Raw genomic sequence first — 72,089 nt, 5'->3', positions numbered from 1 at the left:
AATCCTCAAAGAGACAGCTATTAACCTTGGGCTAGTCCTAATGTGGTTTAGCATCCCATGCTTTGCACTTTTAGAAGTTGCAGATCCCAGTCTCTCGCTTCCCCACTTTTGTGTGGTACTGTGATTTTTTTTACAGTATTATGACTGCAAATAGACAATGATTATTGCATGATATACAATTACTGATGTTTCTCCTAATGACGAACACAGAGGAACACAGTGACTATTAGGAGTATATCATGGTCACAATGCTTTACATAGTTTGTAATGTTCGTATACTTTATTGATAATAAATATTAGTAATAGTCTTATTTAAATATCACATACCTAAAAAGTCCCGTTTCCTTGTAATGGTTCCGTTATAAATGCGCTAGAATGTACAATAGAATGTGAAGAAGTGACCTGTTTTTCAGATTGCATACTGTCATCAATACACCTCATTTATAAAACAGGGAAGCTAACATTCCTTCAAACATTCCCTGATAGGATTCAATTACTACCATTTAAACACATGAACCTGGAAGCTTACCATGAGGGAATGTGGGAGGTAATGTCTGATTCAAAATAGAGAAGGTTGAACTGCCCGTGTGTTGGAGGATTGGGGAATTTTAGGCACTTTGTGCATATATTATTAACTCTAGAACAGACTTTCTTAAAGCAAAACTTTCAAATTTGTGACGGGGCAGGGCATTAGTACAAAAAGCAACAGGCAATACCCACCTGTCTGATTGCCCTATGCAACTGTCAAAATCGCTGAACTGCTCTGGGTTGGAAACCAGAGTACCCGATGCAGCCCGTCTTCCAGGACTGAAATAACTCCTATGTGCCTGCACAGAAGTTTTATTAACTCGGCCCAACCAATCAGGATAGCAGGAGATCGAAACCAGGAAGAGAAGGAAGAATATGGTGGTGGCCTCGACAGAATAGTGACAGGTAAGTGTACACAGGTTTTAGTTTTGCTTTAACCTTTTTATATATTTTTCGGTCATTAAAGTAATAATCAGAAAAAAAAGTCAAAATGCCCTTTTTCTATGCAGTTAAAAGATCACTGATATCATTCTTTTGGCACTGCCAAATGGGGTCGAACCTTGAACTATGTGGGCACCATCAGATAGGAGGTCAATCAGCCAAAGTTTAAGGAACCCATAATAACCACTGGCAGAACCTTGGTTGATAACACTGGGGAACAATTTTTAACACATTTTTTGTTGACTTCAATTTTTAGGTTTATATACACTAAAATAGGTATGCTGATTCTGAATTTTTTTCTCTACCACTTATATTAATGTGATTAGTGTAGCGTGGATTTGTATAGGCTATTCATTTACACGCAAGACAGTGTGGTCAGAAGTTGTGCCCTGCTCTACGTAGTGAATAAGCAAAATTTATTTTTCTTCTTTCACACGTATTTCCTTTCTTTCAGATCATGTCTGGCTGTGCTGTTTCTCGTCGTAAGCACCTAAACAACCCTGATTCGTTTTGTTATATCTGTGGCAGTTTCACCATTCCCAATCAAAGGGCGAACATCAGCACATTTGTGGAGCAAGCCTATTTGGCATATTTCAAAGTTAAACTTGGTGATCAAGATAAGTCTTGGGCCCCTCATAAGGTTTGCAAACAATGTGTCGAGGGTTTACGGTTGTGGACAAAGGGAACTTGTGAAAAGATGCCATTTGGTATACCTATGATCATTTTAGTGACTGTTACTTTTGTATAGTGAAAACTTCAGAATATAACAAGAAAAATAAATGTAACATAAAGTATCTTAGTATACCATTGGCTATACGCCCAGAGGCTCATTCAGATGAAATCCCAGTGACTGTTTTTGTTACACTACCCTCTCTTGAAGAACATGATTATGGTGATGAACTGGGTGACAACAATGAAGAGTTTGAAACTGAAGAGGACTCCTAGGGGATTTGATCAGCATGAGTTGAGTGTTTTGGCACGTGATGTGGCACTATCGAAGAAGGCTTCAGAACTCACTGTATTGTACTTTCGAACCAGAGAAATTGCATTTTTGCAGTACTTTAGAACTGTGGCTTTGTGTATTGCCATAGCATACCTAGTTGATTGATTGGAGGAATTGGGAATTCCAACCTATAACTCAAATGAATGGCGACTATTCATCAATAGCTCAAAGCGGAGCTTAAAGTGTGTTCTCCTTCACAGTGGCAATATATTTGGGTCAGTCCCAATTGGCCATTCAGTTTCTCTTGTGAAGAATATGCAGACATAAAGAGAGTCATTGAGTTGTTGCAATATCACCAACACAATTGGGTCATCTGTGATGACCTTAAAATGGTATGTTTCCTTCTTGGTCAACAACATGGATACACCCTGTTTTCTGTGATTCAAATATTCTACATGAGCCACTTGTTGATAGAAAGAATATTATATTCCCGCCTCTGCACATGAAACTGGGTCTGATGAAGCAGTTCATTAAAGCTTTGCCAACTGAAGGAAACTGTTTCGAGTACCTCATTTTGGCATTTCCTAGCCTGTCATTTGAAAAAATAAAGGCCGGTGTGTTTGATGGTCCACAGATTCGGCAGCTCATCAAAGATGACCGTTTCATCAGGACAATGTCAAAAGTCAAATAGAATGCTTGGTTATCATTCAAAGCCATTGTCAAGGACTTTCTTGGAAACACACAAGCAAATAATTACACAGATATTGTCCAGAAACTATTGGAGAGCTACAAAATGCTTGGTTGCAATATGAGCATATTGCAATAAGGTGCATTTTCTGCAAAGCCATCTTTCTAACTTCCCGGAAAACCTTGGTGCAGTCAGTGATGAGCAAGGTGAACGATTCCACCAAGATTTGAAGGTCATGGAAGGAAGGTATCGGGGTGGATGGGATGTACATTTGATGGCTGATTATTGTTGGAACACCCAGCGGGATTGTCCTAACACAGGAAAAGCTATAAGTGTAAATTTTTACCTTAACTGCTTACCCGATTAATTTTCAAATGTTTTACTTTTAAAAAAATGTCAATAAAAACAAAAAATTATTTCTATGAACAAAAGAAATGTAAATAAACAGTACATTCAAGTTATTGTTTCATTGTTTTTTCATTGTATGTAAAATTTGTATGTTTTTTGCCAAAAATGGAGGGTACCTTGTATCGTAATCATAAAAACTGTGTGTGATAGCAAAAAACTGGGGTCATTTCTGGATTCACCATCCAAAAATTTGTAAAAAAACAAGTCTAAGATCTAACTCAACAAAAAATCTGTTCCCCAGTGTAATGGCTGATCTAAAATATAAATGATATGAGACCATGATGACATTGGCACTAGCGCATCTTGTAATTCGATAAAATAAACCCCGATGCCAAATAAAATTGTATTTTAAAAGCCTTTGATCATAAAGATAAACAGAGCGGAGGCTGCTATCAGAATTTTTTTAGTTTTGTTCCAAATTCTGTCCTTGAAACATCCTGTCACTAAGTCACGAATTCAGGTTAAGACAAAAAACCCTAAATAAACTTTTCTTCCTTGGATCAAAAAATAAGGTTGTTGTCTTTAGATTTAAAAGGGATTTTTTTCAGGGACATTTGAAGAAGGACCGAACTCTGTTAGCTGTGCCTCAAAAGGGTAGGCAGAGGGCAAAGGGGGTAATGGACTAGTTACCTGTATTCCCTGTATCTCCCCGGAGCTGATCTTTACTGAATTTCAGTACTATGTTCTACAATGTGTGTGTATGTGGAAGACACCATCCTGGTAGTTAGGGCTTTGCTTTCTCTTGTAATTTACAATCTCATGAGACTAGCAGTCAGAGGCAGCAGTGCCTTGGATTTCACACTCTAGATGCACAGATTTAGAACTGTAGACTGTTATAAAGACATGGGGCTCCTCACATACAAGAAAATGCACCATTTTTCCAGAAACATTAAAGGCAAGACATACATTTTCACAGCAAACATTAATATTTTCTATAACAAAGCAAATCTTTACTTTTTGAGTTCATGTGCACTTTAAGTTGAACATAATGCAAGATCCTTGTAAAGTGTAAATTTTTTAACAATACTACACACATAAATGTACAGTGGTTACGAATAGATACAAAACACTTTTATTTAAATACATAAATGAAGCAGCAAAAGACAAACAAGAATAACAAACAAAAATGGAATATTTTTATATCTATTGAAAATTCAAAGAAATGCTCTGTAAAACTGCATATTGCCAGCAAGGCTGTAAGGCTATCCATTTCTTATGATAGCACAAGTAGACAAAAAGTATTTTTTACATAAACGGCTATGTGCTGCATTCAAAAGTGTACAGCGAGCATCCAGTGACATAGCAAAAGATATATGCTTATGATAGAATCTGCTTCTTCTGTTTAAATATAATTCATTCTATAAATGTGTTTTTAAGGAATATTATACACAATTCAGTTATTATTTTGAAAAAATAAAATAATTATGTATTGGAGTAATGAGAAGAACAGCATCACATTCATGGCTATCTGTACTGCACAATAGTTGACATCGCAGCTCGTAAAGGACACAGAAAATGTGCACATATATCATTTAAGCAATATGGCTGGTTCACTTCAAGGGGATGTGTCACTAAAAACCAAATATAAAACAGGACATTTTTTAATAAACACATTTAATTGTTACATTTAAAACATACCAAAAATGCTGAATTCTGTGTTAAAGGAATGTATATAAATTAGTGTCAGCAAGTTCATTTCATGGGAAACTATAGTTTATTTTTATTGAGCACATATTTTAGGTTATTGTAATGTATTGTGCTGTACTTAAAACTAAATTCCTTCCTTTAACACACAAACACTAATATCCCCAAACTCACTAAATACACAGTACAACCCTATTTACCCCTGTACCGGAGCAATGCCCTACATTTTTGTTTTCTATATGCCAGAAATAAATCCTTTTGAGGTCGACACTCAGAGGCCTTTTAGACTATAAGAGCTTTCCCAGGTGATGGAGCTGCTTCTAAATAATGTGGAAAGTGCCAACAAAAAGGATTTCTCTCTAAGAAGAAGAAAAACAGTAAGTAACAGGTGGCCCTGGTACAAATGCAAGTAAAAATCTGGGGTGAGGGGTGGGGTATAAGTGCAGGTAAAGTGAGGAGAGGCTGGATCAGGGAAGATTAGTTTTAAATGTTCAGTTTTGCTTTTACTGTAGTATAATACTCAAATTTAACTTTGTGTAGGCTGCCCCATATTTTCATTATTCTGCCACAGTGATTTGTAGAAAGTGATTTGTACAAAGTGATTTGTAGATTTATTCTCTGCTTTTCATTTTTCATGCAATGATCAATAATTAAGATTAAATCTCATCCACAGAGAGGGTTAATTGTTTAAATTAGTGATACCTGAATGGTTTATATGTACTGAGAAAGAGGAATAACATTGATACAAAAATTATGCAGCACTACTAAGCAGGAGGCAAAACCTGCATATGTAAGGAGATAATATGGCTGTTTTCATATACATAAATAAATACAAATGATACACAGTGACAATGGGGTTAATTTAGGCTGTTCCCTTTGCACAGTGAATTTTCTCCCTGTGTAGGATAATTCACTTATCTTAGTGAATGAGGGGGAACTCTGCTGTCGTCCAATCATGTGCATCATGTGTTTTTTACATTTCCTTGAGGGAATTATTCTTTGCTGAGTGATAATTTGCTTGGCCAACAGCCTAAACTAATTTAGGAAATAAAAATACCCCAATATTTTTACAGCAATAATTTACACATATATGATTTACATTAAGTTCATCACTATCACACACACACACAGATATATATATAATGAAGAATATAGATTATAGTTTTTCTGTAGAGTAAAAAGAAAGGCCATGTGTGGAGGATCCCCTGGAAACCAGCCAGCTTTCACCTTTTTATCCCGGTAAGCCTATTTAGTAGAAGATGGATGCAGATTGGTTGCTGGGAGAATTGCACTTTTTCTATTGTGTATTTGGCCTCAAAGTGAAAAAAGTGAATAAAAATGCAGGTTAAGTTAATGCCACCTGTAAATCACTATTGTTGGCTTTAAATTGATCATAGAGGCTGCATCATATTAGTACAATATACTTTAGCTTTACCATCAACCATGAAATTTAAAGTCATAGTTGGCAGGATATAAATTAGTTGTATTGTTTAGAAAAACTTTGCGTCCACAGTTTTTGCTAAATCTAAAGAAAATTGTACTGCGTTTGTATAGATTATATAATGTCTGTCATGTTTACACTTGCTAGAGGGGGAATTATCCACTAGTCCTCTTTAGCTCCATGATTCACTAAACTTGTGCCTTACCCAACCGAAAGAACCGGTATGCACAATCATGACCCCTTCCTTCACTTTTATCAATGAGAAAAATTAAGATCAACTGGACTGCACAGAAATTGGCAAAATCTCCATTTGCAATGTCAAGCACTTGGATGGCCTTGGGCTGTTATGACCAAACATAAACGGGTTATTCATTAGATTATATTTAAGTGTCTCTTTTGTTTCTGTTTATAACTTTTGGCAGGAAACAATTTAAAAAAGAAGACTAATGAACATGTGTGACATTTTACTAACAAACATATCTCGCTAGATACTTCTTAAAATGTTGGAACCAGTGGCCAACAACATTGTTTCTGCAAAACAAAGGCAACTGAATCAAACTCTTTGCTTTGCTGGTAAAGCCCATTGGAAGATACTGTCATTTTGCCCATCCAAAGTTACAGTCCCTCTGTAAAGGGGCTTTTCAACCCACCTTCAACGCCAGTGTTCCCTACTTCTACTTCATCTGTCAAACCTGGCACCAAGTTCTCCAGTGTCACCTGGTGTTGGATGCTAGGGGGATCAGTAACATTACTCACTCCAGCACGTGATAGTGATCATGCTTAAAGACTGGCTGGTAGAACGGAACACTGTCACATGGGAGGAGATCACATTATCACCCTACTCATAAATTCTGGGTATTGTTGCATGTGGAGGCAGCAGATGGTGCTGGGGCGGTGTGCTGGTGATATCATTGGGTCTGGGGCTACTGTTTACACAAGGACAGTTACGTTTCCCCGAAAAGGCATTCCCGGAAATGTCTTTTAGGGATAAACTGAAAGGCACCATAAGGAATTGACTGGTATATCTATAAGCTCATGACATCATTTGGAAAATGGGCAATCCTGTCTGTATCTTAAGACCTCCCTATGTATGGCTAACTTCATGTTTTGAGGTTAAAATACTATATTTAATACATATAACATAACAAAATTACAGTGATGGATACAGTACAATATCATAAAAATCTGTATAGAATAAACATTGAAAAGTTAGCCTGCAAAAATAGAAACCATAAATTTTAATAGACAAACATCACAGAAGCTTTTTATTTCTCCTAATACTTGTGACAAAATAAATACTTTATATCCCGGCTATACCCTAAATCACAGTTCCACCCATTTTTATGCCATTACATGGTGGCTGAATTTGATTCTGAATACCCTGTCTGTTTTTCAATGAAGAGAATTCAGCAAGAACAAGACTCTTACACTACACTGGACTGACATCTAGTAACGCATGATTTTTGTGTTAACACACATCAGTAACATACATTGCACATGCATTTTGCAGAGTATTGCAAGACTTCCTAAATGGTCCCCAGCACATGTCAATGTACCAAACAATGCATCCAACTTTTCCACCTACCACAATGCATAGATATTATTAGGGTGTGTGGGTCTGGGATAAAAATTGATACCTTGAATCTTCCTATTATTCTGTCTGAAATAAAAAGATTGGGGCAATGCAACATGTTCTACTATTCATTTAATTGATCATGCATAGGTGTTAAAGGGCCCTCAAGTAACTGCATAAAGGCTATAATATCAAGCATCTCTGTGTACTGGCAAATCTCATTTGTGGAATATTTAAAATTACATTGGAGCCACAAGATGAATCAGTCATTCCGTATTCAGGGTCTTTTTTTGCGTATGCTTAAAATAGTTCTAAAATTATATTGGATTAAGTATAAATTATAGTTCTTTGTGACATATCCCCTTTAAGTGGTACTTTGACAAATATCGGGGATAAAAGGACAAATAGTACAGTTAAAGCTTGTAATACAATTTGCAGTGCACCATCGTTATGAGTCAGTATAAAATCTTGAAGCGTTTTTCTGTACTAGCATTTGAGTGAATTCGTCACTAGGCTAAAAGCCATGTCAAAGCTTATAGAGAAACTTGCTTTTCCGATGACTCTTACATGAGCAGGCTGCAGTTTTACAGCTCCCTTGTACACCATGTAACAAGCATGATTCAGTGCAACACAGCAATATATTGACAAACCCAAACAATAACATATAAGCAAGACCATTGATGTATGTGAAATTCTAATTCAATACTCCAGCACAGTTTATAAGCTTAAGTGCTGTTTTGATTAAATGCAGCTGTTGGTCTTTTTTGATTTTTTGTGATATGCTCTTGATTGTTTATTGTAGTAATATAATCAGCTCTGCTTAAAAGTTATACTCATAAATTTAAATAGACAGACACAGAATAAAGCAACATTGAACACATAAGAATGGAAACAAATCCTTTGTCCAAAGATGAGTCCGGGACATTACTGGGAATCGTACACAAAGATGACCAAGCTCCCACTGCTTCATCATTACGCAGACACACAAGATTTTAGAGTCCCAGCCGAAAAAAACTATAAACAAAAAGAGGACAGAAAATGCAATGAATAAAAGACTACAGAGGTATAAATAACCAAAAGGCACAATACATTAACCACAGACAGGATAAACACAACAGTAATCTAAACAAATTAAAATGCACATATTTTATACAAAACATATGGTAAATGGTACAATAAACATGTGATATACTCAGAATTTTTATTTGTCATTTTAGAGCTATTGGTCGGTTACATGGAGGGGTTCGGGGGACTGGGAATGGAAGCAGAAGGACATTTGCCTCCTAGGCCAATGGAAATAGTGGAGCTAAGTGGTGATACTCCCTCTTACAGACATTAATCAAAGTGGGATCCATAATCAGTGGCACATGACGAGCAATATATAGCTACTTAACTGAGTGAAACATTCCCAAACCAATTCTATTGGTGGTTCTAAATTGTCATGTGATCGAATGCCAATAGTTTGCATTCTGGGAGAAGTAAAATACACTTTGATTGGTACACTTTCTTTAGCCCACATAAATCTGTTCCTAAGAAAGAAAGAAAGAAAGAAAGAGGCTTAGGTTCCCTCTCATGTATAGTAATGAAACAAGATATTTTATAAATAATGCTAAACTGGCAAGATATACGAGCCAGGTACATGGATTACTTTTCTTTGGTAATGCACCATGTATGATAAATAATTGCCTTGTTTAAATTATGTAGTGCTATCTAAGTGCTGATTTTTAAGCTCTTTCTATCTATGTATACGTGCTTCAGCAATGCTCTTCTGGATTGGCTTACTCATTAGGTCAGGAGTGGACCATGTCCATGCAGACTGTGTTGGAATGGCCATGTAAAGAAAACAGTTGATGTCCTCAGAAATGTGCAGCACTTTTTTAGTAGTATTTTTCCCAGTTCTTTCTATGGACAATAGAAACCTCTATGGACCTCTATGTTATGGAGAGGAAGCAATGGGGAATGTTTCCTGTAATCTTAATGTACTAGGATTAAATGTGGAAGTAATGACTATGTAAGAAAAAGCCCAGCCTATGTTCTGTCTATAAACACGTGCTAACTGTTCCAAAATGCAAATCTAGTCATGGAAGGAACCTCTATGTTTATAGAAAATAGAATGTTCCACTTGAAAGTGGACCTCTCACCATTTTTTTATGTTATATAAAAGAATGGCTAACACTTTTATATAATGAAAACTTTTTTATTTTTTTTTTATTTTGAAGGTGAGGTCCTCTTCCTATCTGTTCTTACCGCTACCATGGTAAAGGTTGAATGGGAAACCTGCAGCCCCTTGCGATACATAGGTCATCTATCCCAGGAGGCTTCAGGCTGCTCATTCTGTGCATGCTCGAAATCAGGCAGTTCAGAGGCTTTCCTGGACTGTAAAAAAAGTGCATGTTTCATGCATGCGCAGTGAGATTGACATTTTCTTTTTATATTTTCAGGAAAGCATGTCACCCAATCTCAGGCCTGCACAGTGCAAGATCGGATGAGGTAAGAAGAAGAAAGAAGACGGAAGATGATGCCAGCACCATCATGGCACCTGGTGTCCAGTCTGCACCGGGAATAAAGAAGATGGGATGGCACAGGACCCACTGGACTGAGATTGCAGAGGTATCAATGGCTTTCCACCTATAAAAGTAGGAGTCATTTTTTTGTACTGAATGTTCCGCTTGCACTTCAAGTCTATTGTAACACTGACTAAAAGCAAGCCTGCACTGACCAATAATGTACCAGGAAATAAGGATAATTTCTTTTTAAAGACAAGTATGGTGATGAATCAGTATTGCATGGATCAAATGACTGAACCACATTTTTTTCTCTCTTAAAGGATTTTAAGGCTGTACAATTACTCCAAGGGCTCATTCACATGAAAGCATTTTAGCACAGCACCCCATGAATAAAATGCTGGGGAACTGGACTACTTTTTCAATGGATCAGTTTAAATCTATGCAGTAATATGTAGTTATATTCACTGTGCTTTTACAGTGTGTTCTAGAATGCTCAATACACAGCACGGCATAATCTATTATAGAGAGTGAGACTCCCTTGTAATAGCAACAGTAGCTATGAGCTATCTCACCACAAGCATTCCTGACAGTTATAAAAAACTTGTTGGAGAATTCTATGAAGATTTAGGTCGGCTGACACTGCTGGCCCTTTTTAATAAGACGTGCAAAGACAGTATAGCAGTGGATAGCAACCTCTGAGATTTCCACTCACTGAAGTCAGACCCGCTATATGATATATGCCCGCATGTGGCAAGATTCAGCAAGACAATCAGATTGTTTGATGATTTGCCTTGTTTTATCTCCTTCTAAAATGTGATGCACATATAATATACTGTTTAAAAATGAAGGGTAATGGGTCTTCACCGAATGACACCAAAGCACTCCTTATTATACATGAATAGATAATTATTCATGCTGGAAAAGAAGAAAATAAACAATCCATTCAGCATACTATGGCAGCCTGCATCCAGTTATGTTGTAATGAATATTAGCTCTGGGTAAAATGTTCAAGAATCACAGTGCAGATCTTAAGAAATGATTAGTGAGTCAGCGTCAAATGCTTTTGCCCTGAGCAATTTCCTAACACAACACATTGCTCCTGTTGCTGTCAGCAGTTCATGAGCTTTCTCTGGGATGAAGAAAACACAAAGCTTTAGTATTGTAATTATTCCAAGAAGTAAATATTTAATTGAGGTATAGAAGCATAATAAAAACGTGATTATTTAGTAATGCGGGGGGGGGTTACGGTTCCTAGAGCAAGCCTGTCAAACTTTAAGGATGGATTGCAAAAGCAATGACAGCTTCAAATGTAGATCATACTTTTGAAAGTTTAAAAAATATTGGTGGATTTTAACAGAAAAGAGCACAACTGGATACTGAAAACTTTATGCCCATCCTTAATCTTCCACCTAACTTTGACAAAACCCATGTTAATTGAAAAAAAATCTGATGACCAAAGAGATAGGGTTAAGGAACTCTGGGAGAGTGCTGAGGTTTCTCAACACCTTCTTTAATCTATGCCATACTTATCCACTACCTTCAGACAGCCTTGCAGCTATTCCAGCGATTACTCTCTACATGAGTAAGAGACAGCTATGTGGATCCCACACATGAATGCCCACTACCCAGAGACATCATTTTGCCTATCACTCTATAGCAGTGATTCTCAACCAGGTTTCCTCCAGAAGTTGCTAGGGTAGGCAATGACCAGTTTGTGACTCTCAGGTCACCAGATTCTATTGGTCTTTTTAGCTATCGGTAATGATGGCAGCCTTCACAATGGCCAGCAGTGTAATAGGTATTTTCCCTACTGACTACCACACTAATGTACTGCGTTGTGGATGTAGTATTTATTTCAGGGGTTCCTGGAAGACCTGAAAGTTATTTTAAGGTTCCCCCATGTTAAAAAAGTTGAGAAACACTCCTCTAAAAGTTTGGTCATTAAGAAAGAGAGAGAATGGAAATCTATCAATTTATACTGGAAAAGGAGGTAAATCCTAATATTTAACCAAGACATCTGTCTTAGTGACAACAAAAAAAATCCAAACCGTGCATAGATTAGTTAGTGTCCCATTGACAATTTGGAGAGATTTCCACACACTGCCTGTAGTTTACCCTGGGGCAGAAAGACAAACAAAATCAAACAAATAATTTCATATTGTATTCAAAACCTTGTGGATGTGGGTAACTAAATATCATGCAGAAATATGTACAGTTGTTTTTACCTCTTAGCAAATTTAAGGGGAAATTGTCCCAAATTATTGTTTAGGCAGTTTAGAAACTGCTGGTTTTAATGGGACTCTTTGGAATGGATGATTTTTTTGGGAGAAGAGTGGGCACATCAATTCTCAAATTTCAGGACAGGTTTTGTTAGGGAATAATCAGCACACCTGGCTAAATCCAATAAAGTATAGCATTTCACAGAAAAGAGGAGGCTCCACAGCAGAGTGGCTGCTAATGATGATACAAATCCAAAGAGGGACAGAACATAATGGAAAATCTCTCCTAAGAGTACAACACAAACTATTATTTTAGTAGAGTGGGCAAGGGTTAAAACCTATTCTTAGTAGTTTATTTCTGTCTGTGCTTTCCTGTTCCGTTGTCCACTCTTTTTTCAGTTTCTTGTACTGATTTTGCTGGGATATTATGTATAGGGGAAAACTCACAACTAGAGCCAAGAGATGTATACAAATATGTGTTTATTAAATATAAATGGGTAACTTATTTTCAGATTGTTTTTATATGTCTGAGGATAAGATTTAATTCATATATCAAAACTAAATCAAAATAAAATTCACACTACGATCCACAATATGTTGCATACTCTGCTCTTTGTACTGCCTTACTAAATCTACATATTCACATTCTAGGCAATGTTAAAGATGAAACACATGTAAAAAGGTCATGATACCTTATGTCTTCTAGATGACCCTGTGCATATATTCCTTAATAACCACTTCTAATTTCAGAAAAATCATACTTATTAGCAAGGCTTTAAAATAGAATGAAAATATTAATTTATCCGACTCATTACTCATTCAGCTAAAATGCAAGTAGCTCAGATAAGGAGTGGGATAAACATATTAGAACAATCATCACAAGTAAAGAATTATTTGCATGTGTGTGATTCTGAAATCATTCTGAAACTGTTAAAATAGAGAGAATGTATAACAAGGATCACAAACTACAGTGCATTGTAAAATTTACTTTGCCAAGAGTTGGATCCAAACTTTAGATGCAAATGGATCAATTTCCTAGACATTGTAGCAGATGTTAAGTTTTATCAGAATAAAAGAGATGTTGACTAAACAGACAATCTTTCCTCAATACAGATCTTTTTGCTTACGGGTAAAAAAAGGCTTGCAGATGGAAATTGTCCCAAGTGGATTTTCCACATTAAAGCAAATGTGATTACAAGCAAAAACTGGTGTTTTATTGTTGTCCTACCTTTAAAAATATTAGTTGGCTGGATCTTATGATGATTCACTGGATTCAATAACTTTAGTCACAGACCTTGAAGAATCATGCAGATAAGAAAATTTAAAACTTATCTGCATGTCCATTTCAAGATAGTGCACCAACATACAACATACTAAGTAGGTGAGTGAGCAGGTCAGATAGACAGCTAGAATGACTATAGATGCCCGAATGGATTCCAACAAATGCAATAATTGGACATAAGACGCCAAATGAGTATTGTTATTTATTTATACGGGGAAAAAAGGTCCAACATAGCCAGCTACTTTAAAGCCATCATTTGCAGTGCCACTACTTTTTACTTTTTAGAATTTACTGATATGTTTTACATGGATTACACCTGTAATTATTTTGTACTTTATTCCTACGGTATATAATGTTATATTGTACATCTGAGTAAAAGGAGGGCTTAATATATATGAAATGCATTTCCAGCTATATGGTTTGTAATTTTGTCCAGCCAGTGCAAAGATTTATACTGAACAGCTGACCTTAGTTGATGCATGACTTTTCTGAAAGTAGACCTAAACTAAAAAACAAGCAATTAGAAGGTAGAGCTAAATGACAAGAAAGACATGAGTCTTTTTAGACAAAAAAATAAAGCCCTGTCTCTTGGTGGCTTCCTGTTTTAGTCCTACAGTATACAGCACATGTATATAACTGTATTATGTAGAGTTGGCTCTGTGTACAGTGGTGCCGCATTTAGAGCCAGCCCCTGAGGACATTGAAACTCCCACATGTGTACAGCAGCTACATCATTACCGGTCTTCCAATGGCCAAAAAGGATATGCTGGGAAGATGGTGGCTTCCGAGGAAGCAAAGATTACAGGATCCTGGACCTATCATCTCTGCTGGGCCACAATACTCTGCACACAGGTGAGCGTATGCAATATTTGGTAGGTATGCTACCAATGATTACTGTTATGCTTTAACTGCTGATAAGCAATAGAGCTGGGTAACTGCCCCCAGTGGTTGGAGAAACAAAGAAGAAGAAAAAGTAGATTGATAATATATTATATTTGTTGATTTATTGATAATAAATTATTTTTCTTTCCTTCTTATAACATGTTACTTTTCAGCACATGTGCATAGAACAGGACCTAATTGGCACAGAGCACTACCCCTTCATCTTCCATCCAGGATGCTGCTGCGATAACAAGAGACAGAATGAAGACAGATTCAGATAACTATATACTTTGAAAATATAAATAATTCATATGGTTTATATAACTTTAATATTATCTCTCATTTTTTGCTGATATTCTAGTATATTGGTCTATTTCGTGAGAAAGGACTTGATTTATGATACATACTGGACAAGGTCATGGCCATGCAAAAGCCCAACTTTACAAGCTTTAGCACAAGGATAAGGATCTATATTTTAGCAACATGGCTCTAATTTTCAAATCTCATTGGACACACATTACCCCTTTTATTTAAAAATAAGTATCTATATCCTGATATGCTCGCATTTGAATGGAGCCCATATTACAAAATAATGTATACAATAAAAAGGAAAGATAATAGTATTATTGCAAGGTTATTCCCTGTTTTTTTTTTCTTTATTGTTTGAAAGCAGCCTAAACACGATTCAATTTTCTTAACCCTTCTAAATTTGTTGTGTTTCTGTAAAATGACCAGGTGTAACACATCCAGACAAATGAACGGAATAATTTCACAACTGAATCAAAACTGACTATGACTAAGCTCTGTGAAATGGATTAAAAACTGATCAAAAACATGTTGAATAAATATTTTTCACACAGAAAATTAATCTGCATTGTATGATTTTTTTATGACAGATTTAAAACATAATATGCACAAGAGCACTTGGCTGCATTAAATATGAAAATGAATAACAAAAATGACAGTGGGTTTCTTCGATATTGGCTGTGTGCCAAGTAATCGACTATGGAGAGAACATGGCTATAGCTACAAATCCAGCCTCCTGGTTCCCAGCCAGCTATTCATTTATTCCCAGGAGGTTCTTTTAGCTTCTTCCCGTCGGTTAATGGTTAGGATAGTTTTATTTTTTAGCTACCGATATACCAATCATAAAAAATATTGACTAGTAAATAAAAATGTAATAGGTAGTTTGGAAAAAAAAATTACAATGTGGGTTATCAGTATTACAAGCACTCATGTCAAGTTATGTATTGGCTTTTGTAAAGGGTTACATATTGTACAGGACTAATTTACTTCAAAGTAATGATTTAGTTATAGGTACTGTTTGAGGGAATGTCAGATTCCCTGTTTTATAAATAGAGCCCAAAGAGAGATAAAGTGAGAACACAGAGAGCAACAAACACCTTAGTGTCTAACATTTAACCATCCCATCCATAGGTAAAATAAAAAGTTTTGCCTAATACTTTAAGGCCTTATTTGACTGATAGTTATACTATAGTATTTCAAACAAACATTTTTAGGTTTCTTTGAGCCATATAATCAGAATTTTGAATTATGTAGCCCTGAACTAAAGCAGCCCATGGCTGGACTTACTTAAGGATGTACAGTACTTGATTTGCCATTATTTCAGTAACGTCTTTGGAATTATGTATAATATAAGACAAGAAACCAAACAAGGTAAATAGGACCTCCTCATATTAAATGCAGTAGGTGTTCAGCCCCAGGGCCATAAGCACTAAGATCTCTTTAACAGAGTCCCAGGAATATAAGACTGTCAGGTGCTTTGCCAAAGACCTTAATGTCAGTTTGTATGGACTGAAATTGAAAATCTGATCTAGGTTAATGCTAATCCCTAATGCCAGAACTTGTTATTGTCCTGACTTCTATTCTTTCTTTAAATTATTGAAACCACCTCTGATCATAACATGAAGGGTATCTAAATAGAAGCGGAAGAATGTAATGGAAAGATGAGTTAAAAAGTGTTGTCCAGTGATCTATACCATATGGAACTGTGACTGATAACGTTTATAATTGGTGTCTGTATCACCACTGTATTGTCTGACCTCGATTCTGTCTTTAACCTCTGACTCTTGGCCTTAGGCCATTGCATTACTGGTCCACCTCACAGCAGGGACATTCTTTCTGTATCAGTAGATAGACTCTATGGAAATTGTTTTGGAAAGCTAACAACATCCAATGCTTTCAACTGAAAACATTCCACTAGCTTCCAGGGCAATACATTTTTTTGGTCAGATGAGGTAGAGGTGTCAAGACAAGGAAACCCATGAAATGTAGTTGTGTAAAATATAAATGGAACAATTGAATATTTGTTCATTGTTTTAGATAATGCCTATAGGAAATACAGGTGTATTGCTAACCTCCTGTACAATGATAGTCCACATGCCTTCTTTGGTTCCAGTACTTTCTGGTTTACAGACTAGTAAAAGCTAGAGATTAAGAAATGTACAATCTGATCTACACATTTGTTCTGATTCAGAATCTAAAGTATTTAAATGGACATGCTAGCTCAGCAACTAACATATGCAATGTAGCAATTCCCTACCTCCAAAAAGTAGTTTCTTGTTATCAGAAGATTAGTCAGTTTATCCTCATGATGCCAGGAATCAGTTATCATTAGTTATACTGATGATGCCACGAAAACTTTGAACCAATTTCTGGAGTAGAGGATCAGTTGTAGAAATCAGGCACAGGCAGGTTTCTTGATGTCTTGTTTAGCAATAAAATATTTGTCTGGGTTGTCCAACTCCAGTCCTCCAAGGCTAGAATCTGCAAACCCAAGCCTGGCTGGTTTGTTATCCTCAGAGACTGGAATTGGACATACCTGTTCTGATTGTGTTATGAGGGCAGAGAAAGCATTGGCCAACAGAACCAAGTTATGGTTAATCTCTGTGTAATATTCAAAGGCTTTTTATGCAATAAAACATACATTTTAAATGATTTCTTATCAAATTATTATTGGCTTTCCCATTTTAGGCCTGATTTATTAAAGCTCTCCAGAGCTGGAAAAGATAGACCATCATGAGAGAATCTAGTTGATCCAGCAATCCTGGAAAAGATCTGTCCAGGTTTAAAAACATTTGCCAACTAGTAGCAGGTGAGAAAATCATTCCAGGTTTGTTGAATGACCCAGGTTCTCCCATAATAGTGTCTCTTTTCTAGTCTTGGAGAAATGTAATAAGTCAGGCCAATGAGGCTTATAATGTGATTGGGTTAGGTAAGGTAAATGATGTACCTCAAGGTGAAGGAACAAATTATTCAAAGTATGCATATAAACAGCAACACTGCTTATAGTAGGTTAGGTTGTAGTGAAATTAGAAGGGTCTTGCCCTGATGTTCTTGGAAGTTGGTATAAGTTATGAACATAGACAAAGCCTATAAGAAAAACTATTTTCACTCATTGCACCTTGTGCTCCCCAACCATCTGTCCATGTTTGGATTCAAGTATTAAAGATCAAATCACCATACTTCTTGCCCTGGTGACACCCAAGAATTACTATGAAAATCTTTTTTGCCGTGTACTCTTTACAAATTGTCTTTAGAGAATCTGCATAATATATATTATAGAAACATTGTCACTGCTTCAAAGGAGAAAATGTGCCTGGGTTAAGTTCCACTATATAGTCAAAAATATTTCTTATTACCTACATAAATTACCTATACCAACACCAGAAACTTTAAAAATAAATTATTTTATTTGTTGATTTAAATTTGACATAACCACAGCAAAATATGTTTTTTTCTCTGGACTTCAAGTGCCCACTTTATATCTCCCAAGTGATCCCAGAGCTCCTAGTTCTGCCCAGTTCCTGGAAGGTCATAATAGTACAGAGCTTCCTCTAGATCTTGATTGTGGGAGACCTGTGTTCCAGTGGTGGTCCTGTAATGCCGACTGTAGGCAATCTGAAATTATGGTGATCTAGAAGCTCTGATGTCAGTCTTGGGAAGGGAAGGTGAGACTTGAAACCTAGAAATAAAAGTAAGAAAGAATTTGAATTATTTGTAAAGGTATGTTTAAAGCAATTTGTTTCTGTGCTAGCTATTTATAGACTGCTGTCATTAGTTTATAAAAACTTCTTGGGGCATAATCAGTTATCAAATAGTTCACTCCTGTTTGTCTTTAGAATACACACCAGTAGTTTATTTTCTGATCCTTGGTAATTCCTGATTACCAATTTTCTGATTCAAATGACTGGCCATATGACCAGATGAATAAATGGCCCATAACGAGTAATACCTGCAATTTAGGTATTCAGCTATTTGTCACCCAGTTATCTGCATACTTTTTTCTGGTGTTTGATCAAATCATCCATAGTTAGTATTCTTTAGGAGTTCAGCAATGGCAGCATTAATAATCTCTCTTTATAGGTCTACTTTAGGATAAAAAATCCTAGGCAGGTTCCAAACATAAACAGCTTTGCCTTGTTAATATACTGCCTGCAGCCAGGAGGAGTTCCTAAGAGAGCTGTAATCCTAGCAAGCAAAAAAAATACAGCTGGACAATTTTTTCCTATTGGTTTTCTAAATATCGGATTGTGGGATTCTAATTTGCACACAACACATGCTTATGAATGGTTGTGATGAAAATATTGCTAAACAGATATTTTGGTTCATGAGAGAGGTTTACTCTACTGGGTCAACTTGCAGGTACATCGTAGACCTAAAATGTGGCCCCAGAACACCATCAACAAAACAATTAAAATGGAAAGCTAGGAGGCAATCTTTTTATTACCATGATGAAAAAATATTATTTTTTGACAGTTGCAATCAGAATGGTTTTATTTACAACAATTTTGCAGTTATCCTGTGAATCAGGCATTTTGTTTAATATTCATGAAATATACAAAGAAGGCTCACCCTGTGCTATAGCATTCCCGTAGGGTCCCAAGTGCAACTTTTTTTGCTTGCACCCTGATTCACACAAACCGCCAGTATACGGTATTTAGAACACGTCTTCTCACATTAATTCATTGTTCATATTAAAATCTATCTCATACTTAACCACACCTAATTGGACAAATAGTGTAGTTGAAGTGCATAACTTTAAGCTATTATACTGAGAAATTTGACCAGATTGCTTGTTTTGGACCTTTTTTTATTAGCAATAATCTAAACTCCAGACAGATATAAAAGACCAAAATTAAATTGTATGTGAATGTTTTATTGAAACATTGGGTACCACATAGCTTTGCCTGTGATCTTTGATTAAAACTGATCTTTTAAAGCCATTAAATACCTGGTGATCCTGCCAGACTCCATATGAAACAAACCTCTCCCTATTTGTTAGTGACCCTGCTGGGCATGGAAGCAGATCTGCTTTAAGAAGGTCAGTTCGAATATTTGAGAACTACTTTTCTGGAAAAGAGCCCAGTGCAGATACACCTTCCATCAAAATCCACATCTACAACCAGAAGACGCTTCCAAGGTTTCCAAGGAGCAAAGTATCTCTTGACAATCATTGACCTGTGGCTTTGGCAAAAGCTGACAAAGATTTTGTTTTTTAAATATATGCCCCAGGCATTGCAGTTGCTGAATTTGGATCTGCCTCTTGCATCAGAATCAAGGATAGGGGATAGGGTGTAGGTAGGTTGTTCAGCTTCCAATATGTAGACAAACATTTTAATTGGAGGATAGAATAGAGTGAGTCAAGAATAACTGCATCACTCTGCTGCTTCTCTTTTACATCAATCTTTTACAATCAGAAGGCTGCAAGTTTAATGAGAACATTACTAAATCTCTAACTGTAAGTGACGTCATGTGGGTAAGTTAGAGCTGTGTAAATCACAGTAATGGATTTGGAGAAATATAAATATTTGGCACGAACACAAATGGTTCTTATATATTTTATATAGGCACTTAGTTGTTTGCCTGGAGATCAGTTTGAATGTCATCAGGCTGCTATACAGTTCACTCACTACTATGGATTTACTCGGACCTGCTGCAGCATTCTGCAGCAAGCACAACAAGCAGTCCCAACTGCTCACATTCATGTTAATAGGAGTGGTTTAGAACCATTTTGTGCACACAGTTGTAGTGGATGGAGATGCAGTTTTAGAAAGAAACAAGTTGCTTTGGCCTGCACTGTTACTTTTCCCTTTCTGGGTGAAAGACTGCACCACAATCATATCCTCAACCACATGCAAATGCATACATTCACGTTTAGGCATCCTAATCCTGCTTAAAATGATCTTTTATTAAAGTGTATCTTATATATTTGATATACAACGTATATATTAAAGTTAAAAAAATAACAATAATGACACATATACTGTTTCTTACAAGCAAACTGATTGAATGTAATAAAAATGTTTTTTCTACGATATGTAGAATTTATTTATCAGAATATATTCTTTGATTTGCTATGCTCTAATAAGTTTCTTTGGTTATATAGCCCTGAAGCACTTTGGTTGCCTAATATAGCTTCTTTCCCATGGGACAAAAGTCCAGGAATTTCCTAAGGCAAGAATTTTTTCAAGCATGGAATTACGGCGAATGTAGTATATATAGCAAAAGCTTCAGACGTTAGCGCATTTGATTGTTCTAAGATCAATTTTTGCAACAGAGGTGCTTGTTCATCCATTCTGTGTGAATTAAGATGTACAAATGTACTTTAATAACAAAATGTAACGCACTTGAAAAGTGTTTAGTAGACATGGGCAAATGTACTGATGCAAATGATGCAATGCACTACACACAAAATGTTAATTACCTATAAATGATTGGGACCAGTGAAGTAAGGTGAAAGTGGGGTACACCTGAGCTTTCAGCTGGTTACTAAGCTACATGGAAAATGTGCTCCCATAGTGTGGTGGTTTTTACAACTTCCAGCCAATACCCATTCTAAAGTCATTGTGCACTATAATTACTATTCATACTTATCCCCAACTGGCCCCATATAGTAAGCATAGCTGTAATTCCTTTCACTTATGGCTTTTTGCTAGTTACATTCACATAATAGCACAAAGTGAAAAGCGCATTACAGGACATAATCATTTACACAGAATTAACACTTCGTATGTAGTGTACATCACAGTACATTTGCCAATGACTTCCTAATACCTAGTACATTTGCTCATCTCTAGTAGATTAGGTACATCTGACCAACTCCATTTGTTTAGAAAGACGAAAGAAGCCATTTTGTCAAATAAATTCACTTTACAAGTTCTTTTTAAATATGCCATTTATTGTTTATTGTAAGTTGAGTGGACTTTTCCTATATGGGATACTGATAGTAAAAGGAACAACGTAACATTTTCTAGGTTGTGTAATTATGATTTAGGCTCTGATTGGGGGATTTTGTTGTACTTTCATTCACTACATAAACAGTCAGTGTTTGGGTAACTTTAATAGAACCTGTGCTTTGCTCATTTAGGGCAAAGGTACAGGATCACTTGGTTGCTGCTTTCCCCAGCAGCACATACAGTATATAACTTACTTTTTCCTTTCCAGCACTGCGTATGTACAAAGAGGATTAAAGAGGAATAGAATTTATGAAATGGGAGAATCATTCTCCTCTCTCCAGAGTGGCAGCCCTGGCTCTTTGTAATTTGTCGCTTAGGTTCTCATCATTGTCACATTAATGTTCGGAGAGAGTTCTTAGCCATATCCAAGCTCCAAGTTAACATTTACCTGTAGAGGGGCTTTAAATACTTACATTTGGTGGAAGAAAGAAGCTTATAGATTTCCTACACATAACAGACTGAATATTGACATGACATGATGAATAAACTACAAACATACGCTAGAATATTGTTAGCATAGCAAGGTGAATTTCACTTGTCTTCTCCTTTTAGAACTGAACAGTGTTGTATTTGTTTATCTGTTATTCGAAACAATCTTGATTCCAGTGACAGAAATGTTACTGGTATACAGGGATTTAGGGTTTTGATATTGTAAAATGGTGTAGATAGAGCCTGAAGCAGCTTGTTCTCCAGGAAAATAGACGCATGTATCTTAATCCATAGCAGCAAGACTGGTAATAAACTTCTACATAAAAAATGTAAGAATGGCTTGATTTTGCATACCACACTTGTTTGACCTAGTCAAAATCTCACCCTATGCTTCCAAAAATTATCTTACTTGGTTCAGATGTAGAATTGTTATCACATCAAATCATTTAGCATTAGCAATGAATTATTTAAATCCTTTTTGTCTGATTATGTCTCTAATGTGTTCTATAGAGGGAGTACATTTAAACAGATATCACAAAATTCTTTTTCATCTATTTATTAATGGATTTTTAGATGGAGACACGGCGGACATGCCCTTTGTTTTATTTATTTATAATGTCCTGCTGAATTTGTTAAACAGACAAGCAGGGCCGGTCAGAGGGGAGGTCAGCACACAATTATGAAACTTTAACCTGAAAAACCAAAATAACACATTGGGTACACTATGTTCTAATCTTTGTCCTAGGTAAACTGGCACAGCAGATGGATGTATACTGTTTGTGTTTAGTCAACAAAATATTTCATTACGAAGAAATATCACATTAATATTTCTCAAAAATACAGATTTGTTCAGTGAAACTGCAAAGAGCAACGATGACTATTGATGAGCTGGTGATCTGGCAACACTGAACCTACAATCCGCTTTTCAGGTTGGATTATCTGTTGCAGATTTTAAGGATTAGGTAAATTAATTAAGATGACCTTTGGACTGTTTACCTTCTAATTTCCATATAAGGTCTTTCTCTCATTAAAATAAGGACTAAGAACTTATTACCAAAGGGCCCCCTTATCAGTTGACAAGTGGACCTGTTCTTCTGGTGGGGCAAATCAGCAATAATCCAAATTCATGTACAAGCAAACTAATTATAATTGCTCTAGGTACTACAAGATGCTTGCATGCCATTTTTAATGCAAAAACAAACTCTGATGCATCCACTAGAAAGGCCTTAATTTTACTTTGATACAGAACTCTTGTGAACCTGTTCCCCATGGCAGACTTCACAGCCAAAAAAAGAGGTCTACTAAATTATCCAAATTTTACTATTGAATATGAGAACCTCAGCAGCTAGTAGAGAGAGGAAGTTTACCAGTAGAGTTAGGACAGAACACCAAGTTGAAATAAATATGATACCTTTCTACAAATGGCAAATGGTCAATGAATCAGATACTGAATATGATTTAGATAAATTCAAAGTTAAAGGTACACTTTTCAGGTCTGGTTACTTTATCTGGTCTCCTACTGGACACTATGGTTTTTTTTTTTTACCCGCCACATCACTACAGGTTACATTAGTGATACATTGGATAAACCACAGCACCCCATGGGAGCTTGCCATTTAACACACCCAGGAATGGCCACTGGACAAGTACGTATTCAAATGAGTGCCTAGGAGCAGTGAGGAGGGGGTATGCATTAATGAGCGTTTGCTGAAACAGTTGCAGTTCTCTTGTCACGTTGCACAGAATCATCAGATGGGTCATCTACACATTCAACCACTTTTCAAATGCTTGCAAGTACTTGAAAATATTAGTTAATGCAGTTGGAAGGATTTCCCATTGAAGTATATGGAAGTGGTATAATGGCAAGATGCCCTTAGATGCTACATGGAGCTTCTAAAACCACACAAAAATTGTATCAGATTCAAATGTCTACATAAAAAAAGTTTTTAACCATATTAGCTTGTTTGTTTTAATATTATTCAAGTCTTTTAAATGGTTAAATACAATCCTAAAGGGGTGAACCCATTAGCTTTTTACCATAGTAAAATCAGTTGTTGCATTTGTACACAATATCTGTGCTGAGCTTTTAACTTATTAATATTTACCATGTTCCATCAGAACAATTAAAAAAGCTACATTTATTAGTAATATAAGTACATGTATTTGCTTAGGGAATAGGTTAAATACTTGCTACAGTCTGACCAGGTCCCTAGGGAGCAAGTATTAGGATCACTAACTATTCACACAGTATTTGTAATAAAAGACATCAGCAGCTTAGACAGGAACTGGTTGTACACTAGGAAACATGGAGGGCTGCATGGAGGGCTGCCAACAGCATTAATAAAAAGTGGCCAGATGGGAGATCCAATTAAATATCCTCATTAACATTCCAAATGCTTTGTTATTTAATGTCTTTGTAAGGTATTCCCTCGTTATTCAGCATGTTCCACTTTGACTTCGGCCAGGAACACAAGAGGTAATTTTATCATTTATCCAGCTATTTCTAGGCTTTCCATTGTCACCTAAACTTTAGCACCACATTAATTAAATAGTTAATTAATTACCTTAAGTAAAAATTGTGAGTGATTTACAACAGAACACATTTAAAATAGATTTGTCATGTATAGTTAACATTGGCTTCAGGAATCACAAACTATTTGTTGGAACACTATTGCTATTTCGGTAAGTATGATGCTATGTAAATATATTAAAGGGAGAGAATGACCCATAAAGGTTGTATGGACGGTTAATACAGTCCTGCCCAATGTATAAAATCCAGCTTTAGTAATACATTTGTTATAACATATATATTTCCTACTAAAGCCATTTAAAAATCGAAAGTCCACCTAAAGACAAAATTAAAGGCGAATTCTCAAAGCAGTTAGGTGGATTGTTGTAAAGTAATTCTATTGGAAGGGAACTTTTCAAATTCGAAAACTATTCTGTAGCTGTGCAACTAATTATATAGACTTAAGATCACTTGTGTTTTTTTTCCCTGCTAACAGATTGAGGTAATACTAATGCTAACCATGTACTTCCTATGAACTATAAGTCCAAAGTTTCCCCATGTAAACAGTTACCACTGGAATGAGGTATACTGGGAAGTGTAGACTGACATATATTGTTCTTTCCTCTTTAGATATCACATGGTCTTATCTGATTGACCCTCACCATCTAAATCCAGAGGTGAGAGGTAATGAACTTTAATGCAGTGTGAAAGAACATTTGGCCCATGAAACATGTACTCTGTCAACCAATATGATCTAAACACTGTATTCACTTATCAACTTGATTGCTTTCTGATTTTCCTTGTTCAGTTTTGGGATTAGTTGGACTTTTTAAAATATAACTATACATAGAAATCTATTGCTGCTATGTTTTTCTGTAAAATATGTTCTTTTTCCAATGCCCAATGTATTATAATGTATTAGCAATTGTAATTGGAAAAGACTTCTTGGATATCTCACCCTGCTTGTTATGTAATTGGAAAATAATTTGTTCCAGATGTCCACCCAGAAGTTTGAAGCAAAATTTAATTCATTTAATTTTGGGCAATTAGTGCAGTGAATGGGTCATATTTTTGAGCGATATTTGTAAGGGGGGTCTGATTGCCAAATGATTAGTGTAAAAATCTGAAAAAGAAGCAATCATCCACCTACTGGATGCTGTCTATGTGTCTATTTAATGTCTAAATTGTAGGGTAGCCTAAACTTTTAGAAAATCAAAAACTTACCAAGTAAAAAATTGTGAATAGGCAGTTTCCCTATTGCAAAGGGGACAGGTGATGTATCTTCTGCAATGAAACAAACCTACTTGCCTGTTTACAAACTTACTTCTCCTTACTCAGTTGCACTAGCCAGGATCTTCGCCAGGTCCTCTTCTTTTTCGGGTTCTAGGGCCATCCTGATTGGCCAGAACAGAATGATATAACTTTTGGACATGCACATAAAAGTTCATTCATTCCCAGCAGCCAGTTATGCCGGAATCATTCACTGAGCTGTGCATGCAGAAAAAAACTATTTATTACAGAAGAAATTACCAACAGGCAGGTAAGTTTGTTTTATTGCAGAAGGGACATTGCCTGTCCCTTCTGCACTAAATAACCTGTCTGCTCACAATGTTTTACTTTGTAAATTTATTTCCATTTTAAATTAAAGCATTCAGTCAAGGAAAGGATGGGATAAAAATTGTCTTTCAATGAGCCAGAACTACCTTGGGGAAAGACAAAAGGTAAAATCTCATTATGGGAAGCTGAATTGAAGTGTCACTATATCTATGAATTATATTAGTACATCTGAATAAAAATAGCAAAGTGCAGTTTTCTTATTGGCACAATAAATGTTTAAATGAAGATAGTGTTATTTTAAACCCCTGTAAATAAACAATTAAAGTCATACTTTGCTTTTTGCAGCAGATGGAACAAGCAAACTTAAGTTTTACAACAAAAAAAAATCAATACTTGTTAAAAAAAACTGTGTATTACAAAGTCATGCGTCTGTGGTTATTTAATTGTGTATTACAATTGTAACTGCCATAGTTCAGCCAAAATGTTACCAGCCATAGGTTTACAAAATCAAAGTTCTTTTTTTGTATATATCTTTTTGGTGAATTCTTTTAAAGTGTATTTACTTAAAAGGAAATTTGCAAAAGAAAAGTTTGAAATATACAAATAGAAAAAAACAGGTTTCAATATGGTATGTTTGAACTGAACACGTGTACTTTAACCTTAAAGAATACAAACTGTAACATCTAAAAAGAACCTGTTATTTGGCCTTCTCCATTTTAAAAATAATTTCCCAGCCTTACCCAGCTATCCCGTCTGCCATGTGGAGCTATGTAAAATACCCCATACGTCAGGGCAGGAGATTATATCTCTTTCTGTATATGGTGCCATGTCCAGCATCTAAGCAGTCAATCAACAGGTCTGGGCACCATTACATAGGGGGCAAGGGGAAGGTACCAAACCCTGACAACACGGCCATCTCTGAGTTCTCTCTGTACTTTGTACCCAGGGCAATAGCAGGGGAACATAGCAAAAGGAGAGTACAAAAAAGAAGTAATAAACAAGTAATAATAGCAAAGTAAGCTGGTGGCTTTACACAGACTATATAACAAATTTCCTCTAAAAGCTTTTTATTTTTATAGTTAGAATAGGGAATGGATCGGGGCCTTGTCAGATTTGGTATAATACTGTCTTGTGTTTCTCTTGTGGTTCCCATGCAGACATGTTATCATCTTCTAGCAGGCAATTTATTTGTCTTCAAGGCAATCTTTAAAGTAAAGTTCTGTTCAAAAACAAAACATATGTAGACTATTTTTGCAGTACATAAAGATTTCCCAATGGTTTAGTTCTTCAAGTACAGTGAAATACCTGCTGATCCTACCACAAGCTAATAAATCCTAACTTTCTGTTGTGAGCTGCCTTTGCTGCCTGAAATTCCAAGCAAGTGTTAGCAGTCCTGCTGGAATACAAGACATCCCCTGTCCATACCATACAAGCAGGTGTTCTGTGGCCTGATTTAATAAAGCTCTCCAAGGCTGGAGAAGGTACACTTGCATGAGTGAAGCTGGTTGACCCAGCAAACCTGAAATGGATCTGGTCCAAGAGTCAAACAATTGCTAACAAACAGCAAATTACTTTTAGGAAACCCATTCCAGGTTTGCTGGTAATAATGAGAAAAATGCAATTACTTCTTTAGGGAAACAATCTATTGACAAACCTAAATATATCAGTTTACCTATGGTAAGCAAAAACCCTGTTGTGAACTTTTTGGCCTGTACTGGTCAGTTTTCTGGTGCTCCATATTTGGGTTGGCGCATACGTCAAGGAAAGAACAAGAGACGCATGATGTGTGCCAAGTAGGTTCACAATTAATAATGTACAAATGGACACAAAGCCCTTCTCAATTGACTTTGAATAGACATCTACAGGATATAAAAGTTAACCCATGAATATATTCAGTGTCTGGTGGTAGATAGGTGAATAATTTATATACATTACACTTTTTCTAGAAATTTAATTATTTTGTCTGTGATGGTTTTCATCACAGCTTTATTGTATAAGCTTGCATGTGGTTAGTTTTCCTTTGGCATGATTATCTTTTCACATTGCCTGATAAAAACAATGCTATTGTGATGCAAATCAATTGGTTGGTTTGGTTTAAAATGACTCAAAGGGCCACTTTAAAAAACAAATATTAGGTCATACACAGCATTTGTCTTACAATACTGCTATCTCTCTTTTCTAGCTACTGAAAATAATCATCCCAGAGTTGTAGTATACTTGCTCTATTACATATCTTGTGGTTTCTTCCACCTACTTACATGTCACACATTGGGTCTGATTTAATAAAGCTCTCCAAGGCTGGAGAGGATACGCTTGTATCAGTGAACTTGGGTGATCCAGCAAACCACAAATAAATCTGATCCAGGATTGAAAACATTTGCGTACAAACAGCAATGATTCAAATAACCACCTGGGCGTTACACTGAGGTCTAGATTTCTGTACCAAAAGCAGTACACTTGTTTTTCATGAAATTTGTTTTTTAAATTGTAGACCTGTAACTTACAGAAATATGTCCGAACAGGGCTCTAGTAGATATCATGAATATAAAAAATGTTTGAAACACACAATCATGTAAAAAAAAATTACTTTTTTAAATTACTTTTAATAAAATTAAATAAAAGACACAAAAATCAGCTTAAACAAGAATACATAAATAAATGAAAAATACTGAAAATGCGATAATTCGGTATACTGTATAGTAATATATTTTTCTAAAACACCTCCCTAGTGTCCAACAGTCCAACGTCACATACCTATAGACAAAACCACATAAATATATTTTGTATTATTTTGTATTGGATTGGATACAGGACTTTGTATTGCATCCAATACAAAATATTTGAATTTCCCGCTACGACCCCCATCGACGGGCGCATGCACGGACATCATTAGGAATCGCCGAGGGACGCATACGCGAAGAATTCCAATTCTTTCCAAACTTCCGTACTTCCATGCAAAAAGTGGTAAATTTTTTGCATGGAAATTTATTTTAGATTGTAGGCTATAATTCACCGAATTACTCAATAATTACCTATAATTCACCGAATTACCACATAACATGTCCAAAATTTTATAAATTTAATAATACATTTTTTTATAAAACATAAAAAAAAATCTTAAAAAAAAGTTTAAAAAAAATAGTGTATAATGTAATGTAATGTACAGTAGCTTATATAATATATATATAATACAATTAAATATATATTATATAAGGATTTCTTTGTATTGGACTCAATACAGCTTTTTTGTATTGAGTTCAATACAAAAAGCGATTTGAATTTCCCGCCCCGCCTCCCGCTCGCACCGACGCATGCAGCGACGTCACCGGGAAACCCCGGTGATCGTCACTGCGCTCGCCGGATGAAGACAGAAGACGTGTCCGGAGAAGCTGCGGGGAGAAGGTGAGTATTTTTTTTTTAGAGATCGACGCTGGAACAGAACGGATCATCACAGCGGGGACCAGGTAAGTGATGGGATTTAACCATCTGACAAAGTTCGGGTTTATCGATTTTTGCAAAATCTTTAAAACCGAACCAAGGTCGGGTTTAACAGTCGGGTGGTTAAGAAATCCATTCCAGTTTTGCTGGATCACCCAGCTTTACTGACGAAAGTGTCCAGCCTTGGAGAGCTTTAATCTCAAGGAGTTTCAAGCCTTGGGCTACCAGAAAGTAAATTGGACAGTGTGGGAAAAACATTTGATTTGTATTTGAATTCTATGGGGTCTATTTATAAAGCAATGATCACTGAAACAATCCTTGGTGGAGAATGTTACTGCAATTAAAACATTCTCCACCTATTCTCCACCTAAGAATGTTTTAGTGAAATCCAGATTCACTGCTTTATAAATAGGCCCCATATAATTCAACTGCAATATATATATATATATATATATATATATATATATATACAGGCCTGGCTCCATTAACTATTTACAAAATTCATAAAAACCCTGTACATTTTCTTTTTTTCTTTTTTATGAAATGCTGTGGGAAAGCTAATAAAATTAAATTAATTAAATTAATATATTTAAATTAGTAACATATATTAAATACACTTCACAACAATACATAACATTGGCTTTATAAAATTGCCTATTCTTGTGTATCTTGCTCAAATAATAGTCTACACCTGCAAAAATAACTACTGTCTATTTATTTATAGATTTGCTGAGAAAATATATTTTATTTTACAACTTTTTTTAAAAAGTTGGTTCCAGTTTGGTTAGATGATCTTCAAATGCCCTTTCTTATCACACGTAGTATTTCTAAAATACCTAGCTCAAGTTCAAATTAACTTGACATTTAGGTTTAATAGAGGAATTTACTGAGTAGAACGGGGAAATACCAACTGCCAATCAATAAAATATATTTCTTTTTGTTTGACTTTTAAGGAAGAGTATTTATCTCAGATAGAGAATATTATGTTTTTTGTTAAATATATGTTCTTTTTTTGAAACTACAAAATGATATTTAAAACAAAAAAGTGTTTAATTATTGCTGAGACTGTGAGGACTGTGTGGATATATAAAAATGTATTTTTCTTATATTCTATAGCCAGTATTTTTCATAAGGTCAATACTTAAGTTGAACTCTGGGCAGATAGTTTTTTAAAATTATTTTTCATTGTGGAATTTTTATGCCCTTTCAATATCAACCTTTGTTATTGCTTGTATAGCACCACTTAGACTTGAAGAGGGGATGCCAGCACTCCAAATGTGCCATGGATACATATTCTAACAAGAAACATGCAGCTGGGAATGGGGAAGAGAGATGATCAATTTTATCTGCTGCTGTTCCTACATGATGGTTGACCAGGGGACAGGGAAGCAACCTAATTTACCAAAAGAAAAAAGGTCACCACCCTCACAGTTCTGACTGATAGTGCTGTGGTTTGACAGTAATACAAATTCTTTGGCTGACAAAGCAGCAATCACATATATTTGCCTGGAATTGAATAAATAAATAAATAAATAAATAAATAAATGTTCCAGTACAAAAGGATTAAATAATTGGAGAAAAGGCATTTCTTTATTTCTTTTGTTTTTTTAAAAACAGAGAAAATTCAATGGGCTTCATTTAATAAACTCTCCACAACTGAAGCCACGTGAACAATCTCTGGAAAGGGGATAATATACTTTGTTATGTGAACAGCCTATACTCCTTTAGTAAATCTTCCCCATTATCTTTGTCCTCCCTGCACTAACACACACTTTGGCTGTGATTGATCACTGGTCACAGAGAATGTGGAAGGTTGGAGGTGGAAGCTGAGGGTACTGTTGACTAAAGTTTATTTTTTTTTAGTATTTTTTTTAATTTTTATTTTTTGGTTACTTTTTTACCTTTATTTAAAGCGGACCTAAACTCAAAGTTTTTACTTTATGTAATAGGGCAGACAAACCTTTTATACAAAGTAAAAATATTCTTCTCTTTTTCTTTAAATGCAACAAATGTGCAGAAGGGGCGTTTTCTTTCACTGAGGGGAAAAAGATGTCTATCACAGGCATGCGCAGTGATATCGGCACTCCTTTTTCCTGTTTACAGGGGGCTATGTCACCCGAACTCTCATCTGCACAGTGCAAGATCGGCTGACATAGCCAGAAGAAGGAAGAAGAAGACTGAATATGTCAGCGCCCGACAATTCCTTCGCCCTGGGACAAAGAAGAATTCCAGCATGGCACAGAACCTGTTTGAGGAAAGGTCAAGCGCCATCGAGGGATCTGTGGAAATAAATGTAAATGTGTGTTTTTTTTTTTTTGGTTTAGTTTTGCTTTAATATCAATATTCAATTTTGAGAGCTGAAAGTCATGGTGTGCTATCAGTATGAGGTTAAACAACTGTCATACATTACAGATTTTTGCTTCTTTTCGAAAAATATAATCTCAGAATCCTGTGACCTTTAAATGATAGCCAAGCTATGCTCGAAAGTTGTTAAATTCAGTAATCAGGCAATCAAGTAAGAGATTTTACGCTATGCTCTGTCATCTCCCCACCATTATTATTCCTCATCCTTTTTTTACGTGGCAGGGGAACACAAACAATTACATTTCTTGTATTGTTTTTTTCATTATTGTGTGGTTGTGGCTCTTTTAGATACAGTTTGGGCTGATCAGAATTATTTGAATTATAGCAGGTCTGTAGCTCTACGAATATAACAGAATAAAACAACTCATATTTGGTATTGCTGCTGGTTTTTCTCCACATGTTTATGTCTAATTGTACTGCTGTTGCTGTTTAATATGCATAGTGTTGTGCTGCGTTCCTTCTGTAAAGGAGAACTGAACATGTGCCAAATTGGAGTACAGTGAAAACGCTGATTTTCGAAGGTAGGAGCACAAAACTGCCAGGGGCTGTATATTTATATTTGGATCTGCTTTATTAAGCAGTATTACAGGGAATGAATCGTCATAGTAGCTCTGTAGTTTAGTAAAATGATTTTTACAGAATTTTATATATATACCAAAATACATAAACATACACATAAAACTCCACATTATTAGAGTTCCATATGTCATTTTTAATCTAATAAAAAAAAATTGACGATCTGATAACAAATCAACTTAAAAAAATTATTCCAAAACTTTTAAAGTGAAACATATCAAAATACTCTTTTGATAAAAAAAAGTCTTCCCTAGGTAAATTATAAAAGTGCATATGAGCCAAAATGTTATTTAGTTTGGAAAATGGTAGAAAAGGGAAAGAACTCTCATTGGTGATCACTGCTGCCAAGACAGAAAATGATTGGAGATCAAAAATGTTATAATTGTTACAAGAACCAAGGATGATACCTAATCTTCCAAAAAAGTCAAATGCCTAGGATGGAATTCCCCCTTTGGAATTTAGAGAAATTAGAGAGGCTATTGTATTTTGTATCTTGCATCCCTAGAAATTAAAAACCTAGACCAAGTCGCAGGCCAAACTTGAAATTTATTGAAAAAACAAATAATCTTAATAAGAAGAAACAAGAACACATGGGAAGAGCATGCAGTAATATGCAGTGGATTGATCTAAATTATTTTGGTATAAAAAAAAGACATGCCAGGCCAGAGTTTGACACCCCTGCTTTATTGATTTATGGTGCATATCACAAAATGTAAATAACTATGCATACCGCTTACATTTTTCTTTTGTCTGCTTAAGGGTGCCTTTTAATTCATTCGGACACCACCAGCACAATTTACAGACCTATGATTTGGGCTACAGTCTTAAAACTATAGGGACCCACTTACCCATTCTCCATGAGGTACGCTGCAGAATTTTAATATATGTTAACAGGCTTAGGTACATTAGCATGTCATAGTGCCATTTATTTTAAATAGCATACCAACATACTAAGGCAAAGAGGCTCTCAAGTGCATCCATTGCAGCATATTACTATGAAGAGTAAGGAATTACCATACATAGTGGTGTATGATTCATAAGTGTTAACAAGCATACATTCTTTCAATGATTTTGCATTCAAAACTGGAACAGGACCTCAAAATGCTGCCATATCCAGTGCTAGGCTCTACATTTATAAGTAAAGGATATGCTGCCAGCACTCCCATCTCTTCAAGCCAGACATTACATTTATTGAAATATATACAGTTAAGAGTCACAAAATCAAATGGAGATGATTTGGATTCTTGATTGATGTTAGTTTATGTCACTTTTCCCCAATGGAGGGATCCACTGAGGTTCCAAACCTCTGGTTTTGTGACCTACATAATGGATATAATAAATATATATAAATACTGGTTTAGTGAGATTGGTGTGCTGATAGCATCTTTTACCAACATGAAACAAATATATTGACACAAGGAATAAAAACAGCAAAGAAAGGATCCTAAAGGTCTAATAAAGCAAACTAGGAAATGTGCGCAGATGTCATCATCTACCCCACTAGAAACACATTCTGGTACTTGCAAGGGGTCAATGATAGTATTCAGTATTATTTATTATCCACCTTTTATGCAATTAAACTATCCAACATAACTAGCAGTTTTACAAGCCATATAACACTGCTGGAAGTGATTATAATGACCAGGTTTATATTTTAAAAAATGTTTGTTTTCCACTAGTTCCAGTTCAACATAAGTTGTAGCCTAAATTTACATTTACATTTGCATGTACACTCACTGGACACTTTATTAAGAACATATTGCTAGTACCGGGTTTTGACATTTGAACTGCTGTAATTCTTTGTGCCATAAATTCAACAAGGTGCTAGAAACACTCCTCAGGGATTTGGATATATATTGACGTAATAGCATCAGGCATTTCCTAAAGATTTGCCAGCTGCACAGGAATGGCACCCAGTATGGTCTCCTGCTGGAGCCCATCCGCTTCAAGGTTTGACATATTATGTGTTCAGAGGTGCTCTTCTAAATTACCTAGTTATAACAAATGCTTTTTTGTTTTTGTTTTTTTGAGTTACTGCTTCCTTTCTAGCAGTTTAAAGCAGTTTGGCTCTTCTCCTCTAACCACTGGCTTCAAAAAGCCCTTTTCAATGCCACTAACTGGATATTTTCCCTTTTTAGATAATTTTCTGTAACCCCAGATATGGTTGTTTATGAAAATCCTAGCAGAAAAGCAGTTGTTGAAATACTCAAACCAGCCCATCTGGCACCAACAAAGTGGAACTAACTCTAAAAAATAACCTTTATTGCAGGCATTAAAGGAGAGAATGAAGAAGCCAGCATTCAGACAGGTAAGTATATTTTATTGCAGAAGGGACATTGGGACATTACCTGTGCCTTTCTGCAAAAAAGACCTGCTTAATCACAAATTCTGAATTTAGTTCTGCTGTCTTCCTTATTCTAGGCTTGGTTTGAACTTCAGCCAGTCATCTTTGCAATGTTTAAATGCCTGAATGCCTTGGGTTGCTGCCATGTGATTGGCTGATTTGATATTTGCATTAACAAGCGTTTGAACAGTTGTACCAAATAGTGTACACAACACTTTTAGGATTGAGTAGAAAGGAGAATGACTTTAGGTTGTACTGTTATACTGCTATATTTGTATCAATGTCCTCTAAAGACTAGAAACTAAAAGAAATGGTAGCCAAGATACTAATAAACTGCTCTTAATAATTCTACCTAATTACATCAGTGTCTGTTCCACACTCACTCTTGATTTTGGTGCAATACCTGATGCTAAGTTGTCTTTCTTATAGGATAAATGTCAGACAAGGTCTGTCAATACAATGTTGCCAGCCACACACACTTTAGGGAGAAGACTATCAAACATACAGTCATTTGATGCAATTAAATTAGATGTTTGAAATTAGAGTGTTATTATTATATTTCATTTACCAAACAGGAAAAAATTTAATTATCTTGTTATTGAAACACCATATTTTCTGTTGTACAATATGTCTGTAAAATTCATTGAATTGTGCATTTCATTACCACTGCCTTCTTTCATTTTAAGACATAAAATGTGAAGCTCGAAAGGCTTTGTGATAAAACAATTCCACTGTTATAATGGTTGGGAAAGTAAATTTATACATGAATAATGCATAGGCTACATCTGGCCTGGTGCTGCTTCTCCTCTCATTGCTAGCTATTGTTGTTTCTGATCAGTGCACCAGGGACAGACTAAACTTTGTTATGGATTTTAACATGTGTGTTTGGACACGACAAGTTACCCAAAGTAATAGAAGGAAAAAGTTATTTTCAGAAATTATTAGGCCAATTCAGAAATATGGTTGAGTGCAGGAGTGAAATCAAGGTCAACTTAAAGGCAAGGATAGTATTAGACCTATTAAAGAGGTATGGTGACGATCTAAGATTCGATTTAGGTGTTAAGGTAAACTCATTCTTTGACCATGGAAACAAAGCAGCAAGATCACTTTAATATCTCCTCCCTGCTGCTCATCCTCACAGTAAGTAAAAAAATACTCAGTACTTAAAGGTATAAAGGCGTACATAATGCACAATCCTTCTGTTCAGGTAACACCAGTGTTTTTTGGTGATTGGCCCAGGGCTGCTACATGGGGACACAGAGACAGTTCTTTGTGAACAATGAAGCCCTTACACCAGGGGCTTACACAGGGCTTCTCTTCTTCCTTTCAATATATGAAAAGAGACTTAAGCTAGGTACACACTTCCAATACTTATCGTTAGAAAACGAACGAATATGACCGATCGCCGATTATCCACGATTATATTTGAACGATCGTATTGTTCACAATTCTGTTCATGCTTTAAAAATACGATCGTTCAAATATATTCCACTAATAGTGTATACACGTAAGATACAATTGGTTGAACGATGCAGAATGACATGTAAAGGAGAAAGTGTATTGCAGAAACGTGCACGATCACTGAACGACCCGTACACACGACAGATAGTAAACAATCATCGGCCAATCAGATCCGTCGTGATGGTCGTTCATTTTCAATGACAATCCTCGTTTGTTGGGGTCGTTGGTCAACTTTTTTGTGAATAATTTTAAGCCGATCGGTCCTTCGTCATTCGTTTCCAACGATAATTATTGGAAGTGTCTACGCAGCTTTAGAGAAACCAAGAAAAAGTAATTATCTACTGTTGGTAAAAGGGAAATTTGAGAGTTAGCCGTGTTATTAAAAAGGTCCTTTTAATGAAGACATTAACTAAAAATAGTACCTATAGCTTAACTGATTATGGATACTAAAAATAGATATGAGCACTTACTTTTCCATAAATCCTACAACTGTAAATAAATTTAATCCAGAAAATGTCCCTACATGTTATGTGCGGCAGCTCTTTCCTGCTTACATGTACAATTTTACTCTTGAGAAGGTAATGTCAATAAACATGAGACGTGGCCAGTATTTTTAGATGTTAATAAAGCACTCATGTCCCATGTCTAGTGACATGTGCCTCCCAAGATTTAAAGCATTTCTTCTTTGTTTGGTCTGAGCATGCCTGAGAACAGGATGATGAGAACTTCAGCAAAAGAAAGATGTCCAGGACTGTCTTTCTAGAATTTTGGTTGTAGCGTACCTCCAGGCACCATCATTAAGGCGATTCTTGAAGGCCCACTGAGATCCTGTAGTCTTTGTGGGTTATGTTATTCCATGCAAGTTAATGTGGAACCCCATGATTGAATAGATGAATCATCATAAATAGATGAATCATGACCAATCTAATGAATAGATTGGCCATGCATTAAAGGGTCCTAGAAAACAGGCATTTTATTGTGCACTGAAGGGGATGTGCTACCGCATGTAACTTGTTCATATAGGAGAGGGTTAAGTGTTAGTAGAATGAATAGATGTATGGAATCAGCCTGGTTGGATACACATTTCTGCTGATTCTCAGCAGAAGAACCAGGAACGAGTGTCAGGTATAATATTATATAATAATTTACTGGGGTGCTTTTTTCTCTTCTTACCATAGTCCTTCACCTGACCTCATACAGTGAGTGTTAAAATTGCTCTAATGGAGTTGCTTTGCTTTCTGCCAATTTTTTGAAGGGCATCAAGCTGTAAAGGTTACTTCTGTAATAATCACCAGTGGTAGACTTTGCAGAGCAATGAAGTGCAACTGATGCTGGAGCAAGTTCATGTAGTGAGAAAGTGGCTAAAAGGGAGTGAAAGAGACCATCAGCATTGAGCATGTAAGAAAAGATTTAGAAACGGGCAAAAAAAATATTTAATATGAAACCGCTACAACAATGGTTAATTACATGCTATCTAAAGGTCACCCAGCTGGGGTTTCTATACCTCTTAGGCTGCATTAAAAACTTGCATTAATTGTGAAATCATGAAAGATCCTTTCCAACGACAAAAGAGTAAACATACAACTGAACATACAGCGCCGTTCTGAGAGAGAGGGGAGAACGACAGGGCGGCAGCCCACTGTGCTCTCTCCCCTTCACTTTCATTACGATCGTTCCTCATTCGTGGATCTGTCAGGACAGATCCATGAATGACGAACACATGCCAAATTCTCATCCAATATCAGCCCCGAGGCAATTATTGGATGAGAATCATCTAACGTATGTATGTAGCCTTAAAGATTAAAAGGTAAGTGCCATGGAGGCTTCTAAAGAATATGACAATTTGTGATTATTTGTTTTTAGTTGACATCAGGCTTCATATTGCTAACTTTCTTTTGTACAGTGATTGTGATTTTTGCACTGTATAACCATTAATTTTTTATTTTGGTAAAACAGTGCACAGTAAGTTTAGAGGGGCAGCTGATGTATGGTTAACTGTCCACAAGCCCTCAAAAGCAACCACTATAAGTGTTAGAGATGCGGTTGTGAATCCGTTGCCACATTTCACAAGTAATCTTAGGTCATCTACTGTCCTTTAGAACACTTCCAATTCCTTTGCAACAGCTTGCAAACACTGGTTAGGAATATGGTAGGAAAGTGTTCCCATTCACGTTCGTGAAAGCTGTTTAGTGGCAGCAATTTAAGATGCTGCATTCTGAAAAGCTTTGAAAAATCACAGTGCAACCACACCACCTAAAAACTTCTTCGGAATGGTGTTTGAACTTCTCTTATTCATTTCAATGATATTTAGGGCTTTTGGTGGTTTAGTACATTTTTCAAAACGGTAAAAGTTACCGGAATAAGCATTCATTGGAACATAGATTTAAGTTCTAGTTTAGAAACCGCAACAGAAAATATGATTCTATTAAGTCATGCACAGTTTAACAAACCACGTGAAGTGTTACAGCTTTGAATTTCTCATCTCATCATCCAGCCTTTTAAAACCATAGCTGACAGAAGCAAGTTTATGTTGTTAGATGTGAACGTGTCACTTATAAAAGGAAACCAGCCCTATAAAAAAGCCCAATATAGACTTACCTTTATGTTAGCCAGTGTTTTGAAATGCTACCTAAAAGACCCATTCAGAGGGACAAACACTTTTTACCCCTTGTACATGCAGTGACTTCTCTTGCTGCCTCATACATCCTGTAGTGATGTATGAACTGGCTGGAAGAAAGTATAAAGCATAAACAGATATTTACTTACCTTGTAGTGTGAAAAACCTTAAGTGGCTGGGAAGAATAGATCTTTCAAGATATGGGCCTCTAGAAAGGTTAGCATAGATGAGGTTCATTTACAGGGTAGACCTTTTTATAAGTGATCAAGCTATATATTCTTGTAATCTTGTTTTTTTCATATGTACATTTTTCAGCTGCATAAAGTAGATGATGAGTAATGAAAAAATGAATAAGTTCATCCATAGTGTGTTTTTGTAAAACATTGTTTAAAAGGAAAAAAATATAAAGGCTCAGTTTGTTTATCCTATTTTTTCTTTCCTTAAAAAAAATAAAAGTATTGAACAAGTATTGAAAAAGTATTGTAAAGTGAACTTTTGAGTGGGTTATGCTGGATTACCTGCTCCTAAATGATCTTTTGTGCATTATTGTTGGCCACCAGTATATGGTGCTGTCATCATGTAACGTCTGTAACAAATTGTTTGATATTAAACTGTACGGCAACCATTTGTTACACAGTTTACGTTAGGATATAGGGCCATCTACCGGAGTCACCAAAGTATATACCAAAATTGTTTTTTACTGTCATTTTCAGGTCAAAAAAATATTGGTTTGTACTTGAGTATATATGGAAAAAGAACACATAACTACCTGAGAACATTGCAAGAATTAACCTTTATATAGCTCCTTTTCAGGTAAGATGTGTTTCTCTATTCTCTTGCTTTATTAATGGTAATCCTCTATAACAAGATTATTATCAGATATGAACACTATGTAATGGTCAAGTAACTTTTAGTATGTCTAAGGGCCTTTACCTACATTATGTATTGCAGAAATCAGTTCAACTAATTTACAACTAAAGGGTCATCTTTTCAATGATGGGTGAATCTGTCTGTACACTCTACCAAAATAATGGTATGGCAAGAGAATGGTGTTGTGTTGTAATATCTACTGGTACTGGCAATTTTTCTGACTAGGACGAAAAGCGAGAAACAACCCAAATTTTGGAAAAGAAAGGACATTTTGGGCACTTGTTCCAGTGACATCTGACTAAGAGAGGAGTTCCCCTCTTTTACTGTTGGTATGAGATAGGAAATGAAACCCCCAATGGGACAGTAAAAATATATAAGTAAAAGATAGCTATACTGTTAATCATAGCAATATAATTCTGTATGATGCTCTACATTATAATCAGAATTACTATTCCATCAATCAGTTGGGGTATTTATAAAGTGGCAAATAACGTTTTACCATCAGATAGATAACAGAATTTTCACTGCATTTATAAACCCTATCTAATGACCAGATTTATTTTTAAAGCAGAACTAAACCTTTTTTAATAAACTGCAATCGGGCCAGGTGATACCCCTCTGCAAAAAAATAACCTTACATGTCTTATCACAAGTTTTTCAAATAAACTTACCTGTCCCTGTTGCACTGCGGGAGCTGCCATCTTATTTCTTGTTCTCATTCAGGCTTTGATCCTTGGCCATCTTGATTGGCCAAGTCAGGATGATGTTTATAAAGTTTTATTGCAGATGGGACATTGCCTGTCCCTTTCTAGAAGAAGTCCTGCTTGTTTGCAAGTGGAACTTTATTTTGCAAATGAACAATCATTGATTCTTTCATTGATTCCCCATTGATTTCTGTCGAAAATTCCTTACACTTCATTAAGCCAGCTTGATGCAAAGCATATTTGCAACACACCTAATGGTATTTTTAATCCAAATTTCAAATCCTCATAAATTAAACCCAGTATTTATCCTCTGTGTCTGCTGCTCCAAAAGTGGAGAATGACAGCAAAATTAAAGATTGTGGCTGAGATTTATTACAGTCAAGATTCTAGAACTTGATTTACCTTAACTTTTATAAGTATTCCCCTTTCTGTGAATTATAATGTGTGTGTCTGGTTTTTTCCAACACCAGGACAGGTCTAGAATGTCACATTTACAGCTTTTTAACCTCACTTTCTCATCTTCTCAGCTGTGAACGAATATAGCACAGATTCATTATCATCCGAGGAAATGGACCATTATGTTACTTGATGACAACAATGCAGAAAGCGCAGGTGGTCAGAGGGCCTCCCTGACTGATTGCAGCATGCTGAATATCAATCATTTGCTCTGTGAACCACATTCAAGTTGTACTGCAACAATCTGGAAACATATAATATATGTTTCTGTTTTAATTATGAATTTGTCAGAAACAGTGACTTACTTTTTGTAGCTTAACAATGTGTAATTTGCAAAGGATGAGTAAAAAGCATGAAGAATACCTGGAGAGAATATTTCACTTTGACGTGAGTTACTATGGAAAGCTGGTGCAGAATGTAATGTAATGTAAAGGAAACAAAACACAGATCATAGGGAAAACTAGGTATAAAGGAACAGGAAAGAACAAACAGGTATTAGGGAACAGAAACATACAGATCAAAAATCCCACCACCTACAACCATTGCAAGACACAGAACAGGATTCCTGAACATCAAGCGATTCCTCACCATTTTACTTCCTCACACATTCATAAACCTGAAAGGAACAAGGTGGCCTATACATAATAAAACCAGTCACACACAAGCTCAAAGATCAGTTTTAAAAAAAAAACTTAATAATAAGTAATAATATGTGGCCATATTTTGAACAGGAATAGCATGGAGGTAAAAATGAATGGACAAGTTCTCCCTAAAAAACTGCCATGACCAATGGTGGCTGTAGGGTATGGTAATTGACTACATAGCGCCTAGTGTGCTTAGAACATTTTTCAACTATTTAAGGTTTTTTGTACATGCTAACTCTGGTCACATGTCAAATAGGGTGCCCTTATATTTGATCTATAAATTGAACAGGTTATTTAGTTGAGTCATCTTTCTAGAGTAAAGTAAAATTGTAAATATAGCTGATCCAATATGTCAAAAATCCAACTGATATGTGCCCATGGAGGGTAAGTATTTGGGAACAGACAGACAAGTCAAGGAAGTCTTGCTAAACAGCAAGATACAAAGCATGGTTCACAAATATCAACAGACCCCTAACCACTCTAGTGTTGCAATTAAGAACAGCCAAGCACAACATTAATAATTTACACAAGACACAAAGCATGGTTCAAAAACATGAACAGAACCCTTACCGAGTGTAATCTTTAACTTGTTAAACTAGACTGGTGTGCTTCCTACTGGTACACAGTGCCTAGGTGTTGGATATGTGGCTAAACTGCTTGAAGATGCCCGAGCCCCCTTCCTCTAAAAATCCTTGTGTGCTGCATTTATTAAATGTTTTTGCATATTCTTATTATGTTACATAGCCTCTCATTCTCTTTAACTGTTAAGTGCTTTTCAAGCCAAATACTCGTTTATTGCCACATTTTCACTCCATGACCTAATTATGCAAACAGTGTGTTTTGAAGACTAAAATCCTATTATAACAAGCATAATCTGAGTTAATATGCCGCTATAAAAATGTACATAACAATGCATTTATTTGCCAAATATTAACAAGGTCTTTATAGGACACAGTGCTATATACTGGAAATTTCAGGGGGGCAAAAAGGCATCCATAATTCCCACTAGGAAGAATTACAGTTTATATTAATTTGTGAAAATTATGAGAAAAGATAAATAGTGATATAAAAAGTAATAGGTGGTCTAATTTATTTTATTATCATTTACAGTCTGTTTGAACATACCTGAATTACTAAAGAAAATGCACATACAATATATCTATTTATATATAGTACTGGAGGACCAAAGCACCTGTTTAGGGAGTAAAATAATATTCTCACTTTATCACAATATGCAGCTATGATAATGTAAAGTCTAACCTATTAAAAAAAAGGATTTTCTAGGCAGCATACTCTAAAGGAACATCTAAACATACAATTACTAAATGCTGATATATGGAAAACAAAAATTGGATTTTCCCCAATATTTTGGGATAACCTTAAATCTGTTAGCTAGTTTACATTCTTTTTTATTAGGAAAAAAAACATCAAAGACATAGTAATGAAAAATAAAACTAAAAAGGCATTTCTTGGAATTTGGGAAGTAAGAGGGTATAATGGTCATTTCCAAAAAAGTAACAAGAGGTTCACTCCTCTATAAACCCACATTTTTTCCAAAACCAAGTTTTAGCTTTGTCCTGTCTAGTAGCATGTACCCAACTTATCCCCTAACTTTTTGACCTTATCAGCCACCAAACCACAGTTTAAATTCTATGGTCATATGATCACAACAGACAACATCAAAACAAGGAAAAACACTTAAGAAGTAGATATAAAAAAGACTTACCCTACTTCTAGATAGGGATGAGCGAGCACACTTTTTAAATTTGGTCTTGCGGCGAATTGGGCCGTTCTCGCTTACCAAAAATGTTGGGGAAAACGGCCTTTGTAAATTCGGCAGGAAAGACTGAATTTTTGGGACCTGCAAGGCCAATCAGGCTTGTCCTCATTCTGACCCAGGGATCGGTCACTGACAGGAGAATTCCCACGGCTCTATTCATAAATGCAGCCGCAATAATCCTCCTATAGTGATTTCTGATGGTTTCGTGAATTTTCAGTGAAAGTTCGCGAACCCATCGTAACTTCAAGGAAATTTTTGTGAGAATGCCAGAGGCATTCTCACTTATCCCTACTTCTAGATTCCTGGCTGACCCCAGTAGGTAACAATGTTGGCATGATTGGGTGTGCTTGTATCCTTTTGAGAAAGCTGAGGATCCCAAATCCCCAAACACTTCTGTACAGTTTAGTGGGGTACTTTCATTGGAATTGTAATCCTCAGTTTTCCCAAGATCTCTCTGTAAAGCCAAATGATGTCAGTGACAGCGAGTGGCCTGAAAATAAGTGTGAGATAAGTCATTTTATGCAGAATTTTGTGCACAGGGGGTGAGGAGAAGCCACATTAAGCATGCCTTTCATGTGAAAAGTAGAAGGTCTGATTAAATCAACTAATTTGAAAACTGAATATTATATAATATTGTCAACCATACATCATATACCCAGGGGGAGCACAGTGGTTCTAATCTTTCCATCAATGTAAATAAGAGTTTCAAAGCAGACACTATTATGCAGATTCTGTTCATTAGTGGTTTGACAGCTGAGTAGATTGTTTTTGGATGAAGTGGGGTTGATTTATTTAGGAACTTTCAGGTCTTCCATGTAACTAAGTAAAACAACTTTATAGTTGGTAAATGCATAAATGCCTAAACATCGGGATGATTTACTAAAAAAGTTTAGGCTGTTCACCTGGCAAAGTGAATGAGGTTTCTTGCTTGTACATGGTTGACGTAAGTAGAGCTTCGCCTTATTAACTAAGCTAAATTAAATTTATAATATTGGAAATAGAAAATCTACCTTGCTTAATGGGCAGACTATATTTTTTTTTGCACCCAATGTGGTTAGTTTACATCAAAGTAAATGATAACTCATTATAATTAGTTTAATTAATGATTTCAGCTATCCAACCATGTGTAAGCACGAACCAATTTTATTTTAGATTTCCTTAAAAAAGATTGGGTATTCTTTACAAACCACATTCACTAAGCTAAGTAAATGGTCCCTTGTAGGGCATATATATTGCTAAGTGAAAAGCCTAAACATTTGTAATAAATCACCCCAATGTCTATATATTTCTGCATTCTCCAACTATGCAGCTGATTTATTTTTAAAGAATAGTGATGTTAACTTAGCTTAGATAGTATTTTCTTCTCTTTAAATGTCAAACTGTTTGTTTTTGCGCATAAATATATTTTTCAGTCCAGCATACCTACAGGGTACTGTTGTCCACGCTATAAATAATATTGTGCCAAAAATTTTAGTTTCTGAAAAGCCTAACAGTAAAATCAGCTTGCGGGCAGTGATTTAATGAATTTGTGCAGTTTGCAGTTACATTTACATTACCAGTGTGTTTAAACACAAAATATAACTCATCTGCTATTGGTGATATGTGAAAAAATCACACTTACCATTAATTCCGCAGAGCAGTTCCCCTGTGCCATCTCGAGTATCCGTCTTTGGCCCGGCACAAAGGGAGTGCTGGGCACCAACATCTACTTCTTTCTTCTTCATGCATCACCTGATATTGCACTGCGCAGGGGCGAGATCGGGTGATGTAGATTGGGAAAAAAATTGCTGATCCCACTGCACATGCGTGAGATCAAAACTTTTTTTTTATTTATGAAACAGCCAAGAGCCTCCTAAGATGTGTGACCTAGGTATCCTAGGAGGCTCTGTGCTCCCATTATTTTTTGATTTCCGAGGCGATCAAGTAATAAAAGGCTTGTGCTGCACCTGTTTTTTTTTTTAAAGTATTTGTACTTAAAAAAAACAAACAATTTTTTTTTCTTTAAATAAAAGGGTTGTTTACTTCTCGATGTAAAGTAAAACTTCAGAGTTTAGGTACACTGTAATCCATTTTACTGATTTTTAGGGACAGCAACGCCCGTTTTGGCAAGGCAAAAAGATGACCTTTTGACCATGCTGTCCCAGAAACACTGTGTAGACTTACTTTCTGATACATCAGTAAAATTGATTAGGATCTGGAACAAGGAATGCTGACATTTACCCATTTTACTTTATCATGGTGTCACAATTGTCAGCCACAGCAAATGATTGAATGATTTTAAAAATAGGGAAGAGGGATTCTTTAAACTTAAAGTATGTAGGTGTAATGATACACCCTGGCCATGCCTCCAATTTGCAGACCATTAAAAAAAGAAATAGGCAAAAATGATTGAATCAAAAAGAGCTTTTTACACAAATACATTTTTTTATATTAGTTTTACAAATTAACAAATGGGATCATTTAGAGACTGGATGAATGTTTTGTACACCTTTTATTAGTCAAATATTACATTCTTTTAGAGGTTTGTATACTTACCCAAAAAGAGGGACACCTGAGGAGCCAAGAATGACAAAGGCACATGGATCTTAAAAAGGGACAGTCTCTCTAAACCAGGGGTGTCAAACTCAAGTACACAGAGGGCCACAATTAAAAACTTAGACAAAGTCACGGGCCACCTTTGAAATTTATTGAAAAAATTGAGGACATTTTTCTTCTCATTATATTTGTTATGTTATATATATGTTTTCATATGGCAACAAGGAGGTTTTGCTTCACATTCAATCTGGAACAAGCTTATATTAAATAGGCATAAAATTCAATTTCAATGGTAACCTTTTTGCACAGGCTAACAATAATAATAACAATATTCTTCCTTAAAAATCCAACCATTCAAGTCCATGCCTTGGAGTTGCAAGGAAATGTATAGCTGAGGGCGAGTGCTGGAAATGCCAGATGCGGCCAATAAGGAGCTAAATATTATGAGTGGCCTGCCGCTGAAACTCCCTCTTTATTGAAATAGCGCCACTACTAAAATTCCCGGCATTATTTGCGTCTATGAAACAGTACAATTCGGGGGCCACACATAGGCAGAGAGCCCGCTGGTCTATAGACGTGAGTGATGCCGATAATTGTAGTAGCGGCACTATTTCAATGCAGCGGTGGGCCAGCTGCAGTTTATATTGAGGATTCCTTTGGGGGCCAAAATAAAGGATGTTGGAGGCCAGATTTGGCCCCTGGGACAGGATTTGACACCTCTGCTCTAAACCATAGACAGTTGGGAGGAATATTCTTGTGTGATATGGTATTTTTTTTTTTAAAGCATTTAAAACACCTAATCAGTAGTGGGTGCAGCACAGTGGCTCAGTGGTTAGCACTCTGGTCTTTGCAGTGCTAGGTCCCAGGCTTGAATCCCGGCCAGGGCACTATCAGTAAGGAGTTTGCAGGTTCTCCTTGTGTTTGCATGAGTTTCCGCCACGTACTCCAGTTTCCTCCCCCAATCAAAAAAAAAAAAAAAACATGCAGTGAGGCCAATTGGCTTCTCCCCAAATTGTCCTTAGACTATATTAAAGACATTTGACTATGCTAGGGACTTTGGATTTTGAGCCCCTTTGAGAGACAGCTAGTGACATGACTATAGACTTTGTAAAGCGCTGCATACTATGTTGGCGCTATATAAATACTTTATAATAATAATGAAGCCAATGTTGGGCACAGAACAGATTTGGGACACCTGTGGAAGGTCATTTTGGTCCTGTTGAGGAGGATTCAGGTCCCTTGTGCAACGGCACACTTTGCACCTCCCTATGTCTGTCCCTGCATCCGGTAGAGGTTTTAAACCCTCCTTTCTTTCTGCAATATCCATATAACATTGGTTTGAATTTGGCTTTAAGTTTAGCTTGCATTCTACTTTCTTTGGATGTAATGACTTGCCTAAATGCCATTTTGATCTTTCATATTCCAATACCCCAAGTTGAAGAGCAGTAATTTGAAGCCCTGTATGATCCCAGGACTTCTTGTGTGATTACATAATACATGCAGTTTTTGTTTGGAAGGTTTATATTGTTTACACTCTTAGAACTAGGCTAGGCAGTAGATTTTTGATTACATACCTCTGCAATTAAGTTTACCCTTGGGGCGATGTCACATGAAATTTTTGTAATGCTGCTATTTTTTTAAATTAAAAATTGAGCTTCTTTTTTTCTCATGCTGGGATGATAAATTATACATCAGCTCAGCACACTTAAATAGGGATTGCTCTCCTCCTGCCACATGAGCATGAGATAAAACTATCCACAATTCAAAATTACTCTGAACTGTGGAATTTATCAGCTCAGCATGAGAAAATGAAGCTGCAATTTTTAATTTAGGTAAAAGAAAATCTCCTATAAGAAGTATAGTTTGTTATTGACCTCTTAAAATGCAAGTTGACTGGCTGTCATGCTAATCCTTTATCTTCAGTCCTCCTAAAGCCCCTGAAATTACTATGCAGCCAAGGGAATTCAAAGCTGCTTATCTGTATTCTTTTTCTGAACAGAAAAACCATAGGATCAGGCAGGTAACTAGCAGTTTATGGAGAAGGTCAGCATAGGTATTCTTTGTAATCCTTTCACGGCAGGTCTCTTTCAGAAATTCCCCTTTGCTGTGGATGGATGACATTGGGGCTGTGAAGACAATTGCAGAGCATTCATTTTTACATGCGTGAGATTTCCAACCACCAAAGTCACTGATAAGTTTGTGTTATCTGCATATTAATAAAAAGTTTGGCTGTACTTCCCTTAATTACAATCATTATCATGAGTGGACCAGATGAATAAATCTTCATTAAGGTGAATCCATACTGTTTTTGCAAAAACGTAATTCATTCATGAGGAGCACAGTAATGGGGGCGAGCGGATTAAGAAAAGCAAGATTTAGGATTTTTGTTTAATCTTTTTAAACTATGTTGATCATTTTATCTGTTTTAACAATAGCTTCATAGTATTCATCCCATAAAAAACACATGGAAGATGTCATCTATATATCTTTTGTAGTTTTGCAAAAAATAAAAATCCTCTTTATCAGAAAATAAAATTTCACACGTGAAAAAGCCAGTCTCCAGATCAACAAATTAGTTGATCAGGAAAAGACAATTCTTGTGGTCACCAGCACACAATTGTCCTTTTTTTTTTTGTATTTTCAATAACTTCTGTTACAAGTTTTGTAACTAGCTGTAGGTACATATATTGACACCTATCACATACTCAGTACGGTTATATCCCCATTGATTGTACAATTAGGATATTTAAGTTGCAGCACAATGACTAATGACAAAGAGAACCTGTGTGTCCTCAAAACATGCATCTGTGATTGTGGTTTGCAGTAAAGCAGCTGTACCTTGCATGGAGTGCTGACCTTTTCCCAATGCTGAGTTGTTTTTGATGCTACACCTGGCCATGCACCTCAGAAGTTTAAGGAAAGAGGTTTGTGTGCAGGATGGATGCAATTTTCTATTTCATACTTGCCATAACTAAAAATAGCTATGTGGAATTATTTAATAGGAATATGCAATGTGCCAAAACCCACAGACACCAATTGAATCTTTTATCACTTAGGAGCAGGTTTAGGAAGGACCGATGATTGCTGATTGGTTGTTCTGGGATACTGACTCTATGCTGCTGTCTTCTATAGAACCGCTGCCATCTATACCAATGATTAACCTCATCGCAGCCATCAACATAAGAGATACGCCATGGCTTTGAGTTTCCCAGACTCAAGGACATATTTATTAGATCATGACTGTAAAAGTTATTTTAAACCTGCAGTTACATTCAGACATATCAGGACACAGGAAGTGAACTCTCATTTCCTTATATCCTTTATGTTGTAAATGAAAACAGAAGTGTTCTATAATGAGAACAGGGGCTGTTAAAGGGAACCTGTTACCAAAGCATTGATTACTAAAAAAAAAAAATCTTCGTATTATTTTATGCATGGATGGTAGCTTGTGTATCTTAACGAAAGCTCCGAGGCACCTTTTGAGTCGCGCTATCTTGGATGTGATGTTAGCTGCCCCAGTAGAATCAACAGCTGTCACTCAAGTAACATTGTATAGCAGCCATTCTCAATCAGTGAAACCCACATTTTCCTTCAGTAGTTGTTAGGGTTTGAGCTTTGACTGACTGACCTCTCATCTGATGATGCCTGCATAGTTCTGCCTTCTAGCAGACCAGTAGTATGGCACTAGTGACCTTTTTGGTTGGCATTTTGACAAACACTGTAAAGGGCATTCTTTACTAATAATCACCATATTGGGGACTTTCTCCCCCATTTAATTTATTTTATCAAGGGTTCTCCAAGACTTCTATTTCAAGGACAACCACACTGCAGAACTGCAGAATATACCCCTTTACAGGTTTCTAAATTCTACCAAAGCTCATTCCCCTCCATCCCCAGGGCTGTGGAGGCCTGGGGACTATATATCATGTTTGGTGGATGTACCCACATCCAATGTTTTCGTGCCGTAGTTTACAGCTACATTAAGACTTCATCTTTAGTTGCATCCTGACCTTTGGAAGCCCTGATATTTGTTGCCCAGGATGATTTGCCTAAGCACATTCGCTGTTTCATTTTGCATGTGTTTGGATCTCCTTTGCTTCAGGTCATGGAGATCATGGACCATCTAATTTCATGGATGATGTTGCTGTTTTACTCCTTTGTGGACTGGTGTATTTTTTTTTATCTCCCCTCTTGATCCTCTGTTTTCCCCCTCCTCTCTTTTTATGTCAATATTTCACTAGATTCACTAGATGTTCATCTGTTGTGTACCCTTATGCAAGAAACTCCTTTTTCTACTATTCACTAAAATGTTTTTGTATTACTTTAAAACTTTAATAAAAACCCATTCAAGGGTTGCTATAGAGTAAAAAGGTTGACCTAAATTACGGCATTTATACATAAAGGTAATGTAAGTAGTTGAGGGGTCAGCACTGATAGTAATTAGACACTCCCAAAAAAGGAGAGTGCTATGCTAACAATGAGGGAGAGGGACTGTGCTAGGAAATTAATTAGTCATATTTAAAGGCACATTGCATGTGAATAAAATGTTTTATGAAAAGCATGCAAAAAAAATAGCCCCTGTGTAGTGCTACCAAGTGACAGTAATCAGGTTTACCAAAAAAAAAAAATGATCCAAAAATGGAAAAAATAGACATTTACATGACATACACAAAGTCACCTAAAATCTGTACATTAAACATTTTTTGATACTTTGGGTATACCACAGACACAGATGTGAAAAAGTAAGTTTGATGCAATAAAATTAAATGAATAAATGTATGGATGAAATGGTTGACTTTTTAGCCTATTTGAAAAAAACTGGAGAGTTATAGAAGTACAAAAATTATGCAACCAAAGGAATTTTGTAATAGAGGAGTGGTCAAAAAAGTAATCAGAGTTTGGAGAGTAATTATGCGAAATGCCTACAAGAAGTTATTTCTACTAGAGGCTTCCAAGGCCAAGGTTGTACCTACTCCACAATGCACTATTATGTCTAATATTATATATTTTGAATAAATTACTGAAAAGGCAAACTTATCTGTTCAAATATGTCAACTAATTCCATGGGTTGTACTTTTCTACACACATTGGTGATATTTTTATTGTTAAATGTAAAGGTGAACTTATTTTGTGTACCTATATACAACTTTGTTTATTCTGACTGTAATGATAAATTTGGACGTGCAGTTTTGGTGTAAGATAAAAAGGTGAAATATTTAGAATTTTGGTCATTAACACTAGTGTACCACCTTAATAAAAATACGACAATTCTAATATTTGTCTGTTTTGGTGTGGTAGTTGGCTAACCCAAATGTAGGTGTATATTAAATGCAAAGCAACAAATCTCCCTGTTGTGAATGGGCATTTACAGGTAACATTTGGTTTTGTGTTTTTTTGCTGGCTGAGTTTTTATTTGACGGATTTTACATGTCACCAAGGAAATGAAGGGACATCTCCCTAATGGGATCATAGACAGCACAAAGACAATTTTTAAACCTACCCACTGTTTCCATAACTATAAAGAAAATGTTTACCTAAACATATAGTAAAAATTAAAGTCGAACAAAATTCAAAAAGTCATTAAAAGTCAAGTTTTTGTCATAGGAGACATGCCAAGTCTCTTTTTCTTGGCACCTTGTGGGTTTTTTTAGCTTTTTTTCTTACACTGTGTGGTGTTCGGGTGACAGTGAAAGGCTTAGCTCTTTTCCCAGCACCTCAGAGAATAGATAGAACTATGCTCTGAGAGAATTGTCAGGAACAATTTAACTCCAGGATCCTGGACCTGCCATCACTGCAGGGCACTAAAAACAAGACCAATTGTGTACCATAATGGCAAATACAAAATATCCACCAATTACATTTGTTTCACTTTTAATAGGCATCTACAGGTACCTGCACATACTTTTTTACTTTTTATATTCTATAACCTCCAAGCACCAAACCCAATAGCACCTAATTCAGCCAAATCTCAGATTACAAAACATTATTCCACCCTTCTGGTTTCCTCTACTTCACTGCTGGTCACTAAATGTGAGAAGAGAAAAACAAAAGTGATGTTCCAGAAGAAGAAAGGGATATCTGAATAACTGTGTACCTATTAGTTGCATAATTGCATACCCTTTTGGAGGATTTCGACTTCTAGTCTCTATTCAACACCTGGAGTCAACTTATTCAAGTACAGCTAAACATTTAAAGACAATTTTGTGTTAACCTATACCCAATGGGATTTAGTGTCATCCACTGGGGTAAGTGTTATTATTTTAGATATAACCTCCAAAGTAGAAGGCACCCTTCTTGGATCATCACATAACAGAAACCCCTTTATTGGTAACTACAGCTTCACAAATGTGCTTTTTATTAAAAAAAAAAATTTGTAGAACAATATACAAGCTGTCATTGTTGGCCACCCTTTCTGCAACTCTAGCTGTCTAGCTGTCATGTTAGTCCCGTGGCTACAATACATTTCACTGACATACCACTGACCCAGAAAAAGTATGCAGATTGCCAGATCCAACTTCAATCTGACCTCAGTTGCTATATACTTGTCCTGGGTCAGTGGCACAGGCAACTTCCATTTTGTAGAAGGTCCTCAATGATAACCTATGTATTTCTCTGTGACCTAGCACTCAGTTCCAGTTTTGGGGAGTTCATTGGGCATATGAGGAATGAATGATAATTTTAGCATTAATATTGCTGAAAATACAGATTTATAAAAATTTTTATGGAACTATTATAGGGTACAAAATGACCATAATCTTGAGATGTGGGTAGATGTTGTATCAACATATGTGAAAATTGGAAATATAGGCTTGGATGTAAACTGCAAAAAGCCAGCTTGGCCAGAGGAGAGAAAGGGTTACTTATTTAATCTCACGCACCTAGCACCCAATTAACATGTCTGAACACTGTATTAAACTTTCCAGCCTAGCCAAACATCTTGTTCCAACTTAAAAATAATCCATTTAGCTTGGTCTATGGTATGATTTGCCAAAGGATTCACAAGACCATTGCTATTGACTTGGTGTGGTGTGTGTTTATCATTCACCGTACAGCTGCCAGCGCCACTGGCTCTGACACAAAACCGTATAAAAGGCTAATGTCTGAGGTAAGCTTTTTTTTGCCAGCAAGCTGCATTTTGATAAATATACCTCATTTATAGAAGCCGTGTCCGTTCTTTCAGCCTCGCCATCTTTGTTGTAAGCATTTCCAGCTAAGCGTTGACAAACTATTTGCCTTTTCAATGACTATTCTGCCTTTATCCCGAGGGTTCTCCTTCATCATCGGTATGAGATCGCTGCTGTTATCTCTTGCATATCAATGTGGTCCGCAAAGCATTTTCATGCTTTCTGTCCTTCCTGTCTCCTTTCATGCACTGAGACAAAACAAATCATGTGTACGATGGGTGTTTCATGTTCATATCTAGCCCTGAATGCATAAATTCACACCAAACCTGTCACTTTTCTCTCCTATGGCACAATCCTCAGAGCATCTGTTAAGAATTCGCTCCTGTGAAATAATAAATGGGTCAGTTTGATCTTTAATGTAAAAAATCTACATTGTGCCTAGAAAATATATTTCATTTTAAGGATGGCTTAGCATATGACCTTTTTTTTTATATATTTACCCGAACATCAAAGTCTGACAAGATACAGTAGGGAAATCCATGAATGACAAGTGGGACATGATGGGAAGTGGGAACCCAAACTATTGCCCTAAATGACCTCTAACCTTATTCAAACACCTTGAGATTTTACCTTCCCTGGAGAATGGTGTGAGCTACCACTTAACAAGAATATTGAACCAATCGTGATATACTTCTAATGCTAGGCATACACGGCAAGGCTAGGCAATGGTTTTACCAGATTAGACATTCGAATAATTAAAAACATTAAAAATCTTTGAAAAGCTAGGACCTTTCAAGATAGATATTGAGTGAAAAACCAATCAATCATTAATTGGAATAGGTTGTTTATTGAGTGCTGGCGGAAGCAGTGGCCAATCGACAGCTCCATAGTTCTGTACCTCAATGAGATATACAAAGCTAGCAGTGGACACATTCCGGTCGGTTTTCAAACAGATTTAATATAAAGTGGTGCAAGGCGGTAATATGACAGAGATTCCCTGATTGATTCTTGATCAGGAAAACATAGATTGTTTGCCAGATCAAGCATGTCTAGCTGTAAGGTTAAAGTTTTCATTAGCTCTATTTATTGACATGTTTGTGTTTTGAGTAGCTGAGTTTATATATGCAAGTGGCCATCATATAAAACTGAAAATCATGCATCATTGTTACCTTTATTTTCCGTCAATGATTCAATAATGAGTTTTAAAAAACTGTTCTTCTGACTATTGACAAAAGGCAACTTACCGAGTCACCCTGAGTTCTGAAGGTCAGTTTCTGGTCTTTGCTTGTCATGGAAATTAGTGGCTGATGACGGCTTCATTCACTCCTTATGTGACCAACTCTGTTGCCTAATCCATTGCCCGTATCCCACATTAAATTCCATGGTCACAATCCACATCTCGGCAGATATACCACAAAATCACATAGAGGATCAAGAGAATGGCAAAAATAAATAAAGCTACTAGGATAGCCTTGGTCACAGGGGATATGAGCGACTGCATGTCACCTAGGGGTTCAAACGGAGAGGTCTAGTTGGCAATTACTGTGATTAACCAAGCAAAGGTTAACCGATGGTCTCTGGCACTGGCATAGGGAGCGAGGTACCAGCTAGGACCTGTGGATCATCTGCATTGCTTCGTGCCAAGTTAAATGAGATGTATGAATGGTGCTTTATTCCCTCTGACAGGAAAAAGGGAAAGAAAATGACAGCTCTTCTATATGCGGACTCAAAATCTTCTCTGCACACGTCCATCTGAGTCTCCAACACAAGAGATCAAAGCCTTAACTAGAGCAAAGAGAGGGACTGCGCAGAGGAAACTTAATGATGCTAATAATCCTGCCATGGGAGCAGACCGATCTTCCCGGTTTCCTTTATTCTAGCAGAAGACAGGGTGCATTCAAACTTGTAGAACAAACCGGGGAGCGATTGATGAGCGAAGTAATCTCCTGCTGTTATATCCATCAAAAGCCATCAGCTGGGGACAAATCGGGAAAAAAAATGGGAAAAGGACAAGAAAGTTGGACAAGTAGAAGGTCAGAGGTTACGGTTCACTATTATAGCTTGGAAGCTGGTACTAATAAATCAAGTATCTGCGAAGCAAAGTGGAGTTAGCATAACTACATGCAGCAGGTAGTATGCATGTGTGATAGAGAGACTCCAGCATGTGTGAGACTGAAGCATGTGTATATGTCTGCAGCTTGCTTGCTGCAGACTGAGAAGTAGGTTGATTAGTATTCCACCCAGCAAAGTCTCTCCCTCCCCTACCTCAGTATCTCCCTCTGTCCTCCCCCTTTCCCACTGCACAGCTCCTCCTCTTGTTTCTCTATCATTCAGTCACCTAACAGCACCCTTTTATCCTCTGGTGTTGTTATTATGTTTTTGTTTAGACAGCATGCTGCAGGTTACAATATAAATACAGAAACAAAATGCATTCAATAGATTGTTACATAGTCCACAATAAATTTCAATTAAATTCTAGCATTTAAACCATTACATTAGCCCAGGATCAGAGATCGCTTTACCATATGAACATTTTCATTGTTTTCATATAATAACCTTTGTTTTTTATAATAAAAGATTGAAGAAGGCCATGAAGACTCATAGCTTTAACGTGAAGACTGGCTTGTATAACATCTACAGTGGTTAAAATATATTATCAAGTGAAAGTTTATATCTGGACAAATTCAGGATGGGTCAGAACAGCCTCAATCTTCATACCCCTGAGGAATCTATGAAATCATTTTCAGGTCTTGGGGAACCTCTGTTCAAATCATAGGAGGTCAATCAAAGAATAACTTCCCCCCCGGGCTAGCCACAGAATTATGTGGTCACCTTCACATGGGATGTCAATCAGCCAAAACTCAAGGAATCCCTAAGAAATGTTTATTGACCTTTAAAACACGGGGAAACTGAGGTAACTTTTAGGTCTTCAGGGAACCCCTTCTAAAATTACTATATCTGCAGCTTACAGTATATTAGTGTGGTGGTCATTGGGAACAATGCCTCTCACATTGCTGGCCAGTGGAAAGAATGCCACCCTTACAAATAGCCTAAAAGATTATTGGTTAAACTGATCTGAGAGGCACAAATTGCTCATTGTTTAAGGAATCCATAGACACCTCTGGATGAACCTCAGGATTCCAAAGAATCCTGGTTGGGAAACAGTGATCTAGAAGAATCTTAGTTAAGAACAACTAGGTTAGACTCCCCATCAATTTCTTTATTGCAGTCTGTGTGCTTGTTGGGGAAGTCCTCACTGAGGTCCCTGAGGATACAGAGGGCTACACAAAGGCTTGCACATAGTACAGAATACTTATGGGATGAAGTACCACCCATATGCATGTGCTGGAGTTATGTCATCCTGACATAGCTAATGAAGATTGTCAAAAAAGTCAGGAAAATGTGGTAAAGATGGAAGCGGTGAATACCAGGTGGAGTGCAAAGAGGGTTCTTTTAACCCTACATATCATTTACTAGAATAAGGCAAATACCTAATGGGACCCCAACTTAGAGTAATACTCATATAGAGTATTTATCCATTTAACATATCCACCTATTGTAACACTGTTTTCAATATGTACATATAATAGTGATCAATAGGTGCCGCCGTGATTAATGTATATGTGTTCACAATATTATGTAAAATGTGTTTATTAGGTATTGTGTATTTTCACTGAGCACTATCACAAGTGTGATTATTTTTAATGCTATATTTTTATCAGACTTTCATGTTGCTTTTACGCTTGCTTTTTTATATTTGTGTTGTTCTAATAAATATACGGATTTAGGATTAGCCACTAGGCAGACCTTTGTATTTTACAACAATCACTTCCAATAGCAGAACGGCATTTTTTTTGCTAAAACACTTTTTTTATTAAGAATTTTAATACACTAATATTCATTTATTTATTTTTTTGCATTTCAGAGCAGACTAGCTCAAGTTCTTTACAGTTTCTCCAGGTCTGTATGCTTCAGTGTCTGCATATCATTGATAAGGTATTAACTTCCTGGTGGTAAATCAATGGCAGAATATGCCTTCTTGAAAGCAGTAAGTATAACAAAGCAGTGAGCATTACATGATTTTTTTAAGCCTCCATTGAAAGGTTTAGAGCTTTTTAGTTATATGTTGACATGAGATATCAACCAAGATCAGAACATGTGAAAAGCAGTAATAGCTGAATATGTGAAAAAATATATTAGAGTGCCATCTATTGAATATAAGGAAAATGCATAATATTTTTTGTCCTATAATAACCAATAGTAATAATGATGTAAAAAAGCAGAATAAAGTCTGTAAACTGTCGACCATAGAGAGTACTGTATGTGTAGAATGGCATGTAATAGACTAATGGCATGCAGTAGACATAGTCTTGCATGCTAACAAGGTACAGTAAATTACAATGATTGTGTATTACTGCAAAATAGAACCAGTACCTCAATATGTAACAGGTCAATAAGGCTGCCCAATGTACAATAAAAAAAAGCAAAATACACATTAATTTGTAAAATTTGAACACCTGCTGATATCTAATTATTTAAATTATGGTTTATTTTTAACATATTTATTTATAATGTATTGAAAATTTTCTATTCTTTTTAATATTTGCTCAGGTATGCATAGCTTCCCCCAAGATCCAGCCTACTTCTTTCATTAGGGCTGGGAGCTCTTGAGAGTACTGAAGCAGGGTGCTGTGATGTTTGATCTTTTTAGAGCACCCTGACAGTTCCTTCTACCAACCATCATTTGCTTGCAAAGCATACAGAAGCAAAGACACCCAGTGATCATATCACTGGGACTCGAATACTATAGGTGGGTAGAAGGAGGAAACGAAGAAAGGAAAAATATAATCAGACTAAACTTTAGGTTTAGGCCATGTTGACACTGGTCACAAGGTTTTGGTGCATTTACTGCTTCCTTTATGCCAATAAACCATTGCCTTGGAGGAGGTGATATATGTAGCTTTTCACTGCTGCAGCCCCATTGTCATTGAGCAGTACAGCCAGCTATAAAATGTACAGACTCAAGGTCTATAGGAAGCAGTGCTGTGGTACAAGTGTACGAGTAGGTGGCAAGGTGCCAATCACTGGAAACCACACAGGATCGCTTGATCCTTACACAGGTCTGAATCTGCTCTTAAAGTATTACAGCAAAGGCCCTTATGACATTAGGCAAGAAGAAATGGCACTCAGATAACTGACTTGGCTGTGTTCTGATTCTCTTGAATGAAGATTCATCCAGTATGCAGAGAATCATTCGATTCATAAATCCAAATTGCCTGTATTCCTTACATGTATATATTCAGGCAAATCGATTAATTAGCAATTCTCTTGATTCAGTCAATCCTAGCCATGGGCCTAGGAAAGAGGAAGGAAGTACGTGGACACTGCAATAGTCCTGAAATTCAGCATTAAAAGCATTGTATCATCCTGCTATCTCTCTGATGTGCCATAGGAAATAATATCAGAAGCGCGCACTGTGAATCTTTGGGTGTTTCTGAACATATGTGTGCAGGATTTTCTAATCTCTATAGAATCACATAGAATTCCTAGATTGTATTACATACCACAGGACAGATCTTTTTGCAGATATGAAGATAATCAAAAAGAGGAATTGGCAATAATTTATTCATCTAATTGGGTATTGCAACCTGCTGGCAGGTGCAGCTAAAGAAACATTTCTAGGATCAAAATAATCCCAAAAAAGCAAGACTAGCAAGTGCCATGTATCAATATTAATAACTCACAAATTCATCAAACTGGAACAAGCTATGCTGTGCTCGGTTAATTCATGGCAGAATACAGAAGATACAGTCATTAGGTTTCCATTTGGCATTATTTCATACTTCTAATATTATCTGTACACTTAAATTGCAATTGAACCACCTTTATTTATTACTGTAATGGGGTCAGGCAGTATATACAATATATACTGCCAAGTGCTAAAGCAAGAATTTAAATACTCTGTTTTGGAAGCACATTGAAGAATTAGATTGTAGCTCTCTCATAATAGGCAACGTCACACATGTCCAGCAGCCCAACAACCCCCTCCCCCATACTGTTTTATTCAACTGTGCTTTTGCAAGCAATTTAAGCATTTTGCAAGCGTTTTGTTAGGCTTTTGCAACTGCTGGCAAACATCTGTAGAACTGATGAACACTGATGGATATCGAACCTTTTAATTTGAAAAATATATATTTTTTTCTAAATCACCATGACAAAGATAGTAGGGCCAGCTAAAATTTTCGTTGCCTTAAGAGTATGGGCAGCCTAATGTTTACTTCAATTTATAGGAGGCTGACAAATTACGCAGCGCTTTACAAAGTCCATGGTCATGTCACTAGCTGTCCCTCAAGGTGCTCACAATCTAATGCTCACACCATATTCATATGTCTTTAATACAGTCTAAGGACAATTTTGGGGGGAAGACAATTACCCTATCTGCATGGTTATGAGTTGTGGAAGGAAACCGGAATACCCAGAAGAAACCCATGCTAACATGGGTAGAACATGCAAACTCCATGCCAGTGTGCTAAACCATGCTGCCTTCTAGGTCCTGAGGTAGGTTCAGACCTACATCGGCAGCGATCTTGTTAGGCAAGGTGCTAGCTGCTTAGCATTTTGCTTCGCTGCACTGGTTCTTAAAAAAACAGCATTTAAGGAGGCAATAAATGGTACTGAACACTCACTGTGGCCATCATTTATTCTCTTTTGGGCTAAATGTAGCATCTCCCCCGAGGCAGTGGTTCACTGGCATGGGGAAGCAGTGACTACAGCGTAATCTCACCTACCAGTCCTTGGATTTGGCGGCTAGATTTATTTTTCTTTAAACATTTTCCCCTTTATAGTCACCTTGTAATCTTGTAAATAACCAACTTCTTTATCCCTGGCCAGTCAGAGGGAGCCAAGGTTGCATTGCCGGGATGTAGAGAATATTGAGAGAATACTAACTTGCACAAAACAGGGACTTGACATTTGGGATCAAACAGAGACCTTTAAAAAATATGACTGGCCAGAAATAAACAGAAGCACACTATGTAAGTGCAACCTTACAACATCTTCAAGATTCCAACAGGGCCCACTGTTGGACAGCCATTAGGAAGTCTCCAGGGTATGCAGACAGTGCCATGGACACCCAATGAAGTGGGGAGGAAGGGAGGAGGCCCTGCAATGGAGGGTCACATTACAAGGGCTTTAGGTCAGTAAAAGGACCAGACTTTTTTCCCACCAGTGGTTTGTTACAGGTGACGTGATGGGGGGTTTTTATTTTAGGCTAAAGATCATCTTATAAATATGTCAATACTATTTTAGCATTTTCATATAAAGAGTTTTATTATTAGGTGCTTGAAATCTAAAAAGAAAAGCTAATTATGCTTAAATCCATTTTAGGAATTAGCTCTTTTTATAGTTTAGTACAAGGCACACACTTCAAGAATATAAAAAAAGTAAGGATACTGTAATTAAGCTACACTTGAAAAGAGTTTGTCAGCCATTTTATTCCAGTGGACTTCCCTGAATAATTAGCTCGTGTTTTGGCTTTAAAAATAATAGTTTTTTTTAATACCGAATCAGATGACTCTAACAGAGTTTTTTTCCCATTGTACAGAAAACTATATGTATTCCCCATGTGTATGTCCTCTAAAAATCAACATTAGATTGTTTCTTTAAATATCTGAGCTTATTTCTAAGGAGAATATTGTTCATGGAACACTCCAAGCAAACAAAAGCATTTAACAGCTAAAAGAAAGTAATTTAGTCCCTAATTTTGACATATCCTTCTGTTCCCTGTTCAGTGTCCAGTACCCGTGTGTCAGATAACCAGCAGTGCACCATTAAAAGAGAGTACCTGAATGTTTCCAAGGGAAGGAAGGAAAGACTTAGATAGCGTTGGAAATGGACAGTGGCATGAAGCGGAAATAATTCTGTGTGGACCTAAAGCACCCCATCAGACAACTTTTAACGGGTTGCTCTGATTTATTAAAAATGCAAGATTTGGCATTATTTAAGTATTAGGTAAGTAATAGGAATTAACTGCAAAGGTGCTGCTTGATGTCAAAAGCACCAAGATACATCTAAGGAATGAAAAATAGTGAAGATAAATATTTTAATCTAAATAATGGCAATTTTTTATACAAACCTTGCTTTGGTAAAATATCATTTAGATAGGGTTTATATCTATGAAGCTACCAACTATTCCAGATTTCGAGAAACTTTGTCTATTTTGGAACTAATTTCCTCCTAATATTCCTCAATTGTCCATCTATTTGGTACCAAGTATGGACCTCTAAATATATATGAAACAATTTATTTTGAAAGTATAGCAGCAAGATGCACTATGGGAAGATGACCAGGTGCAGGCAGTGTGACTTAAAAATATGCTGCTAACATCTTGGTTCCAGGTACAATAGGATACCTTAAGAAAAATATATATATAATATTCTTTACATCATTACATTCATTAATAGGCATCTAGAAACATTACAAAAGACTACTATTACACAAAATGCATAGGTAAGTCATCTTAAACAGAATATGCAAGGAACCAAGTTCATTTTTACACTTACCGATTAATTGTCCAGAATGTGGGTCGTAATTAATGTACCACAGCCTGTATTTGTTCACATTTTTATATTGCTTCTGTGCATTCATAGCGTTTTTGTTCTTTTGGGATTGAGTGGGAGGTCTTTCCCCTGCTGCTCATCAAAGCAACTTTTTCTTTGCTGTCTTCTTCTCACAGCTTCTCAACAGAGTCAAATCCTCTATGTGCCTATGGAAAGATTTTTGAAGAAGGGCAGGATGTGCTACCATGTAGCTGAATACCAATTACAGTACAAAGTTTTACTCTGAAATATTGATACTTTTTGTTCCTTTTCACCATACCTGTTTAACATATTTCAATGCCTGGTCATGTCACAAAAGTATGCTTCTTTCCTCTTTCCTTTCCAGGGTTCACGTTTACTTGTTGTTCTTTATTCTGTATTTTCTGGGCCCTGCTTTTCTTCCATTTGCCTTTACTATGGTCATTCCTACTTTTAGCCACACTCTAGACTTTTTTTCCTGTGTTCTACCCTATTTATCTGGTAAAGTAAGCCCTGCATATGTATGGGTATAGCCAGGTTCATGTCTCCTTGTGTTGGTGTTATCACCCCTTGTAGTGCTCAGATTGGTGGCATTGTGGCATGTTTTTTGTGTGATTCTGCTTTTTGGTAATACTGCTCAATTTTGTTTTTACTCAAGTAAATGTTGTCTGGACACTCACCTGCTTTACCATTTGGTCAATATTACTGCAATGTCATCTGTAAACTGTGGGGCACATGGCTTTCTCTGCATATTTAACCCACTTCTGCTGCTCCCATGTAGCCATTGAAAAAAAAAACTTGTTTCTAGCCACAAACCCAATATAACTTCCATTACCAAAAAAGAAAATATGTAGTAGTAAAAATGGAGTGTACTTGTTGGGATCTTGATGTAAATAAGTTCACCTGCCAAATCTGACAACCAGAATAATTTGACAGTGCAAGTCTTACACGGTCCCCAAGGGGATGATGAAATCGAGCTATATAAATTTTGGAATTCCCAGCATCCTTTTTTAGAAAGTATTTTGTACTGTTGTGGTATCATCTAGAGCCTGAAAGGTACAAGCACAAGCTGTTAGTAAAGACAGGGATGCGGAGGACCCTAGGTTTCACATATTTTTTGTAATGCACATCAGCAAGAATCCATATACAGAGCACGTGTAGCCAAAAAAGAATAAAGGTGTTAAAGAACCCAAGAATTTGATTGTTTTTTTTACAGAGGTGCTTATTGTTCTTTAAAAAGAGCAGCAGAATTTTACTAATATGTTATATTTTCAAAATAAAGGTGGTCATTGCTAACCTCATTCTCAAGATGCTAGTTGCCTGGGTATTAATATTATTATTATGATTGTTGTACTGATTTAATTATATTAGTACTTTCTCAGTCACTATGTGCTAGCACATAGAGAATTTTGACGTCAATTGGGGAAGTTCAATTTCCCATTCCCACAAGAGACAGCTAGGCAATTCCTTTAGTGCCACGTTTGTATAAAAAAAAAAACACAAGATCCCACAAAATAAAGCAAGTTTAATTCATTTATTTTTTCAATTGTTACTTATAAAAATAGTAACATTATAAGTAATGGGTTTTTGGAGTATCAGATATTTTATATCAGATTTAATTCACTTATGTTTTGTTAACATACCTCTGAACAGTTAAATAGCTACCCTATACAACTAAATGTTTCCTATTTATGAAAGTGACATTTAACTGAACTTCTACTATCATAGACTGTGAAATAATATATGCTTGGATGATTGGATTTCAGTGGGAATAGGTTCTGCATTGCAAATGAGCAATGATATGTTCTCATGTTGATTTCATAATCCTACAAATGTATTCTACATAACCTTTATATTATACCACTAAGACGTACCTTTGAAAGACTAGAAAGAGACAAGAAGCGATAGGATGCAGGAAATTGCTGTTTTCCATCAAGTAATTAAAAAAACCTTAATAAAATAAAAATGTAAAATATTTTAAGATCAAAGTGTCATTATTATAACGTGTGGATTTATAACATTTAATAGAAACTCTGATCCATGGTCATACATACAGTATACTGAAAGCCCCCACACCAATCCCCCTTATCCTAACACAATCATTTTTGAATCTCACACTCCCTGTTGTAAACATATGTCCTGGTTTGCATACTCCTAAAATCCTTATATTTAAGCAGTGCGTAATGGTTGGTGTGCGTACATTCAGCTACAGTATTTCATTTTTGTATTCTAGTTCCTAATGTGTAGTGGTTGTAGTGCCAAAAAGAAGAAAGAGATGGTAGGTAAAAAAGTGGTGAAAAGAAATAAAAGAAAGAGAGGAAATGAGTAGAAAGGAATAACAGAAGAGAAAAGGGGTGACTAATATATAGTTAGGAAACAAAGAAGCTGACTGGGAAGCAAAGGATGAATATTATGGAGGGAGGTTGGGGAGAGAAAGAATAAATTATGGGAGGGGGATTTTGTTGAAAGAACGGTAGGTGGAGACAAGGAAGGAAAGAATATTGTTGAAAGGAAGGTCGGGAGCCAGTGAAAAAAATTAAAAAGTAGGTAAAGAAAACTAAAGAGAGAAAGAAAAAAACCCCGTGATTCAGTAAGAACCCATACCACAGTTCTTTCCAAGCAAGGAAACCCGGTTTAGGCTCATACTGCAATTAACGTGGACACAATTTATTTACAAGTATTCCAACTCAGAGGTTATTTCTTCAGAAAAAAATGTAACAGTATTAGACCAGAAGAAGGGTAGGAGCTAATGCACATATTGTGGAAGTAGAATAGGCCTAATATCACCAAATAGTTGAAGCCTATGTTGATAATTTACAAAATATAACACTAATCCTGATATATATACTCATAATATTCTAGCAAAGTAAAAAAAAACATCCAGTGAGTTTCCAATATGCATCACTTATCAGATGTCTAAGGCCTTGAACCTCACTCTAGGTTAGGTCAACCTCAGAAAAGTCTTTAATTGAATTTCACATCCCGAAGGACATCAGGTTCCTTCACATGCCTGGGATCCTCAAACCTAACAATCTTTTCTAAAAAAATCAATAAAGAATGTTTAATCTGGGACTCTGGGGAACTTTTCATGGATGGAGGGATGTAGTATTCTCAAAATGAATATAGTACCACGACTTCTCCACTTTATGTAATCTATCCAACTACACATCCCCCAGTCCTTATTTAAAACAATATAGACATTTTTAAAAATCTGTATGTGCTAATAAACTATTCAGAACAAAGGTGCAATGCTATACAGAATAGCCAAAATAGCAGAGAATTTCACTTCTAGATATAAAATTACCCACCCATCATTACCCACCCATCATTGGGTACAATCATTGCACCATACAACTGCCTGGTAAGAGAAAGAGAAACTGAGCTACCCACAGCTATGAAACAGCCATTAAGCAATTTACATGAAACAATCCTAAATAAACCAGTTTTTTTTAATGCAACACTAAGACAATGATTGCACAGTTTGAATATGGTACAATAGGACAAAATGATATTGCATAAACATAAAACCGTAATTTGCCAAGTAATGTTTTGGTTTTTATATCATATTTCCTTCTCTTGCTTGATAAATACATTTGAAAAAAAAAGTAGTTATTATTGGAGCCAGGTTTGCCACATCAGTTGTTCTCACCCTTTACAAGCAACTGGCACTTTCCTGTACGTATACCTAACAACTTCAAAAGCACACAAGGGGATCCTTTCAAATGCACTTGAAAGCCAACCTTCTGGCCATGTTTTCAGCCAAGTGCACAAAATAAACTTTTTTTATTTTACTGAAAATAAAGTATAGGATATATAGCATTTACAACAAAAAATACCACTAATAAAGTTTACCTAAAATTACAAGACGTATCCAAACCAGGAGTTTCATGTCTTAAGTGCAAGCAATTACACATGTTGTTGATCTGCAAAACTGGATAATTTTAGATATCACAATATATATAACTTTTCATATTCTGTAATAAAATTTGTTTGATGTCACATGAACAAATACAGGTAAAAGGACAGCAGTTAGGCAGGTAGGATAACTATATGGGTAATGAGTGGTTGGGGAAATTTATGTTATGCCAGGTTCTAATTCTGCTTTAAGGACAGCAAAGACTATAACTGGCATGCATCTATACATATGATAGGGACAGTATCCAAGTAGCTGCAAAATCAGAATGTTTGACAGCAACAAGGTGCACCATATAATTAGAAAACAAACCAAAAATAGTGGACAAAAAAACTTTCATGGAATGGACTAAACCCCATATGGCATTATACTGTTAAAAATACCCAGCATTTAATTTCAAGGAAGCAAAAACTTTGGAGTACCCAAACAAGGGGTTCCACAGTATTACCCAGTATCCAATATGCAGTGGATGTAGCACTGGATAAGTGTTCCAGGATAGACATTACATGCACAGTACATCAGTGGCACAAGTAGAGCCAAATATTATAGTATGTTTAATAATAAAATATTATGCACTATAATAATCTTCTGCCAAGCAAAATATATATTGTTCAAATATATATATCATTCAAATCCATATATTTTACTTATAATACTCACATTTTGGTCATGTTTTTTATTTTAACTCAAGTGATCAATCAAAGACTCACATAAAAAGGTAAGTACATAATAGATAAATAATGCTGATTAGCAGAAGTTACCAGTATTCACAATAGTGAAAAATACAGTACATGTCCTGTTTATATTTCCACTCTCACTAGTGTAGAAAGTTGTGGGTAATACATATAGGCAGCTGGGGGAAATCATGAGATATCTATGTACTTGTAAAAACATTCCATTAAAAGTTAAGGTGCACATAGTTATTGATAGCCTGTGTGACCACCCGTGTATTTGGGAAAGTTGCTCACACACTTCCAAAGTATCTTAGCACAAGATAATGAGCCAGAGTTTAATACCCAGCCTAAAAGAGCTGCATATTGTATTCCAACATCTACACATATGGACTGGTTATACCTTATAAATCTATGCCATATACAGTACAGTAACTCTATTACCGTGATCAGTGGTTTAACACACATGCATGTCATCACATCTGTGCAAATCTCTGCATTATTCAGATGCCAACCATGGGGAGTAGACTGGAAGAAGAGGATATAAAAATGCTTATCATACAACAAGCAGGCGCCTTCTGTCGGAGCCAAGAATTGATTACCAATACTGCAGGTCTCTCTAATCTCTGATTTACCTGAATTTTCTACAAGCATTTATTGAGTAAAATTCTACTAAAATAAAGCTAGTTTGGAGTTCTGTTTTCTCATTTCTCCGTTGAGGATAATGTTAGAGCCTCCTTTTGTCCACCATGCAAATCATCTTCTTTATGCTCTTCTTGAATGCAGAATGGTCATTGTCCAGTAGGATCCCACATCTAGCACACAGATTGGTCTTTCCCCATTTACAGTTCAACTACAGCCCTCAGAGGGGCTTTTCCCCAGTGATGTCCCACCTCTAGCATAGATTCTTTCTCCTTTCATATAGTCTTTCTCCAGTACACATTCTGGGGTTTCTCATCCAAAGACTCCTCAGTGTGCAGTCACATACTTTAACCACACAAACTACATAATATACCTTAGCATGACCACAACCAGCTCTGCATCCTATTTTTCAAAACTACAAGCACAAGTGGGTTCTGAAGGCCCTGCATGCCAAGATTTACTTCACTAGGGTCAATCTAATGGCCCAAAGATATACTACCACCTCAATGACTACATGTAGTTCAGTTTTGTGACGTCCCAACATGCAGAAATTATATCTTATAACGTTTAAAGCAAGTCCATTTTATTCTCATTATTACTAATAGGATGCTCCTGGCACCCTCTTTGAAGAATACAGTCCAGGTAGAATAAACATTCTTTACGAAAGATGTCCTACATCTGATCACTGGCCAACTGTCAAATTTTGCTGAATTGCACATGTTAAATGCCAGGGAATCTCGTGCACCTGCACAGGAATTATGTCTTCCCTGCACAGCCAATCAAGATGGCACAATATTTTAAGGAGGAAGAAAAAATGAAGAAAGGTGGTGGTGCTCTGTGTTGGAACGGAGATAGGTGAGTAGTGCCGGTTTAGTTCCGCTTTAATTTCTCCCATTTGGACATTACACACTGAGCACAGACAAACAGTCTACAGGTTCCGCACTCTTGTCTTTGCAACTTTGCATTGTTTCCCAGTAACTGTTGAGTGTGTACAGTACAGGATTGTGTTTGTGCGAATGTGTTTCCCAGTGTACATCACTCTCTGTCCAGTTTTACACCAGCAAATTAGGGGTTTTAGCTTAATATTGACCAGTCAGCAGTATAAGTGCATTATCAATTAATGACCAGTTTGTACATTGACCAGTTATTATCACCACAAAATGACCATTACCCCTCAGTCACCTACACTGATCGACTGTGTCTTGCACATATTGCCCTCATCATACCCCTTAAACTTCTCTCCTCCACATTTGTCTCCTTGTCATACCCTTGGCACTTCTCTTCTCTGGACGTATACAGTCCACAATACTCCTTTTCTGCTCATATTACCCACTGTTATACTCTCCAAACTAATTTCCTAGATATTCAGCCTGCTGTTATTCCAGCATATGATGTCTCCTATTTAGCGTTGTTTGTTATATTCCCAACCTCCCCAGTTCTGTAAAGGGCACATTTTGCTATTATAGATAAAAAAATAATCAGTGGCACTCATAAGCTTTTGCACTTAATCTACTTAGTGGCTGTGCTTCTGAGTGTCATATGCAATTGCCTTACTGTCGCCTCCTGTCAACACTTTTAGTTACATTATACAAATACTCTTCTTCTCCAATCCCTTTAGCTTGTCCATTGACTGCTTCTTTCCATTAATATGTACAACTCTAACTCAAAGTATTGCAGAAGTTTAATTTACTACTCAATCTGATCAAGACATTGGGCTTGATTTATTAAAGTTATCCAATACTGGAGAAGCTAGACTATCATAAAAGAACCTGGGTGATCCAGAAAATCTGGTTTAGATTTCTTAAAAATCACTTTATTCCATTAGTCAGCAAAAGTTTAAAAACCTGGACCAGATACATTCCAGGTTTGCTGGATTGCCCTGGTACTCCCATAATAGTCTATCTTTTACAGTCTTGGGGAGCTTTAAAAAATCAGGCCCATAATATCCAGACATTGCCCCTTAGAAGGCATTTCTAATGTAAAACATACAGCATGTTATATAACTATTCCCTTACTATAAAATAAAAATCACACTGTAGATATCCCCAGTCAAAATAAAATCAATTAATTCCATTCTTGCGTTAAAACCTTCAAAATGATTCCAATATCTAATACCAGTCAGATATATGGGAAGGCTTTTTAAAGATAACCTTGGTAGTAGTTTTCTTTCAAGGGCAAAACAATAAACATACATAAGGATCTTCCAAGCATATTTGAGTGTGCAAATAAACAAGTAGTCACAGTAGCCTCTATACAGTACATCATAAGTAGTACATACAATAGCACTTCATCATGAAAGGGTAAGTCCATGTAATGGAATTACATTGACTTACCCTACATAGTCTTTCTGAACTGACACGTTTCGCAAACAATGCTTCATCAGGGATAGTAAAGACTGTGGTTAAGGAAGCATGCCTCAATTCTGATAATCATTTAATGAATCAAAGGATATACCCCAGTGTCAATTTTTTGCAGTTGAAAGCTGATATTAGGACAACTTTTCAAAGGCAGTTTTCTAAATGATTGGAGGCTGTGAATTCGAATAAGAGAAATCACCAGAAAGATGAGGTCTAAGGTTTCTCAATGTAGACGCAGTGGATATCTTCCAAACGCTCTTCAGATGTACAGATAACTCTTAATGTATGGTGCCTTAGGCACTGCCGCCAGAGTTTTGCCGCAGCGTGTCAGTGTGAGCTGGCAAGTGTGTCACTAATACACTAATATCACTGATGAAGCATTATTTGCGAAACACGTGGGGTCAGAAAGACTAGTGCTGTTGAATGTACTTACTGTACATAGTACTGATGTACTGTATAGAGGCTACTGTGAAACCTATGTATGCTTAGAAGATTTTCAAATTTTGTTTATTGTTTTTGCCTGTGAAAATACCCGTTACGAGGCTTATCTTTATTAAGTCTTCCCCTATACTTGTTTGAATTTCAGGGGTTGGCATTAGTTACAGTGATCTCTTCCCCTGACCTTGGGCCATATCTAATAAGAGTAATTAAAAAGTTCTAATATATTTTATGGAATAAGTCAAATAATAACTAAGTTACAGTGGTGCACCTAATATAGTGGGCAGCAGGTGGACAACTTTGCCCGAAAGCAAACATGGAACCAATATTTTCTGTATCTTTTGATCTGAATAAGCTGACTGTACATTTCTCCACAAGACTTCCAGAGCAGCTGAAAGTTTTATTATGTTATGTTTCCTAGAAGTCAACCACATTCTGAGCACTTGCAGGAGTTGTTTTATTCACGGGTTTCTATTTTCTATGGAGATTGTTTTTAGGATTGTTTGGTGCGTTATTTATTTGGTGATATTGGTTATTGGGAAGCAGAAAGTAAAAAAAAAATGGAATATTTATACATAAAAATAGTGGCATACTCATGAAATATACTGGTTCTTCACATGCAGGTTCATCTTTACTGCAAAAATGCAATTATGTCCTATTTTTCATTGTTTTTTTTATAAACCATAGATGTTAGGCAGTACATAGCAAAACAAAATTCTGTAACCAATAGCAGCCTATATCAGATTACTGTAGTAATATGAGTATCATATTAATGCTAATTGATTGCTGTAAGTTACAATATTTGCACTATTTTTACTAGAAATTAAATAATGTAAAAAAAAAAGTCATAGACTGGTAATCTTTTAATGAGGACAATAATAAAGCTAACAGGGAGTGGTTTTCAGCATAATTTTTCATGTAGTAAACAGCAACATATGAAGAAAATGCCAGCACCTACGCCTCATTTCTACAAAGTACAAAGTATTTTAGTTTGCTGCATTTTACACAATGTGCGATATGCAAGGATATCAGACAGATTGGGCCTGATTTATAAAAGTTCTCCAAGGTTAGAGAATATACAGTTTCATCAGTGAAACTGGGGATTCAGCAAACCTTAAATGCATCTGGTCCAGGATTGAAAACATTTGCTAAATGACTTTCCAATGTCACTCCAGGTTTGCTGGATCACCCAGATTCACTGATGATAGTATCACCTCCAGACTTTTGGAGCTTTAATAAATCAGACCCACTGTCTAGAGAGCAATTTCTGGCGTTTTTACGTATGTGTGGCTACAGTGCAATTTGTCAACGTACTGCTAAACATATTTCTGTCTGTGCACTGCCCATTGGTGTAATGAATAGGATCAGTTTCATGATGGACAGCTAAGCAAGTGGCTGTATGTTGCAGTATAACACATGGCAACACAATTTCTAATATTTATTTGCCAGTGCATCTAGAATGTTCTGTGTTAGCTTTGTCATTATAAGTAAGTCAGAATTTACACAGCGTTATATATCCTTCTCATCCTCATTGGACAGCACTGGGGCTGAAACCAAGCACTAATGTCTTGTGTAAATCCATAATGAGACGTACTTTGGTAAATCATAGGCTTTTGCATTATATTAGTACTAAGCAGGGAAAAGCGGAGTCTGCAATACAGTAAAGCTATTATATTTTACTGACTGCATGTCATTTTTGCGTAAATCAGAAAATCAACTCAGAATTCATATCAACAAAATGTTATTAAACTTGGAAGATCTTGATAGGTCAAACATATTTTTCTGTATTTCCCTATGCAGTCTACATGCACAGCCATCGCACATTCTCAGCAGTACAGTTTTCTCTCTGGTAATTACATTACTGTACAGCTTTCCTGGGGAATTGTCTGAAGGTGTTAAATTTGATGCTAAAAAATGTGGCAATAGCTTTGTCAGGATTAAAAATGAAAAGCAACTGAGAAATGAAATGCAGGCTGATCTGTAACAATTATGAATGTATCAGCTATAATAGATAAGCTATATAAGTTTGTATATCAGTAATATTCATTGCCAGCACCTGGTAAATAATATTTTACTGTTAATTTGTTTAAAGTATTACCACATACTGTGTATTAAATTGGCATAGAAACCTTATAGGAAAGTTGTGAATTAAAAAAAGACACTGGGCTAGTATTTCTCAATTGGGTTCCTCCAGAGATTGCTATGGGTTCCTTGAGATAATTAAGTGACACCATGAGTCTTTTTAGCTATCTGTGAGGAAAGCATTCCT

General features: G+C 36.2%; 2 long non-coding RNA genes across 3 annotated transcripts; one reads left to right on the top strand and one right to left on the bottom strand.

The window, feature by feature from the left end:
* Positions 1–18,247: 18,247 nt before the first annotated feature.
* On the bottom strand, positions 18,248–55,478 carry LOC140341736 (uncharacterized). The gene is made up of 2 exons (XR_011922946.1): positions 54,468–55,478; positions 18,248–18,541 (listed from the first exon to the last, which is right to left on the bottom strand). It is a non-coding gene; the product is annotated as an uncharacterized lncRNA (long non-coding RNA).
* LOC140341695 (uncharacterized) lies at positions 31,927–42,045 on the top strand. 2 transcript variants are annotated; one of them, XR_011922941.1, is made up of 4 exons: positions 31,927–32,041; positions 39,824–39,923; positions 40,062–40,309; positions 41,212–42,045. It is a non-coding gene; the product is annotated as an uncharacterized lncRNA (long non-coding RNA). The 2 variants fall into 2 exon arrangements; XR_011922940.1 differs by lacking the exon at positions 41,212–42,045 and having other exon boundaries at positions 40,062–41,189.
* Positions 55,479–72,089: the final 16,611 nt, after the last annotated feature.

This window comes from Pyxicephalus adspersus, chromosome 1, assembly GCF_032062135.1.
Source record: "Pyxicephalus adspersus chromosome 1, UCB_Pads_2.0, whole genome shotgun sequence".
NCBI classification, from domain to species: domain Eukaryota; kingdom Metazoa; phylum Chordata; class Amphibia; order Anura; family Pyxicephalidae; genus Pyxicephalus; species Pyxicephalus adspersus.
The sequence above is the reverse complement of the archived record's forward strand: the minus strand, read 5'-3'. Positions and strand labels throughout refer to the sequence as shown.